Source organism: Akebia trifoliata, chromosome 3, assembly GCF_017979445.1.
Source record: "Akebia trifoliata isolate Shusen 1 chromosome 3, ASM1797944v1, whole genome shotgun sequence".
NCBI classification, from domain to species: domain Eukaryota; kingdom Viridiplantae; phylum Streptophyta; class Magnoliopsida; order Ranunculales; family Lardizabalaceae; genus Akebia; species Akebia trifoliata.
In genome coordinates, this window is record NC_141377.1 from 29,567,190 (window position 1) to 29,639,278 (window position 72,089).

The 72,089-nt window shown below is 34.6% G+C and overlaps 1 protein-coding gene and 1 pseudogene across 2 annotated transcripts; one reads left to right on the forward strand and one right to left on the reverse strand.

Moving 5' to 3' along the window:
* Positions 1-13,322: 13,322 nt before the first annotated feature.
* Positions 13,323-15,103, reverse strand: LOC147406307 (putative diphthine methyl ester synthase). The gene is made up of 3 exons (XM_086432770.1): positions 14,774-15,103; positions 13,689-13,728; positions 13,323-13,598 (listed from the first exon to the last, which is right to left on the reverse strand). The coding sequence occupies exons 1-3, from the start codon at positions 15,012-15,014 to the stop codon at positions 13,403-13,405; spliced, it is 477 nt and encodes a 158-aa protein (XP_086288896.1). The 5' UTR covers positions 15,015-15,103; the 3' UTR covers positions 13,323-13,402.
* An 8,299-nt stretch (positions 15,104-23,402) lies between these two features.
* LOC147406308 (callose synthase 10 pseudogene) lies at positions 23,403-26,521 on the forward strand (annotated as a pseudogene). Its single transcript, XR_015175716.1, has 4 exons — positions 23,403-23,600; positions 23,712-23,759; positions 23,988-24,858; positions 26,241-26,521. The product of XR_015175716.1 is annotated as a callose synthase 10 pseudogene (transcript).
* The last annotated feature ends 45,568 nt before the right edge of the window (positions 26,522-72,089 follow it).

Genomic DNA, 72,089 nt, shown 5'->3' on the forward strand with positions numbered 1-72,089 from the left:
GAGCAAGGTTAAGATGGAGGGAGGATGAAGGTGGTTGTAGATGGCATTGACGAAGACTATATCTATGATGATGATGGGTAAGAAGAGAGGAAGACGTGATGGTGGTGGCAGTGGCGATGACGGAGGTAAGGGAAGAAAAGATAGAGAAGGTGGCCAATAATGGTGATGACGATGGTGACAACGGCGATGGCAATGGTGGCGACGACGATGGTGGTGATGGTTACGATGACAACAGTGAAGTTGGGTGTGATGTGGTGATGGTGGGGAATAAGAAGAAGAAGAACAAGATATTTTGGGGATGAAAAATTTAAATGAATTTCACTTTTTCATATGGGCGAGAAAGTGAAATCCATAATTTTGTAGACTTTTTGATTGGGATGAAAAATGAATTTCCATGAACATATGCAATCAAACAAATGAAAAATGTCATTTTCTATGGAAATTGATTTTCCGTCATATTTTCCATGTGCAATCAAATATACCCTTTTAATAACTTTCGAGATGAATTTGCATCTAAATATATGAAAATATATGTACGATTACAAAGTGCTTAGATTGCATGACTTCTACATGAAAGATTGAAATTTTACATTGGATCATTCGAATAACGCTCTATTGAAAAAATTCCCTTTTGTGTAAATATTTTTGATTGGGACTTTTGGTATATTCCAGTTATGTAAACTTGTTTCAATATCTGTAATAGAATTTTCTTCCATATTTAAGACATCTGGGTTTTCTGGATCTGAACTATGTTTTCCAGAAATGAATTTGACTAATGAATTTGTAACAAAATAAATTCTAGTAATATTAAAATGATCCCAAAGACATGTAATCTAACATCTGGTATGCGTTGAACTCATTTGCACATGGGAAGATTGAGAAAACTATCAAGGAAATCTCACTAAGGTATGTTAAGTAACAAACTAACCGCATCAATTAAATTTTATGACATGGATCCACAATCCAAGGTTTGATGGGTAACAAACTTAATAAAGTAAGGTTTGGTGGGTTAACAAACTTCATAAAGTACACTTATGCTACAACTAAAATAATGTAGATTAAACATTCCAAGTACATGATTGTAGTGAAGTAATAAAATATTGGGAGTCCGAAATCGATCCACAGGAATTATGTAAAAAGTGAATCAAAACATGTGTGAGGTGAAAGAAGATTGACCTAAACTATGAAAACAGATGATTTTTCACACATTCGTATGAAGAAAAAATTAACAGGTTTGAAACAGAAGTTAAAATCTCTAAGGAATCGGGGATTTACTCAAAAATCATAATTTTACTCAATTTAACATTTTGCTCGATTACTTTGAATAAAAATTCTCCCCAATTGGATGATATAACAATTAAATTAAAAAATTATTTCTTAAAATATTTTAGAAAATTTAAGATTATCATGTGTAACACATTCACATACAAAAGGATTCTCTAAACAATAAATGTAACATTCATCCACAAGGAAACAAGAAAAATTTTCAAGTATTCAAAGAGATAATCTTAAACGAAAATTCAAAAAGAATTTATAGATATGAAATTAACCCAAAATAATTAACTCATATTTAAATCACTAAAAAATATGAAAATTATTCATTATTGTTAATCGAAATAAAATTATAATTTTTTGAGTTTCACCCATAACCCTACTTAGGATTTTAATCAACAATCTTCATAGGTGAATCCATCAAAATTATTGAATAAAAAATCTAAGAAAATAAATTAAAAAGAAATTAGAGAGAAAACTAGAGAGTGTAATAATTGGAGAAGGAGAAAAAAATGAATGAAAGATGATTAGAAAATTGGGAAAATAAATAAAATATAAACAAATAAAAAAATAGAATAAGAGAAATTGATATGTGGAGGATAGAAAGATGAAAATACAAACAAAAAGATATGAGAGAGAGAGAGATATATAAGATCTTTTAGAATAATATAAAATAGGAAAAGAGGTTTGACGCTTTTATATAAAAGAGAGAAATTTCTCTATTTTTTTTTAAATATTTTTTTTTCTTATTTAACCCCTTTCTTTAACTTTTCTTATAATTGCTCCTCTCATTTTACAAGTTTTCTTCCCTAAATGCCCTCTTCTAGCCATTCTTTTGCAACTAGAACCTTTTACACCTACAAAAAGAAAAATTAAGCTAATCAGACTCAAATCATCAAATTACTATAAAAAAATCAACATAAATTGAAAATGAATACCATCAATTTATACAATTATCAATTTCCTTAGAGTTATTAGAACTCGAAGGGAGTTTTTGTGATAAAAATGCAACAGTTAGATTTGTCGATAAATCTCTCTTTAAAAAGAATAACGTTGAAGTGACATCAAATATTGACCTCATTTCACACTTTTCCTATTCTGGAGGTATGTACGAACCATAGATTTTTCATCGAGATACATGTGAAGAACATCTATGGCTCCATGCGCACCTCCATGCCAAGAAAGTACAAAATGAGGTCACTCCAACACGACTCTTAAAAAAATGCATCCATCGTTGTCCCCTTGAGAAAATGTAGGAAATCAATAAACTTCACCTTGAAAATAACAAAGAAAATCATGATGTGACACACGTCATTGTGGATATTGGGATATCAAAAGGATCATACGCTACCCCAAGATTGATAATTGTAAAGGGAAAATTATGCAACTAATCCCAACTGAAGGTGTGTCACCTTGAAATTCACATTGAGTGGAGGTAGCAGCCAAATGCCGTGTAAGGTGATCTAATAAGGGTAAGTTAAATGTGGTACCTTGCGGTTCGTATGATCTTATTTGGATACATACAAGTTCATTGTCATAGCATAACCATGACCACCCATCGAGATAGCCCATTCTCTACTACAGGATGGGAAGAACTTGTTGGGTTGGATTAATGTGTTAGACGAAATGAGCATCCAAAGAAGAGGTAATTCTATAAATGGACCAAATTAAGAGGTCACATATTAGGATTTTTTCATCATTCTTAATCCTAAGCTATTTACTAACTTGAGCATTGGAGACTCTGGAATCGATTATCTGACCAGGCCTTTAGATTAAGGTGGAAACTATTCAAATTGACATGAAGATGTAGGTTGTGGATACCATTTTTCTGAGCACCTTATATGAAACCATGTGTTACTGAATATATTTTCCTATGTATTACTAAAATATTTAGTAATTTGTAAGCAATGAATTAAGAGAAATGTCTTCATAATACTCAGAAAGTAGTGTGTTTGAGTAGACCTATTATTCAAACAATTAGATCAGTTTAACAATCGAAGAACCTTGGAACAATGGAACCGATTCAAAATGGATTTTATAAGCATCCAATCAAAATTATAAGTTTTCGGAAGGATCATCAAAAGCATGGAAACCATTCAGAATGAATTTTAAGATCTTATTAAAAGAGGTCCAAATGAAGATTAGAATAAAATAAAATAGAACTCTGACACCACCTAGGACATGGTCACGGATATCAAAATAAACATCTTTTTTTTTTTTTGATAACGAAGGGTATCCGGGCCAGTTTGCACGCACCAGACTAGTTTCTACGCCCCGCACTCAGGCTATACCCCACTACGTGGAGCGGTGCGTGACCACCAAGATTTTTTATGGGTAGTGGGATTTGAACTTGAGACCATAGAAAGAGCAGATTCCTTGGCCCCAAGTTACTACCATTCAGCCACCCCCATAGTGGTCAAAATAAACATCTTACCAACATTAATAACTCTCTTGATATTTCAATAAGCTTATTGTACTAGTTATTAAAAATAAATATTTTGGCTAAGCATATCTATTAAGCATTAAATGGTTTTTTTCCACTCAATCCACATGCCTATCACATGTGTCTTCTTATTATACAATTATACCATTTTATCACTTTAAATATAAGTTTTAAAGAAGAAAATGAAATTGACGAACAAAATATTTACTAGAAATTTCTTTGTATATTCATTTACTACATAAATTCTAAATTAACTTAATCATCGAAGTTTCTTTGATAGGCATTACACCAGCATCACTTTCCAATGGAACAATAATTGGAGATTGATTAGAGTTGATCAGAGAGAAAAAAATATATATATTTATATAATATTGAGCTAGACTATTTATTTGCAAATTTTAAATAATCTCTTATATTAATTATAAACATAACTAATCTTTTGTAAATACAATTTTATAGTTTCTGTGTAACCACCCTAATGAAGTATAACGAACCAAGTGGATCCTTGTCTACTTATATATAGTATAAAATATAAAAATAAAAACTTCCGAAATAATAGTTCATGTTATGGGAAATAAAATGAATAGTGAGTCAAAATGGAAATTTCCTCAAAAGTTGATTACATTTTGGGAAATTTCTCTCTTTACTTCCACATGGAACACCTGGAGGCCCTAAGTAATGAAGGGAGTGTAATTTTGTTAGTTAGGCTAGCTTTGTTCATAGAGTCATATTAATTGTAAGACTACATCTTTGAATCCAGCTATGCTATGTATGGTATTTATTGTAAGACTAGATCTTTGAATCCAGCTATGCTATGTATGGTATTTTCTTCTCCTTGAAATAATATTTTGGGTGAATTACCATTTCGTGAGCTGAAAATGAATTATTTATGATTCCGGCTCATTGTTCATTTTAATTACCAAAACATAAATGATCACACTTTCCTTAAAAAAATTCAAATCAGTAATGAATTTGGCGGTTTTAAAGTGACAATTTCACAGGTTTTGTCACTTTAAACCTGCGAAATAGTCACTTTAAAAACCTCCGAATTCGTTATCATCCATGTTTAGGTAATAAAAATGAACAGTGAACCGGAATCGTAGCTTGTCAAAAGTTGATCACTAAGCACCAAATAAAACATAAATTCATTAACGAGGATGATTGGAAACCCTCCAACATATGACAGAAATACTTACCTCGTCGTCATCATCATGACTAATCATGGTACGCAGGTGATATTGGCACGGCTCAATCAAACCATAGAATCAACTTGTTGATTGACGCTTCGGTAAGGTTGAACCGCACCAACATCTCGAGCTATCTAGGCATAATCATCAAATTAATTAAGCCATAATCATGTATGAAGAGATTGGTTGATATATATCCTCTTATATGACTAGAGAAACTCATCAGCCTGCACCCTGCCTGCTTGAATTAACATGTAAATGGTGAAGACAAGGGCTTGAAGCCAAGCATAAACATGAAATTCCTCTACTGATTTCTCTAGGGATGAAGGCGAAGTTATCTATGTATAGCATGCCGGCCCAAGACTTGGCCCTCTCATATATGCATCCTGCTTTAGGTAAAGAAGACAATGGTGTAAGACATATTTCTCTTGCCTTTTAGTTCAGATGAACATACTTTTAAAAACCTGTCCGAGTTGACTCAAAACTTGAGCAATCAATTTGACTCAATTAGATTACGAAGGTGACTCGACACATAAGTGGATGCAACCACCTTGCTGGTTCCCAAGTCATGAAGTCAAAAACTCGACCAAGTTATGCAACAAAATTTAATATTTTTGTCAAAATGAAAAATAAGTATTATAATTTATATTTTCAAAATAATCATTAATTTAATATATTTCTATATTTTATTGACTCGTGATTCATCAATTAGCGATTCATCATCTTGATCCAACTCATTGAACATTCAAGTCGTGTTGCGTTTTCAAGTTTTAAAACCATGGTTGAGATGATATGGAATTTCGCATTGGCATTTGCACTAAAATTACTATTCAAGGGTGTTTTATTAGGAGGTCTGGTCCGATGACTCATGAAGAATGGCTCAAGGTAAAAAATACTTGATCCCAATCGTTTAAACAAAAAATCCAACGGTAGAGATTTATCCTTAGGATACATATATATCCCTGAGATATATGTTATTAAGATAACTATATATCATAACAATTGGATTTCGTGTTTACATGGTCGCGATCATATGTTTTCTCATGAGTCATTCTTCTCGAGTCATTGGAACTTAACCCTTTATTAAAATCACAATAACTTGTATTTGTCGATAATAAATTTTACGATCTACCTCGAGATGTGCAAAATGAGAAGCAGGTGATTTTATTGATCTTTTATGAAGAAATGGTACAAAACCTAGTACACAGGTTCAACAAAGTGTTATCTTCTAATTAATAGTCACATACAACGAGATGATAACGTGTAGTTCACTTCTTTCAAGGCTTCACGCTTGATCAACTAAGAAAAAATTCTTGAAAATGACTTGCAATGGTCAATCTCCTATAGTGTCTTTGTGTAAGTTTTCTTCTTTCTGAGCTTCGCACTTGATCAAAAGATCTTTGTATTTGTAGTGAAGGGTTTTAGGCTATTTTCTTTGGAGTTCTAGTCTGTGAATCATGAAGAACTTTACTTCTTCTCTAGAAGAGGGTTTGAGAGCTTTCTATTCTCTAGAGAGAGGCTTTTTCATTTGAGAGAAAATGATTTCAATCTCTCCAAATGATGGAGACTTTGTGTTTTGGTATTTATAGACTTATAATATAAATTATCTTTCCAACTATGACCTTGATTAATAGATTTTGGCTGGTTAAATATTAAGTTTGTCAAATTCCAATTTTTACTACTCTATGGACTTTTTATAGGTTTCACTTTTGTATTTGGGTTTAGAGCTCTTTAATGTGGATCACGTGGACTTATTTGAATTATAAACTTTATGTATGAAAATCCAAGCCTATGCCTAGAAGGCTTGTTCCCAAACAATGGGTCTAATTTGGATGTGTGGGTCCATTTATGACTTTTAGGGACTTTCTTGACTTACAAAATATGTAGGGTCTACTTACAATTTCAATTCCTACAATATTGTCGAACTAAGATTTTCTAAAACACGCCAATTAATGAAAATTTGAATAAGAAACAAATAATGACAGAGACACCAAAAAAGAGTCAATGAACCATTTGCTTTTGTGATCCAATTTTTTTTTTAATAAAAAATAATGTAATTAAGAAAAAGTATAGATATTTTAATTTTTTTTAATAATTGTGATGGCAATCCAAAAACCATCAATTTGGTATCATGTAACATTTTTGGAAGCATTTTAATCCCTAACCAAAAGTCAAGAGAGCATTTATCTATTAAATTGGGAAAACTAATATAATAGATGAGTGATTTTTTGCTCATTGCCCAACAGCCATTTGACTTGTGGGGCAATTGACGTAAGCAATAAGAGAGAAAATTTCTCTATCCTGCCAACAATGGAAAAATGAAATTTCATGATCAGATCACTTTGTGGCATTCAAAAACATGATCCAATGCCACTAGGTTGTAGAGGATGAAATTCTATGAACTTAAAAAATAATAAAAACCTTATTTTTCATCATTGAATTTTAATGTTCAATTTTGGTGCTCGTTACCTGTCCATTTTCAACAGCTTAGATCAAATTTGAAAAACCATTTTTTTAATATGGGCATTTTCATGAATCTAGAAGGTTGTGGTATTAGATTGCAAATGTTATAATCCATGTGGGCACAACAATCCATTTTAAGATTTGAAATCTTAAAATTAAAATTTGTAGGCAAAGATGTGCAGGCAAGAAAGAGAAATGGGCTGTCTACTACTTACATCATTTGCGCCACATATGAAACCGTTGTTGGGTTGTGAGCAAAAAATCACTCTTTAATAGATTGTGTGCGGGATGTTTATCTCTTATTGCTTAAGTCATCTGTGCCACAAGTCAAATTGGTGTTGGACTGTAAGCAAAAATTCACTCTTCTTTTTGTAAACCTTTTACATCTAAATGATCCTTTAACCCCATCACCATTGTAGCTATGCGATTTTTGAGTCCGAAGATCACCACTATGTAAATTTGGAGTCCCCACCATTTCTTTTAGAAAAGGGTGTGAATGGGCACCCAAAATATAATTTTGAAATATATATATATATATATATATATATATATATTACTCTTATACGAATAAAATACTAATTTACATAAGATTCAGGTGAGGGAGTCCATTTAGAACATAGGAAAGGTGTTAAGTATCTTATTTTCTCCACTTTAAGTGGTAATCTTAGAATTAGTCATTTTTGAAAATAAATGGAAAAAAAAGAAATTGAGATATTTCAATTTTGTGTTATCGAGTGCAACCTATCCATGTCCATGCATTGAGAACATAAGTTTTGAAAAAATGTGGGCTTGTAGGTCAAAGGCCCATTTTCATAAGAAATGAACCCAATGCCGTAGGCTAAAAAATGTTTTGTGGTGGGTGCAAATGTGTAAGGATTTTTTGAAGAAAATTTATTTTGAATATGGGCTTCAACTCCTACCCTTTTGACAGAGCCAAGGCCCGATTTATTAGGTGCAGGTGAGGGTGTCCACTACATCGTAGAGTTGATCTAAACCGAAAAATAAAGAAGAGAGAAGGGGGATTTTTATATTATTTTTGTCTTCACCCTACATTATTCTTGTTTCTCTTCTTTGAGTTTCCTTCTTTTTGTTCTTGAAGTGTTCCTTGATGTTAACTTCAATATAGAATTTGAGGGTTAAGATGCTTGTAGTATAAGGATTTGAAGTTGATGAATTTTTGGGTTAAGAGTTGAATGAGTTGAAGTAGTGAGTTGGGAGGCTTTAATAGATTTAAGGGTTATATGAGTTGAGATAAGAGATTGAGGGATGATTCTTGAGAGATTAGAGTTGAAAGGCTTGAGAAAGGGAATTCAAACATGGGAAAATCTTGTGAGAGAGGGGTGGGCTTTTATAAATTTTAGAAATTACTTTTATGGGTAGGATGGGGCAAATATAAAAAGTAGAAGGTAATGACATGAGATTATTTAGATTTTGGTTGGGATTTAAGATTGGTGGAGGGTAAAGAGGATAAAGGGGGTGAATGAATCTTTTTTATCCATGTTGAGTGTTTTGATCCGTATGGGTTGGATCTTTTAACCCATACCTATGTTGAATGTGGGTCAAGCTAAACTAGAATGGTGGTTACTTAGGGAAATAGTTGAGGTGAGGTGCTTGACGTTGGGATGGTGAAGGTGGTGATGCAATGTGTCCTAAATATGAGCATGTGTTAACTTTTGGTGGGTTAGGTGAGTTGATTAAGGAGATAGGGTGTGATGAGATATAAGGATGACTTGTGGAACAATTTAAGGAAAGAGTGATGGGATTAGGTGGTGACAAATGGCATGGTGATGATAAGATTGATTTTGGGGAGATTGTTTGTGACGGTGACATGTGACATAGTGGTTGGGTTTTTTTTTTTTTTGATCCATGGGCTTTGAAGTTCAAAAGCTTATGGATTTGAACCTTGGGCTTGGGTTTAATGATTGGATTTGAGCTTAAAGACTTGATGGATTTACGGTTTGAAGGGTTTATGTTAGAGATTAAATTTGAATGAAGGTGAGATTAAAAATAGGATTTGGGCTTGGCGTACTTAAGACTTTGGTAGGCTTGGAAAGATTTTATGTGAATCTAAAGCCCAATTAAAGCCTTAGGGTCTTTTTTTTCTTTGGAATAAAGAACACTTTTTGAAAACTAAGGCATTTTGGAGATTTTTGAATAAAAATGCATTTTTGTAGATCTTTTTCGAGTGGGGTCTGTTTAAATTAGGGTGTCTATAACCACCTTCTAATATCTTTTAAAAGGGAACAGATCAAGGGACATATGAACAAACATATGTAAAACCAATGTAACATTAATAAATTTTTGGATTGAGCTGATTTTTTGTGAGGATGATCTCTATGATGGAAAGATCATCCACAAAAAAAAAATCAGTCAAATCTGAAACTTTTAACTCCATTAAAAGTGATTTAGAATGTGGACCGTTGATTTTTTGCCAATAATTTGTGAATCACTTTTGATGGATTTAGAAGTTTCAGATTGAGCTGATTTTTTGTGAGGTGGATCTTCTCATCATAGTGACCATCCTCGCAAAAAATCAGCTCAATCCAAAATCTTTAACCCATATTTTTAAAAACCATTGTTTTTACATATATCCCATGAACCGCCCCCCTTTTAAAATACTTAAAACTACCATTTGGATGTCAAAATCATGAACTCGACATTTAGATTTCCTGTTACGATTGACGATTTTTTCCTTTCTTTTTTTCATTTCAACTTTCGTTCTTCAAAACGAGAATTTTTTTATATTATATATCAACATTTATTAGCCAATCTCAAAAATCGTAAAATTTGTATCACCGTCGAGTTTGATAATAAATATTGTTCATATCAATAATTTGTATTGTTGAGCTCAACAATTGTTGACAATTGTAATTGTCATACTCAGAAATGGTAATTATCGAACTCGACAGTTATTAGTTTGATCTTGACAATGCTAATCATTGAACTCATCTATAATTGATCTTGACAACTATAATTGTCGAACTTGATGATAGTTTTATCGTGCTCGATACTGGTTTACTGGCATTCCACATTCATATCAACACATATATCCACATTTTAAAAACCTCTCCAATGCGAGTGATTTATTTTCCTTTCTAATTCCTAGGCTAGATGACTTTTTATGAAATCCTAACATCCCTTTTCCCTAATATTTTGAGGGTGTTTTAGATTAAAAGTTATATCAAAATGATAAAATTAGGACTATATCATTCTTTATGTATCATTCACAATAATAATAAAAATTATTGCAATCGTCGTTGAAAAACTCAAGTATCCGAAGAAGATGAGAAAAATGACAGTTTGGGTACGCCAAAAAATATTATTAGGAGAGATCATGGGGTAGAGGGACCATTTAGATATAACTTTTTTTTTACTAAATGAACGAACAAGATACCACCCAAAAGTCAAGGACTTTTTAGAAAGAAACCTTGCTGACAAATACCACTGGAGATATTGCATGTAGGGATGGCAATAATGCCCTGCCCCACCCCACCCCTATAGGGTCGGTTTTTCTTTTTATTGTTTTAAACGTTTTCAAGGTGATTTTGGTATTAAAAATAAAAAACCAAATTGGTTTCACAATGGGGACGGTTTTGATATACCTCGTCCTACCGAAAGTGCCTTGACATTTTTTACTAAACAATAAAAAATATTGAATGGATGATTGGGGGATTTTTAGGGAATGAGAAGTTACTACCTAATTTAGGTCTAGGAAATAAAATAACTCTAAAACGGATCCGGATCAGCCCAAAAGTAAGAGAAATTGACAAGGGGTCAAGTTATCGATTTCAGAAGGTGTTAGGCATCGAACCTACCCGATTGAGGTGATCGGTCTCTACTACGATCCAATAAAATCCTAAGATCAAATGAAAAAGACTATTGTCAAGACTAAAGTCTAATCATCATCATTATTTTATGCATAAGTCAGTCAATTGAAGCATTATCATCATCATTTTACAACATGTTGGCCAAATAAATCCTATGACTATGATCTTCTCAAATACTACAAAATTCCGCGAATTTCACACAAGGAGATAATGAACAATTCAAAAAAAGTCTAAAATCATATTCGATGCCCTAAGGCTCACGTGACAAGACTTATAAAAAATGAAAAATCTGATTAGCAAGCCTTATGCATAATTCACTACTAGAAAAGAGACCTATACCGACGGTTAGATCCGTCGCTAAATCCTCCTAAATCTGTCGTAGAATCTTTTACCGACGGATAGATTTTTCGTCGGCGCTCGTCGGAGATAGTCGTGTCGGTATTTGTTTTAGCGACGGCTCAATAAATTTCCCGTCGGTATATCCCTTATTTTCTGGAATTTTTTTTTTTTTTTTCAGAAATTGGGTTTACATTAGTATTTACACCTTTTACCGACAGTATATTTTCCGTCGCTATATCTTATACCGACAGACTTTTCAAGTCCGTCGGTATATGCTATTTTGTTAAAAAAAATTTTTTACAAAAGCCAACCCAACCCATCCCATCCCATGCATCAATAAGCCTTCCTGCAGCATATGCACCAATTATTGTATTTCCTGCAATTAAAATTGATTCACACCTCCACACAGTAAACGAAATGAAAATGTTTCTAATTCAGACCCGTACAAGCAAATAAAGGTGAACCATAAATCATTTGCAACGTTAAAATGAAGAACGTAATGGCTATTTCCCCGATATATCAATCTGATGCTCACTACACATAAAGCTTTAAAAAATGGACATCCAGGGTGAAGTATCAGAGACCTTTACAGGGGGACAAAGTGGACAACACATGCATATCAATCTACGTCACAAAGCATATCAAAAGACTAATTCTTCTGTTAAGTATAGTCATAAGCTAGGAGTTATCTAACACAATGAAGTAGGTACCTGAATTTTAGGAATTAATTAATTCATCTCCTGGGGACTTCTACTACGAAAATTCTGTCCTTCTATGGCCAATCCATCATCCGTCAATATGCCACATTCTCTAGCCATAGCTTTAGCTGTATTAATATTGTCCCCAGTGAGCATTTTCACATTAATCCCAGGCGCACTGGATTCTTGATCCCAACCACAGCTATCAGTGTGTAACCATCCACGGGAATGCTAGAGCTATAGGAAGGCATTTCCATATCCTTAAAAGCTAAACAGAGAACTCTTAGAGATTCACAGGCGAAAGCATTTATTATGTCCATCAGTCTTCACCTGTTCTTCTGATAGATTCACAACTGATCCAGTGCGTTGGGCATCAAAATCACCCACCAAAAGCAAGCCAAACTTCAACAATGCTGATTCTGTGGGAGTGATAAAGGTTGGTTGTCAATGTCCCAATTTTATCTGTGCAAATGCAGCTAGCAGAACCCATGGCCTCACAAACTGAGAGACGCCTAACGAGTGCCTGATAATGAAATCCTCCACTCGAGTAATCCATATCCAACAAAAGAATACGGTGATATTTAAAGAAGATCATCTTAAAATGTAGAAAAACCAAGAAATGACAACAACAGAGTGCTTGTGTCAGGATAAGAACACAAGTATGCAAGCAGGGCAGTCATATTAATTGCCCCATAGGAGGTCTCATGAGACATACTTAAAATGCATGATTTATAGATGACAGCATGTGTCATTCTTCAAAATAGAGATAGAGTAACACATGTTTGATGAGTCTAAGGAGGGTCAATTTTGAACAATTATTTTGTTTTTTTTTTTTTTTATCCTCTTCTTTTCCTTTCATGTTTCAAGTAAACCCATTCCTCATCTGGCTAGCAACTATGCTGTAGGGAAGGGAACGGGCCCCACTCAATAAGCTAGATTGTTCCTATAGATAGGAGGGGTATTTCCTTTTCCTTTTTATTTCCAAATAGGCCATAATGTTGTGCATTCTCCACATTGTAGTGTCAACAATGGTGCTGGACATGTGTAGATGCATGTCTCAAGTATAGGGAAGCTGAGTCTCATATACCTCCAAACTCTATTATTAGCACTAGATATCCCCAGACATTAGAACCAATCTACGTGACGATTAAGCTCCAAAAAGATGTCACCACACTAGACCAGGGGAAAAATTACTAGATGTAGAAACTTATGAAAAAATATATCTAGATGTAGAACAAGACAAGCCATATAAGATGGGAAAAGCTTGTGTATCTTACCAGATTCTCCACGTAACTGCTCAACCTCCAAGAGCTGTTCAATGGCAGCATGGATTGTCATATATTTTGGTGCTTCATACTGCTTTCTTCCTCTGGAAAATTTTAAGAGGCACAAACCACACAACAGATAAGTCCATGCAGTTTGTAATGTTTTGCAAGAAAGAGAAGTTTTAGATATCTACCTGCACAAAGATTCCAGTGAGGGTTCCTTCACACGTATATCTGCAGTTTTACAATCTAAGATTAGTTTTTCTAGGATTAAAAAACAACATCATCAAGAAGCAAGTCCTAAATTTCTCACAAAAACAAAATAACCTACAAGAATTTTTTAGCAAGGTTTTTATATCAAAAAAGAGCACACAAATTTTGCGCCCAATGCTATGCATATGAATACCCCCACTTATAAATTGATCCATGCAGTTCAACTAGGGGGTCACCACTTGGGTGGGTAATAGTCTGATAGCATATTGGACAATCTTAAGTGTGCAATGGTAATGTCAGTAATTGGAGATTACACAATTCAAACAATTATGAATTCAACTAAAAAAAAGGCATGGATAAAATTCAGACAATTAGTCAAGAATGATTACCAATTACTAAAATTCAGTTTTGATTTATAGTTCAAGGAGTGAAGCTTCTTTCATTTTGTTTGGTCAATAACTAAAAATCCGAACTCTAGGTGAGTAAGAATCACATCTTTCATTGACTAGAAAGTTTGAAACTCTATTCATAAATCCGTCATGATTTCAAAATCTAATGAAACAACCGATTCAATATAAATATATAATTGGCTTAATTCATATAGTTAAAACCATTCTTCTCTTAGCCTGTCAAAATTTGTAGTTCATTTTGCTCCCAAGCGGATGGTTGAGACAGTGGATTAATTGATTTTGGGCCACCGATAAAAAAAATGATTTTGGGCTATGGACCATCCAAGAGGCTGTACCACTAATTGAACCGTCCAATTGACGTACGGATGGACCACGCATACATTGTAGCATCAAGGACAGAAAGTTCTTGCCTTCATCATGGAAGAGAAGTCCATTTCTAGCCATTTTTTGTAAAATAACAGAGAGATTATAACAACAATTCATGATCAAATTGATAGCCAATGTGAGGCCGCGACTTGCAACAAGTAAAGAGCTATAGAGAAACCAGAGCTTTAAACTTCAAGAAACAAGAGACTAATCCACAATGGTGCACCATAACCATGCAAGATCCAAAGGTCATAAAGTAAATTATGGATTTAAGTGCAGTAGAACCTCACCCAACAAGCAAAGAGTATACAATCCGAGCATGCGATTTCTCTGAATCTTCTCGTAGAAACTATCAGGCCTCCATGTGTCGGTGAAAAATGGTATAGAAATTGTCTCACCGTAGCGGTAGAGTTGCAAACCACAAACCCCAACTGCATTCATTACTGATGCATTGTGTATCATTTTGACCTCCACACCCAATGTTTTTGCCCGAACAACCAAATCAGAATGTGTTGTAGCTCTACATTCCATATGCAAAAGCCAAAAATCAAGAATAAGGAAGAAAATAAAAATAGAGAATAAAGACAGTAGAATTAAACATTAAGCAAATAGCTTCTAAAGGTTCTTCTCCCATGCATGAGTCCCAAAGCATAATTCCTTGAAGATTTTACACCAAAAGAATACAAATCCTAAAATTGATATAATGATCCGTGAAGAGGTGCTCCTAATCTTCAAAAATGCTGTAATTAATTTCCATATGATTTTGGGATATTGATAATTCCTTAAAAATAATTACACTGCAGACAAGGTACCATTTTTCCAAATTCCCCACTTCCTAGGCCTACCTAAAAAGATGAAGAATCAAATACCCAGTACACATATCACCATATCTTGCAAAGCAATTGAATCAATTTAAATTAACAGCTCCAAACACGTTCCTTCATACCGACAAAGACAAAACAATTTATTTATTTGGCATTATATTAAAATTTATTGAAGATCACATACCATAAGCTCAGCCGACTTAGGATCAGATGGTGACCCATTTTTTTTAGTATGGGTTTTCCTAAAGACTTCAGCTCGAGTAGGTAAATTACCCGGTTCTCTACCCTCACCCTTTAGTAACACAAACATAATCATATTAAATATATGTCATAAATCACATTGAATATTAGAAGATAATGAAATAATCAAAATGACCGATATTAGATACGCACCAATTCATGACGATATTGAGCACAACTTTTTGTCCCCCCAACATGTTTGATTACTTGATTTTTCCTATTTTCACTGTTCCTCTTGGATACAACCTACACAAATTTCATAAAATTATAATAATATCATTCATTTTAAAGGGTTGTTAATTAACAAATTCTTAATAATTTATTCCTGAGCGTCAGGAGTACTCCAATAGTGGACGAGCCAGGTCCAATCGGCTTCTGAGACGTCGTTAGGAATGTTGAGCAATCTTTCTTCATCCGTATCGAATTGTCGGTAGTTCTGTTTTAAGTCATTCTTCCAATCTTTATATTTCATTGACATGGATAGCATTACCCAATCTCTTTTATCATCGTCAATCTCGACAAATCTCTGAAAAATAAACATTACAAGAAAAATATCTTTTTTACAATGTAATATTAAAAAACCCTTTAATTAATATTTTAAATTACAGATAAATCCATTTTGATACCGCATTACTTTATAATACAACTAGAAGGCAGCATGTGCAAACCGCACATATCAAAAGGGCTTATCTGTAATTAAAACATGGAGTAAAGGGTTTGTGAACAATACATAATAAAAGAGTGTTTTTATAATTTTGAAAACTTCCCTCATTGTTGTAGTAAGGATTAGTCGGTGACGTGGAAATGCACGTTAGGCAAAAGCGTGCTGATTTTCTGACTCAATCCGACAGAATAACTCAAAACTCACAGACGTGGTATGTGCAAGAACCGTAGATTTTTTCCCTTACGATACACAACTGGACGTTTTTTTCATTGAAAATGTAATTTATATTCCATCAAATTCTCGTAAATACTAGAAGTGGGAAGCGGGTCCGGGTCATTTCTCACTTATGCCAAATTTTCCAAAGGTCTTAACGATAATTTGAGCTCGAAAAGCACCTTTGAAATGCAATAATAACAATAAATTCTCCAAAATCAGCAACAATCTGCTCTAAACATTGGGGTCTTTATACAACAGAACATATCAAATGAAGCAAGGGTACTACATACAAAGTTTGGCCATTACAATTTCAAAAAGAGGACTTCTTTCTGAAGAATGTATTATTAGGAAGTGAACCTAAATTAAAAGATTTCCTTGTAATAATTATAACTCATTCATACACACAGTTATACCTCCTTAACGGAATCGAATAGACTTACCAAAATTTAAATGGTAGGAAGTAGGTACAGACTGGGAAACCATGAAAAGATGCATAATTCAGTATAGCCACCATGAAAGAATAATAACTAAGCATCCAAGTCTCTTTTAAACGACATTGTAAAACGAATCAAGGATGGCATCCGCAAGATATTCACATTTTGCCAAAGACAATCCAGCCAGAGATATCCTGGTATAATGTTTATTCATCCCATAATGGTAAGTCCAACGAGTATAATGTTTATTCATCCCATACCATAATAAGTCACCATGCACGTTATCTCGATCCTTTAAAATCGCATTGAAACATCTGATGCATGGACACTTAATCATGTTACCAAACCTTGAACGAGAAAATGCAAAATCCAAGAACTTAATAACTCCTTCATCATACTCAAGAGTACTTCTAGGCAACTGAATCCAACTTTTATCTATTGGCATGTCCACCTCACGACGACGTCACCTTTAAACCAATAACACATAGTCACATACACAAAAGAACATATCACAAGAATGTTAATTTGAAACGAAAAAAAGTGCAAATCTGTGAATCGGAAGTTCGGTAATTAGTACAAAACAACAATCAGAACTGATTTTTTGACCAAACCTGTTCAATTTCTAAAACATTCTCAATGGAAACTCCCTGCCTTGCAATTCAATTTCCACATCTTAAATAAAGTTTTATACTACTAATTTGACTCCACTTCCCTAATCTAGTTGTATTTAACCAAAATAGCACATTTTTTTGAAAAAAATGTAAAAAATCAAAACTTTTCCAATCACATAAATATCCATTTTTTGATCAATGAGCTGGGTTGTGAATGGGACCCCATCCTAATATTAAGAATCAACCATCTTGCATAGTTGCAAGTTACATCATCTAAGACAAGAGCATGGAGTGCAGGACCACAACCTCCCACCCATGACACACTCACAAGCCATCCATGAGCATCAGAACACAAATAATTCAAACTTCCTTAAATCTCTAAATTCTAAACCACAAAACCAGAAAACTTTCTCTCAAATGTCAAAGTCACCGACTCTCCACTATCTATAAATCCAAATGTGTGTGTGTGAGAGAGAGAGAGAGATAGATAGAGACTGTTTTTTCTTTTCCTTACTACTAGAACAAATTTTATTCTAAATCAAATAAAAAAACAAAGGTATCAAACCACTAATCCAACTAAGATTCAAATATTAAAAAGCCACTAACTTTCATTCAGTTAATTCTTCATTTCATTCACATGCATTCATCATTATTCATAATAAATTTTTTTTGCTTTGTTTAATGTATAATCTCATTTATTTTTATAACTAATTCATAATTACCTCTAAGTGCTAATTTAAATTTGAACAAATACCTTAAAAACTAAAATTTATATGTAACTGAACTGAACTACTATCATCAACTGAATTTATAATAAAATTGGATTTATAATTTTATACCTTGTTGTCGGCTGATTCTAATGGACAATAGTTTGGTTTCCTTCAACTTAAAATTTTAAGAGATCACCATCATTTCAGTCCTTATATAGGAGCTTGATTTGAGTTAGAGGTAAAACAATAGCAAATAACATATCTTTCACAAATCTAACCTAATCATCAACCACTCAACGTTTTATAGAGATAGATCAGTTTCATGGAATTATTAAACATCTAGGATAAAATGATTAGATTTGAACTAATTATCAATCAAAATAGTTCCTGAATTTGAATTAACAAGAGAAAAAAATTACATTTCTCATGGAAAAAAGATAAGAAAACAGCTGACAATACCCAAATATCTTTGATTTTCGAAATCCAAACCAAAATGAATAAGTATCCAATTAAGGAGAAAACCAGAGAAGAAGAATACCTAAGAAATCAGCTCTTCTTCGGTCTCTAACAATTTTGTTGAAAGAATCGACTGCAACGAAGTAGTCAGTCCTTGTAAGAGTTAAAACTTCGTCCCTAAGAGATCAGCTCAATCTCTTCGCATCAAATCCAGCACTCCAAAAGAGGAAATCGAGAGGATACAAGATCGAAATTGAGAGAATGCAAGATCGAAATCAATAGTACAAGATTGAAATCGAGAGAGTTTGGTAGAAGTTTCGAAATCGTAAGAGTTTAGTTTCGAAATCGAGAGAGTTTGTAGAGATCGTAGCAAGGGTTTGGCTGAAGTTTCGAAATCGAAAGAATTCGTAGCGAGGGTTGAGTTCGAAATCGAGAGGGTTTGGATGAAATTTCGATTTGGTTGAAAATATGAGAACTTCGGAGAAAAACTTCGTTTGGAAAATTGAAGAAGAGGAAAAATTAAAACAGGAAATTAACTCTATACCGACGGTATGACTTTTATCCGTCGCTATAGTATTTTTACACCGACGGAAGTGACTTAACCGTCGCTAAATCCCGTCGGTATATAGACATTTTCCTGTAGTGATTGATGTGATGAAGATCACATGTACAAACAAATTTTTAAATTTTGTAAGAACATCATCACATGAAAATTTATGTCCAAATTGACAAACGCATCATCATGTATAGATTAATTTCTAAATTGGTAAAAATATTACATACTGTAGACACCCCATTTTTGCACTCGCCTGATTAATCAACTCGTCAACCCGATCGCAATGATTCCCAATGATGGATGTGTATTCCATTGCTTTATTTTGTTACCAGATATGTTTCAGAAATCCGGATGAGGTATCTCGAACTGACAAAACTTAGAAATCACACTACGCTAGGTAAATACGACCCCAGAAACATAGAAATCATCATCTTGCAAACCAAAAAGAAACTTCACGATAAAAATCACTAAAAACTATCAAATTACCAAAATACCCCTAACCTCAAAACAACCCTAGAGCCTACGTTACGCTTAGGAAAACTCATTCAAACACATAAAACAACAAATCGAAACCAAATAAATCATTTCGTCAATTTTCACAGAATTCGATAAAATTACGAAAATGCCCCTCGTAAAGTTCACGACCATTTCACATAAAAATTTTCATAAATGACACAAACCAACATTCTCATTGAATTCCTTACGAAAAACCGATTCTAAAACATCCTAGAACATTAAAAACTGACCTAAAACGTGAAAAGTCCTCTCTGGGGGCAAACGATAATTTCACAATTTTCATGATAAAAAATTCCGAAATTAATAAATAAAACATTAAATAATTAAAGTGAAACATTAATGAAATTAATTTAAAATTTTGAACCTAAAAATCGATTAATCGGACTCTCAGGCAAAATTGTTGAGGGTTCGTGGGATATTTCTTTAAGGACCCCTCCATTTGGGGGTCCAAAGAATTAAAGAAATAATGGAGGGGCCTTCTCCAAAAATCAAAGTAAATCAAGCAAGACTAAGGTCAAGGTATTAAAGTCGATCAAGTAAGACTGAAGTCAAAATTAAAGTCAATTAAGCAAGACTGAAGTCAAGATATTAAAAGTCAATCAATTAAGACTAAAGTCAAAACATTAAAAGTCAATCAATAAGACCAAAAGTCATAATAGAATTCTAATTAAATAATAACTCTATCTAATAGAGTTCTAATTTAAAAATAATTCTATCTAAAACAATTTGAATTAAAACACAATTCTATCTAAAACAATTTGGATTAAAACACAATTCTACCTGAAACAATTTTAACTAAAACACAACTCTAATTAAAAGACCTCTAATTAAACACTAACTCTACCCAAATCAACCCCTAAAAACATCTATAAATAGAGGTGCTCACACCCTATTTTCGCATCAAATTACAAACCCTAAGAGAAGTAGGTCTAGAAGCTCCCCTAGCCCCCCATAAACCCTAGTTTTGGAGCCCCAACTCCTTAGCTAACATCCCTCCTTCAATTTTAGTCTAGAAAACAACCCAAAAGCTTTCTAAAAACATCCCCAAATCCGCAACGAACTTGAAGAGTTCAGATTCAAAACAAGGAGATACCTTGCCTCGGAGATTCGAAGTCAAATCCGGAAGCAGAACGAAGCAAGGGAGCACGGTACAAGAAGTTCTTTTTGTCAGATCTGAGGGAACCAAGTCCTTGCCATCGGAAAGGTAAACCTTTTATTTTTATTTATTTTCTTATCTAGGTTTTAGCAATGTAATTTACTTGGGAATTTAGTAGAGACCGGCTGTGGCCGGGCGGGGTTGGTGCCTTACACCTTCCAACCCCGTAACTTGATCCCCGAATTCAGTTTTTTTTGGTTTTAGATTAGTTTTATCCGTTTAGAGTCATTGACCGGTTCCTAGACCGTAATAACTAGGTGGCGACTCCCAAACCTCAAGGGTCAAAAGCGGATCCGCGCACCCCGCGGATCGAGGGCGCTTTCACATACATCAATAAATTTTCAAATCGTTAAAAATAGCGTATGCATTAGTAAATTTTAAATTAGTGATCATATTACATGCATAGTATTTCAAATTGGTAAACATGTCATATACATAAAATTTCCAAATCGGTAATCATACCCCATGAATAAAAAATTTCAAATTGATAAGCAACCTATATTCATAAATGAATTACCCAATTGGTGAATATACCTCATACATGAAATTTTCAAATCGGTAATTGTATCATATGTATAAAATTTCCAAATAGATAAATATATCATATGCCTAAAATTATCAAAATTTATAAAAACATCACATGCACAAACTTTCCAAATCAATAAATCATCACATGTATTAAATTTATCCAAATCGGTAAAATAACATCATTGCGTGCACAATTGATTTTCAAATTGATAATTTAATATCATAAACAAATCAATTATCAAAATGGTCAAAAATTATAACATGTATAAATAAATAATGCATTGACTAAATAGTCCTTTATTTTTTCATTCATTTTGGTCCACTGTGTTCTTGGATTTATAATCACTAATGTTCCTTATTTCGACTATTCGTCATAAACGACCACGTTTCCAAAGAATATTGTACAATAATGAAACTTGAAAGTTTTCCTTGGTCAAATAAAATTGTATGGAGTTGGTTGATCTCAATCCTACAAGCTGATTTTGATTTTTAATTGAAGCTGATTTTGATTTTTAATTGACCATCTATCAACGATTTTTTTTTTCCGTGTTGGACGCCATATCATATTGATATATCACACTGACATAATTTTTTCAGGAAAAGAAAAAGAATAATGCTGAAGTGACCTCAAGATTGGACCTCACATCGCACACCCTGACGTGAAAGTGTATGGGAACCATAGATGCTTCCTTGAGATACGAGTGAAAAAGCATCTATGGTTCCTTTCCACTTCTATGTCAAGATGTGCGATATGAGGTCCAATCTTGAGGTCACTCTAGCACGACACAGAGAAAAAAGATAGAGCTTCTATTGCTACACCAACTCTTGTTAATGCCATGCCCAAGATGTATGCTCATTCTTGGTGATTTACATATGAATTGTGGCGGGGTTAGAAAAAGTTGGTGTGGCAATAGAATCTCTCTCTCTCTCTTTCTCTCACACACACACACACACACACAATTCTTATTCATCTATTTTTATGGTTTCTACTCACATAAGTAATGTTGTAGTGCCTCCTTGTGTCTGCATTTCCTCTTAAATCATGTCCTTTGAAACCTCTATTGTGTCTTCTAAACTCACAACTGTTCTGGTTAATCTCATATTAGCCATTAAGATGGTAATAAATGTTATTTTAATTGATGTTAATTTGACCCAAAAAAACACCTTTCAGGCTCATGATAGAGGGGAAAAGCTAGATATTCTTTCCGACAAGACCGAAGATTTGTATGCACAGGTAGGTACTTATCATGATCAATTTAACTTCGAATTCCCTCCAATATTGTACTAAAGTGTTTTATTGTGTGATACTTTCAGGCCCAAGAATTCAAGAAACAAGGGACACAAGTTCGATGAAAAATGTGGTTTCAAAACATGAAAATAAAGCTAGTCATTCTTGGAGTCCTCTTGCTTCTAGTCCTGATTATATGGGTTTCTGTTTGTAATGGGTTTGATTGCACCAACTAGAATTTCTTAACAATACAAGTTGAATTTGGCGAAGAACAGCTTTGGTTTCGATGGAGAGAATTCTATAGCATGTATGATTGAGCATGAAAAATGGGCAGGAAAATGATTTATTGTGTAAAATACGATTTTTTTTTCTCCGGGTGTACGATTGTGCATGTTTTTTCTGGAACTTACTGTTAGTAGCGATTTTTCACCATCCGAAGGAAAATGTTTTCCCACAAAACTCCATAGGAAAATGATTTTCCCATCTCCTAATGTCATTTTCTCACAATTACCCCAACCCCAATAGGACTGGCAACGGATCTGAATCAATATTAGTGAAGATATATATGCAGGTATGCCCGAAGGATGTCTACATTTTCTTGTCCTATTTTAGTACCCCTAGATTCCTGATTTTGTTATTGAGATTTTGATTTTTGTGCAGGGTTTAATTCCTCATTGAGGCAAGGCAACATTACACACCACAAATATATTCAGGTTCCATATATTAGAGAATCTTGTGTTCGGCTCTCTTTGAAGTACATAATTTTTCATTAAGTTCTTAATGTCTTGTCTTTCCACACAAGTTGGAAAAGGGAGAGATGTTGGGTTGAACCAAATTGCCCTGTTTGAGGGTAAAGTTGATGGTGGGAATGGAGAACAAGTGTTAAGCAGAGATGTATACCGGATTGGACAACTTTTTGATTTCTTTAGAATGCTCACTTTCTATTTCACAACTGTTGGTTATTATGTGTGCACAATGGTATGCATTTTCTTTTTTAGTTTCTTTTTTTTCCTTTCTCAGTACAGTCCACGCCAATATTTGATGTTATTGTAATATAACTAGTATGACAAAAGTTTTGTTATAATGCAGATGACTGTTCTTACTGTGTATGTGTTTTTATATGGAAGGGTTTATCTGGTTAGTCCACATACACCATGAGCTTGGCTTCTCTCTTTGATTACCACAGTGTTTCCGAGGCAACTTTCAAATGAATTTTATTTATCTTGACTTTTTCTTTACTATGTTGTAATTCACTTCCTAGTGTTAATGAATTTATGTTGCTTTGATTATGTTTTCTTTTTAATCACTTTGACATGATTTCACTCAAAATTGTGACTCGGTTTCAAATGCTTCCAAATCTTTCAGGCTTTCTCTGGACTTGATAGTGCGATTTCAAATTCAGCTGAGTTGTTGGGTAATGCTTCTCTGGATGCAGTTCTAAATGCTCAATTCTTGGTCCAGATCGGGGTTTTTACTGCAGTCCCGATGATAATGGGTTTTATACTTGAACTGGGATTACTGAAGGTTTGAATGCACCAAGACATTTTTGTTCTCCAAACGTTGAATTAGCTTCATTTGTATGATTTCCTAGGGCCCATTTGAATAGAACCTAACACCAGCATTACCTTGGAAATTTGGATTTTTGAAGTTGCACGGGTCCCCTAGACAGTTTCTAAGAATACCTTGTCTGACACTTGGTCTGTAGAGAGTCAAATGATTATCCATAACTTTAACTCATGTTTCATGGTTTTTGAAATTCTAACTCATGCTTTAAGGTTATTGGATGACTCCCATTTCATTTGCATTATGTGATTTTTTTAAAACTTATGCAGCATATCTTTTGCATAATTAAAAGAGAAAAAACAGTTTTATTCTCACAGGAACATGAAATACTTGTTATTTTTTACCCTTAATCGTCATCACAGCCTTATCCCAAAAGTTTTGGGTCGGATAAATGAATCTTGCTCTTTCAGTCAATTTTTTCTGAAGCCATGTCTTCTCTTAATTTTAGTACGTTCATGTCAACGTCCTACTACAATCTATGTTCAGTTTGGTCTTCCACTCACTCTTTAGATCATTCACTTCACATATTCCTTCTATCTGGGCTTTATTATTAATGTTTCTTTTATTTTTTGCAGGTTGTATTTAGTTTCATTACCATGCAACTGCAGTTGTGTTCTATTTTCTTTACAAAGCAACTGGCAGAGGCTTCGTTGTTCGTCATACATCTTTGTAGGTATTGGATTTTATATATGTTTTCGTACCAAGGAATTTGTTTCTGAAGCCTCTCTGAATCGAAAACATTGAACCATTATCAATTTTCAACTCTTGGTGTTGCAGATTGCTTCTCCGTAAATGATTCTTACAAGATTCCTGAAGGGATTAGTTCTCAGATCTTTGGTGGTATCATGGCCTTTGTTATGGGAATTGTCACTATGATTCGACTAGCACATAATATGCCAAAGAAGGTTACCGACGCCCACCTCTATGCCAGACCCATTTACTGTGTGGACACAACCAAGAATTTCCGGTTGACTGAGCCCACCATCTCCAGCACTGATTACTTGTCCATCATGAAACGTATGGCTGATTTGGAAGAGAAGGTTAATGTTCTAAGTGTGAAACTTGCAGCAATGCCAGCTGAGAAGGAAGAAATGTTGAATGCTGCTGTAAGTCGTGTTGATGCCTTTTAACAAGAGCTTATGGCAACCAAGAAAGTAACATCATTTACTAAGTATAAAATACCACTTTGGCTGAAGATAGAAGATTAAGAGGAACACATTTTACATTGTTTTTCTCCAAGTAGTTTTAAGAGACAAATGTCTTTTTTAAGAATACACTCGTAATATCTTTTTTACACCAAAATCGAACCCCCTCATATGTTTATTCTTTTTTCTACTTTGAAATTATACATTAAAGCTGTTTAATTCAGCAATGGTTGTCATTTCTGTTAATTCTCACAAAATTGATATAGAGAGATTCTATTGCCAAGCCAACTTTTGCTGACGCCACCCCAAGACGTGTGCTAATTCTTTGGTGATTTACAAATGAATTGGGATGGTGTTAGCAAAAGTTGGTGTGGTAATAGAAGCTCTCTTGAATAATTATCTATTTTTTATTTAACTTTTTTGGCTATTTCATCCATTGGATGATTAGTGATTACAATTTAGTATAGAAATACAGGCATTCTGAAGTAGATAGAAAGAAATACATTAAAACTACATAACTATAATGTCAGACTAATTCTACAAGATAAAGAAGACATTATGATTTAAAGGTTCTTTTCATCTACTTATTACCCATTTTTATGTAGGCTTTGGAGGACACGCTTGTCCGACAGGAGGAGCTTCTAGCCTACATTGACAAGAAGAAGAAAAAGAAAAAATTGGTAATCTACTAAGATCCATAAAATTGACTATTTAGCTGCATAAATGTTTATTTCAGATTAATCAAAGTATTTTCATCTTTAAGTTTTTTGTCCTGTGATTGCAGAATCCATTCTGTTGGTAAGGAAAATGTCTGGGGACAACGTGCGATGCTCTTCATTTGCAGCACAGCCCACTTATTTTTCTTTTATATTTTTCTTAACTAATTTGGGCTTGTTCTATTGGTTAACAGGGCATTTCTTGTTTATTGATTGTTTGGATGTTTGTTCTGATCCACCTAAAGATGATTTGAGAAGGAAATATAATGGGTGAATGGAGCAAGATATTGCAGCAGGTATGTAGTTTCCACAATGAAATTGAATAATTTTAGATGATAACTTGTTTCTTCTTTTTTTCAAATATGATCATACTTCATAGAGAATTATATATGTATTAGTAAGGAATGCAGATACACCATGATCTTACAATGTATATTTAGTTCTTTTTGGTTTGTAGTATTGAATGTTGGGAACACATCCCTTTAATGGATCCTAGATCGATTTGTTAATTTGCTGCCTATTTTTCATGATTTTAGTACTTAATTGAAATCATAATAGAAAGTTGCCTATTTAAATTCACTCATTTTGTTTGGAATTTTCAGATTCTAAAGCATTTTCTAATTTTCAGGTTCACTCATTTCATTTTCAAATTGTAATTTTATATGGAAAAAAAAAAAAAAACTTACAGCAGCGGATGATATTATGTACCTCTATAAGTATTATATTCTATTTTCTAAAAATTGATCTATTGCAGCGGATCTTTATATCCGCTGTTATATGTAGTATATTTTATTAATTAAAAACTAATGTATTGTAGCGAATAGTAAAATCCGTCGCTATATGTAGTATATTTTATTTATAAAAACTTATCTATTGCCGCGGATAGTAAAATCCGTCGCTATATGTAGTATATTTTATTTATAAAAACTGATGTATTGCAGCAAATATTATGTTCCGCGACTATAGGCAGTTAATCTATTGCAGCGGATATAAATATCCGCTGCTATATGTAGAATATTTCAGTGATTAAAAATGGATCTATTGCAGCGGATAATAAAATCCGTCGCTATATTTAGCATATTTTATTAATTAAAAATTGATATATGGCAGCGGATATTAAGATCCGCCGCTATAGGTAGAATATTCTATTCTTTTAAAAATCGACATACTGCAGCTGCTAGTAAGATCCGCTGCTATATGTACTATATTCTACTAATTAAAAAAATTAACCTATTGCAGTGGATTTTGAGATCCGCCGCTAAATGTACTACCTGCAACAGCGGAATAGAGTATCCGCTGCTATAGTTAGCAACGAAGGCAACTACGACGGATCTTTGGTTCCGCTACTCATCGCTGCAATAGCTTTTACCGGCGGAAAAACTACCTTTTAGCGGCGGATTTTTCTGCCGCTGTAGATAAAAAATGTTGTAGTGTCATAACATGTGAGAATAATTATCAAAATGGTTAAAATCTCAAAGCAAGGTGAACATCAAATCAACTCAAAAAAATTCTTTTTTTTTTTTTTAAATAAATAAAACTTACCTTAGAAGTTCAATTTTCACAACTCCTTCAAAAAATTTGTCGAACGAGTCGGGCTTGAATGAGTACGAAAATCAAGGTTGAATCTCAAGTTTTACCTTAACTTTATAGACAAATCTGTATTGACTGGAAATGAGTTAGAGTGTGTGCGATATACTGTTGGAAATCTTTGCATGTCTAGTTTCTAATGCAAAAGGCAATTCGTGAACTGAAATTTTGTAGAACAAAATATACATATTTGATTGAAAGATATCAGATTGTCTCAAATTTCATCTCGAATTTTACTTCAATTTTATGAAAAAATCTAACCAATTAAAGAAGAGTTGAGAACCTAGAGATTTACCATTGGAAAGCACTTTGTGTTTAGTTTTTAAAGCAAAAGACGGTTTATAAACTAAAATTTTTTACCAAAAGATATACACATTTGATTGAAAGTTGTTAGACTGTCTTAAATTTCATCTCGGATTTTACGTTAACTTCATGGATAAATATGTACTACTTGGAGAAGATTTTAGAACCTTACAATCTATTATTAGAAGCCCTCCGTGACTAATTTTTAACACAAAAGAAGGTTCAAGGATCTGATTTTTCTAGAGAAAGTTATTCATGTTTGAATAAAACTCGTTGAACTATTTGCTAAAAATACGAATAAGAAGATATGGACTTGGGCCTGCATCAACTCGGTTTTATGGTTGTTATGGATGAACTGAACTTGTGGCTTGTGAAGAAAATGAGAGTAGATTTTACAATATTTTTCTCTTTCCAATTTTTTCTTCTCAATTTTTTTTTTATTCTCTTTTTTTTCTTTGACTAAACTTAAGATGAAAGTTTTTATTCTATTTTTTATTACTATTCTTGAAAATGGGAAAGGTGATCCAATGCATCTCTTACTCTTTGGTGCCTCTTTATGATTGGTTGTTTGATAATTTGCTTGAATATTATTTCATTATTGGTTCGATTAAATGATTAGGATTAGTTAGATCGAAAATATTTAGTCAGGTCGAATTGATTGACTTAATTGATTTGAGTTTGTTCAATGATTGGTCAAAGATTTTAAAATAGACCATGGATTAGATTGAGCGGCCGTGAGATTAATTAAAATTGAATTTATTTGTTGAACTTTTGATCGATCAAAATTTAATTGATTGGCTTGATTGATGATAAATTTAATTATTGATTTTTTTTAATCATAAATTAAGATCGATGAGCTCAATTAATTAATTTAGTTTGCGATTAGTTGATTAGTATGAAGATTATTTGATTTTGAATTTCTTCAATTTGCGGATAATGAGTCTTAGCAATTACTATTGACACCTCATTTTCATTTAATTTTGCCTCTCAAATTCGGGTGTAATAAGTAAATTTTAAATGTTTAACGGCAATGATTCAATAGTTGATTTTGTGATTAAAATTAAAATTAAAATTTTATCGTCTCATCATGATTGATTAGTGTCATTCCATGTAATGTAAATCGTCATTTTATGTAATCAACTGATGTCATTCCATGTGAAGGAAATTGTCATTTTATATAAAATTATTTTATTTCCCCAAGTATGGGGGTTTCTAGATTTTCTCGATGTGGGTGAATATTGTCAGAAGTTTATTTTTAGTCACATTTTTTAGAAATTGAGGTTTTTAAGTAAAAATCGAATATCAATGGGCATTTTGATTATTTTTGTAATTCTTTGTAAATTTCATTTTCACCAATTATAGTCTCGTTAGATTTGAAATTACATTATAAGTACAACATTAATACTTTCAAGGCATTTTGGAGGTGTGAGGCCCCAATGGGTAATTTCATCATTTACTCAATTTTTTTTATATTTTATAGAACTTTTTTAATTCCAATGCGATTGTTTCTAAGTCTTATGGTCATATTTTTTTTAACGTTGTAATGTCTCTAAGTTATCGAAATGTGTGGTGAACCTAAGCGTATGTACTTGCTAAGTCGAGTGTAAAGTATAGTGATTCTAAACGTATGTAATTTTTAGTCGAGCATTGAAAGAAATAAAGGAACTTGAAAGAAATCGGAAGAAAACCTCTTACAAGCTTTCGACTTTTCACATATTCAACTCTCATCATTGGGAATCTACAACAATTGAGTGACGGATTATCGAGTCGAGCAGATGCAAAAATGGGGTATCTACACCCGTCCCGAGTATATACATACTTTTTGAATAATAAAAATCGCTTAATATAGTGGTAAGACGCATGGTGGAAAGACGCATAGAGACTATCTTAGGTTCAAAGCTTCTTGAACTGTCCTTTTTTACTTACAATATCTCAATTTCTTAAATTATTTCTCACACCTCAACATGGTTCAAAAATTAAAATGTGCTGGACTAGGCTAGTTTGAAAGGCTATCAGGGTGTGGCAAGGAAAACCTATTAGAGGTGGGGGCAGGCTCGGGGCAAAAAATTAACACCCAAGTCAGGGTCGGGTTAGGTTCGGGGTGTGCATAAATAATCAAGGTCAGGAACAGGTTTAGGTAAATTCGGCCCAAACCCATCTTGGTTCCATCCCAATCGCATGAGAAGTCTTGAAAGAAAGGCCCCTAAAGATGCCATGAGATGCCAACCTGATGGTGGAAAAGATGAAGTTGGTATTGGTCTGATGTTATAGCAATAGTTGTTTTGCACAGGTGGATCGAGAGGTGGCAATGTCCAAAAGGTATGATTTAGTACTAGATGGGCCCCTTCCCTTCTGTGTTAGAAATGGCTTAAGCGCGTTTCGCCTTAGTTGGTGATAAGAAACATGGAAAAGAAATCAAATTCACACAAATACTAAAATTGACAACTTGCTTTGGGAAACTTCTCGTTTTTGGCCGTTTTGCACCTTTGTGTTTGGCGAGAAGTAGAATCCACATAACCCTGAAACAATAAGTTGAATGTTTGAAGAACTTTTTAACTTTAAAAGTGCTCTCCAAATGCAAACTTAAACCCAAATAGGTATGACTTTTTAAGCGTAAACTCACGTTGTATAGTCAATGGATTTGGTTTGGATCGAACTAAACTGGTGCAAATCCGATAAGGAATTCATTAAACTTAGACACAATATTGGATCTAATCCAATAGAGCATGCGATGTTCCAATTTCAATCTGAAAAATCAAATTTTCGTATTAGACCTAATCCAATGGTGTGATTTGATAAAAACATACACAAAATATAATATGTTTGATACCAATTATAAACAAACCCGACTCAATGGAAATTTCGAATCCAATTAGCCGTGAGAGTCCGTAGGTTGTGTGTTTGATACCAAGTTTGAGCAATATTTCTTTAGGGCAACTTACGACGGCGTTCCCTCACTTACCTAGTGCGTGCTACGTGTGGGCTTTGCACATGACCTAGGGAGGGTCCCATATGCCTTGTTTCCGGCCCCCTAATCGGACATAAGTCCAGACAACCTAAATATCATATGTATATATATATGTAGACATATATATTATAAGCATATATCATTTTATGTTTTAAAACACATTATTGGATCAAAACATGATTGCTCCAAAATGGATTTGATAAGTTATTGTGCACAATGGGTCCTTAATTATTGGATCCCGAATCCTCGATCTAGACTTGAAGTTATCTAATCGGGTTTTAGATCTTATTCGATCCATTAAAAGTCCTAGATTCTCCCTTGATACTTGGGCAGGCATCATGTTTGTTGCGACAACTGACTTTATGTTTGAACTGGTAGACAGGCACTACGTGAAAACTGAAAAATTCTATAGAAAAAATTGACGGGCCAAGGCCAAGGAATTTTGACGGTCTAGGATTGTTGAAATTCTTGATGTTCCCAGATTTGACGGCTTAGAGCTGTCGAATTTCTCTCATCCTTCATTAATTTGATAGATTCGGCCCATCGAAAAAAAAAATTAACAATGACAAATTCGACACCAATTCTACCTCTTGGTCTGTCAAATTTTATGAAATTCTAAGACCATCAAATTTGGGCTTTTTTCACATTGTGAGGGCTTGTAAGAAACTTATATTTTTTTGGGAGAATTACGTAATAGATCTTATAATATATGGTTTAATTGCTAAGTGCCCCATAATTTTGGACCTTTCAACTAAATGCCTCTTAACTTGAGAAAAGATTAAAAAATACCCAAAAAACTTTTCAACTAAACTCCTCAAATTAAAAGCCACCTCCTCTCTAACAAAATGATAGTCAATCTCAATTTGCTTTGTGCGAGCATGAAAAACTGGATCGACAGTCATGTAGATATCATTGATGTTTTTGGGAAAGAGCATAGATGGTTGAGAAAGGTCACGGGGAATGAAAGACAACCACGTGAGTTCGGTCATTGTAGAAGCCATGGACTGATACCTTGCTTTGGCACGAAACCGAGCAACTATAGATTATTTTTTTTGCACTCCAAGAGAGACAATTTGGAGCTAGAAAAGTACAATAGCCCATAGTCGAATGTCAAGAGGTGGGGCATCCAGCCCAATCTGCATCAAGAAATGCATAGATCAAATGTGATTTTGGAGTGAATACGAAGAACTCAATCAAGTGTTCCTCGGACATAACACAAGGTGCGTTTGACCCATTGAAAATGAACTTTGACCCATTGAAAATGAACAACAGTCTGTTGGCTCATGTATTTACAGACCATATCGACAAATATGAGAGGTTAGGCCAAGTCATAGTAAGATATTGCAAAGCACCCACGACCGCTTCAATAAAAAGTAAGATCGGAAAATAAGGCAGTAGAACTACGAAGATGCACCTTAACAGTCACAATAGTAGATATACACTTACATGAGTCCAATATTTGCTTGACGAAGAAGATCCTATGCATATTTGTGTTGAGATAACAAAAGTCGATCTATCGAGTGATGAATCTCGGTGTCCAAAAATAATGAAACAAGCCAAGATCTTCCATAAAGAATGTTAGACTAAGAGTATGCATGAAGTCATCAAGATAAAAGAATTTGAAATACTGCAAAAAAATCCATAATCAAAGAGAAGCATAATGAAAATGATCACTCGTGAGGCCTGTTTGAGTCGATAGAGGGCCCGTTTAAGACGACAAACTGCACGAGGCTGGGATGAATCAATAAAACTTGGAGGTTTTTCCATGTATGCTCCTGTAAGCTTCCATGAAGGAATGCATTTTTTACCTCTTATTGATGACTGGGCCAGCTTTTTGCAATAGCAATAGTAAAAACAATATGAATACTTTATGGTTTAATGACATGACTGAATATTTCTAAAAAAAATCCCTACATTTTTGTTTATTATACCCTTTAGCAACTAATTGGATCTTAAGACGATCCAAAGCACCATCAACGCGTAATTTACTCTTCAATACCAAGCGATAACCCACAATATTCATCAATAGTAACCTACGAATAAGGTCCCAAATGTAATTTTCAATAAGGGCTTGCATTTCTTCCATAATGGCATGCTTCCAATTGTCATGTTTAATGCGATTGTCTTAGGTTCAATGGGAAAGGGAGACGTGAGAAGAACATACTTGGGATTTGGTTTAAAGGTACCCACCTTGGTTCCAATGACCATAAAGTAAGATGATGTAGGAGAAATTGGATTGGGAGGGATAATGGTAGATGGAGGAATAGGTTCATCATGAAAAATAAAATCGGCTTTAGAATGATTGGGAATGGGGCTATTGGTTGGTGATGCTCAAGGGCGGAGCTACAAGGGGACGAGTGGGACTATATTCCCTACTGATCTTTTTAAAAATAAAAATAAGTGATTAGCCCTAATTTTTATATTTATATTAGATATACCCCTTATTTTTTTACAAACTAACCACATACATACTATCACTCAATTTTATAAAATTATTTGCTAAGAAAAGTAATTTAGTCCCTCACATTTTGACTGATATTAGAGAGACTCATGTGCTTTTCAAACTGATGAATTTCAACCCTTTCCCTCGATCTCCTGTGACTATAATAATGGAAAATAACTTAAAGTGCCCTCACCTTCAACCTCTATTCAACTTCTTTGGAAAAAGAAAGTGAGTTAGACCATGTGTTTGCATTCCTTATAGGGACCTATTGAACCTCAATTTTTATTTTATTTTTGTGATTTAGCTACCCTCGTTGTGATATATATATTAATGATACCCCTATGTTTTTCAAAATGATGACGAGCATTCCTTGGCCTTGATCTTCAGCCGTTATTCAATCTCTAGAAATGTAGTAACAAAGTTCAGATTCAGTAATTATTTGGAGGAGATTCAACTTCGGTTAATTAGGATAAATTTGAAAATGTTCCATAAAAAAGTCAACAAATTTTTGGGGAATGTAAAAATATATTTCTTTGTTTCGTTCCAAAATCCATCATCTTCAACTCCCTAAAAATCTTTTGTTATTCTTGAGACGTTAATGTTGAAGAAAATAAATTTTAAGATATCAAGCCTCAGCCAAGTGTTTTTATAAGTACTAACATCTATGATTTTAGTGGGAATCTTTTGTCACTCTTATGGAGATTATTGGCCAACAATTGTTTGTTGTGACAAGTCCAACATTTGCATAGAAGGAAATCAAGATTATAAGTCAACAATTGTTAGTACTTAGTCCCCATTGACCAAAAATCTTAGCTTTGCCCCCGGTGATGCTGGGATTGGTTGGTTGTGTAAGATATGTTGTAGAATGTGATTATGAGGTGGTTTGGATCAAAGGTAGGATCAACTGATGGGGTTTCCATTGCTTTGACATTAAGAGTATGTTGGTCGTCTTAGGATGTAAAACCCCGATTTTTAATTCGTATCTCGAGGAAAAAAATAGTGGAATTTTAAGAAAATCTTGAAAGTGGGATTTAGGAGTAAAACTTTAGGATGTTTCTGATCATTTTTAATGGAATCTGACCTCACCATTAGATTCAAAATGATCGAAAAACATAGTTTAGCCTGTAAGCACGCTCAAATGCGAGTCCGAATATAAAAGTTGCAAAATCCTCGATTACCGGGTCGGACCAGGCTAAAACAGTGACTTTTTGTTAGAGGAATAATTTTTAAAATTCGATCATACCATTAGGTTCATAACGAAAAATTATTCAACATGGACTATTTATTTGTCATTTTTGGAGATCAGGAAGTCGACTTATCGTCAAAAATGAAAACATCAAGTTTAGGGGTCACCTCAAGCCAAAAATGTAAATTTTTGATAGAGATATAATTTGTAGAAATTGACTACACCATTATATCCGGAATGAAAAATTAGGCGAAATAGAGTATTCATTTATCAGTTTTGGAGTTCGGATGATCAAATTATCATCGATCAAAACAATAGGCGAAATACCAAATTCGTCCCAAATTTCATTTAAATAATATTTTAAATTTTTTTTTAATATATCATCTTCCCCAACTCGTCATACAGCCGAGACATACGAAACGAAAAAAAAAAATTATTTTTTTTACAAACTTCCACCTCAAATCTTGTGTAAACGGCTCGCCGTCGACGACCGACGCAGAAGGGAGAAATGTCCGCAGCTTCGACATCTACCAAACCCACCCAACCTTTCTTCGTTTCACTATCTATTTCAACGTATATCGTAAAAATTTAGCCGTATTTAGATACGGAAATTTTAAAACTTTGACTTCGGATTTCGTCCGTTTCGGGGTCAAACCGTCTTCCGACGCAGAAGGGAGAAATGTCCGCAGCCTCATTCTCTACATAACCCAACCAAATTCCTTCCGTTTTCCCATCTTTTTCATCCCGTATAGTCAAAAATCAGTCGTATTTTTATACGGAGATTTCGTAACTTCGACCTCGATTTTCATCGATTTCGGGGTCAAACCGTCTTTCGCAGTAGAAGGGAGAAGAGACGAGCACATCGAGATCTTTGAAACCACTGGGCCGGTTTAAAAATCAGCCATTTCGAAGTTCGGCCCGTCTCGATTTTCGTGCCGATCGCCTCAATTTCCGCGCCCGTGCTTCGATCGTTTCGCCCGAAGATTGTAAGGAACTCTCAATTTCTATTAGTAATCGTAGATTGTGAAAATTGCATTTAGGATTTTATCTAAATTTTTTTTATGTATTTCCAAAATATATAATTCTTTTGTTATTTCAAAATTCACGCCAGAAATTGCATGTTTGATATGTTTAATTGTATTTTTTAACAAATTATATGTGGGTAAGATATTTTAACGGGTTATTTCTATAAATTGGGTCTTGTGCACTGCTCGGACCCCATTTTGATATGAAATTTGTATTTTTTAATATTATTGATAGAAATAAATTCTATAATTGAAAAATGTGATTTAATATTCAATGAACTCATATTGAGTTGATGAATATCAGAAAATGGATATTTTATTGAAGAGATTGAAAATTGTAAAAATCGGAAAAAGGGAAAAAGGGTATGAAACGGTAAAATGTCAGAGTCACATCCGAGGGGTGATGTCTGCATTTTACGTTGTTGTGTTGTGTGCAGGTTGGTGAACAAATATCCAGGAATAATATTGTTGGTTGCATGTTTATTTAAATTTCTGTTAGCGCGAGGCGCTCCGTTATGTTATTTATTTTAGGCCGGGTGGCCATACTTGCATGGTAGGAAACTGGATATCTATTCTCAACCTTGTATTGTTAATTTCTCTTTTGTTTTCAAATGAAAATGACATATATATGTAGCTATTTTGTGAGCTGTTAAAGAGTTTGTGAATGCCTAAAGGGATAGTGCGTCATATCATCCGGAGTGGTGTACTATCCTGGGATGTACGGTAGGGACCACCAAGCTCATACGTGGTATGGGACGCGTATGAGAGTGGAGTCACAACTAGAATCCGGGTTATTCCTCTCTATCTTTACTAGTGAACTTGTTATGTAAAGGTGGTCGTATACGAATGATTTGTATATTTGGGAATCACATGCACGCCTGATAGGCATAGACGAAGATGATTAGTCAGTGATCACTAACAATCTATAGTAGTCGAACGTTCTAACACATCGAAAAGAGACCCATTGCTTACGGTCTCGTCAAACGGCCAGCCTGAGCTGGATAAATGGTCAACCAAGAGTGGTAAACAGCGACCAGCCACAAAATCAGGAACTAAAAGCCAGAAAGGAATTATAACATCATGTCCCGACTGGGAGCGATCCAGTCGTGAATCCCAACTCTCTAATTCCAATACTCCACCATTGTGTATTATGTATCTGTTGCTTATTTTGATATATAAAATGAAATGCATGTTTATTGTTTCCATTTGATCAATTAGATTTGTATAAAAAGAGAATGTTATAGTAAGTACTGCTGATCGATGTAATGTGAGTTTTAAAATGTTTAGTTGCTCATCCCTGGCTATATGTACCAGTTAATCGTAGTTTTCTTCTATAAAAGTTTGTTTATTTTAAAATGATTCAGTATGTTTATTTGTTCATGTTAGGAAAGGTTATTGACAGAAATTGTTGCTTCCTTACTGGGTAACCATTGTTACTCACCCTTTCATTCTCCATTTTTTAGTTTCAGATTCAGAGCTTGGCGAGGCAAGTATAGAGTACGAATGAGGATCATCTGGTTGGTCAGATAGACAGCCAGAGTTCGTCACTTGGTGAGTATTGGGGTTATTACCCTTACTAGTGTCGATTTGCCAAAAAAAAAATTATAGATTTTGTTCTGAACGGTAGGACTTATGTTAGAGTGAGAAATTTTGTGTAATCCTGTATTCTGGTTATTCTTCCGCACTCTGATCTTTCGTACGTTATTAGACGTATATAAGCTTCCGCTAGTATTATAATTTGTATATGTATGCAGGATTGTATGTCGTTTATCAGGTGCATGTTGAACGCCTTGGAATGCTAACATAAACAGAGGAGACCATGCCGAAATTTCGAGGTACCACCTAGTACCTCTAGATCTGACATGGGGATTTGTGTTAGCGTTCGGCGGGGCGCCACATGGGAGGAAATAAGTGCTAAAGCTTGGATAATTGAACTAATGGTGTGAGGTGGTTTATTGGATGAGAGAACTGGACCAATGGTGGTAAAGACATGAGAGTTACAAGGATCAACCCACTCATTGAAGTTAGAAAAATCGTCATTTTTCCTAGTCAACATTAGGAGTGAGTTGCACAAAAGAAAAATTATTCTCATTGAAAACAACATGGCATGAGATATACATTTTGTTAGTAGTGCGTTGAAGACAAGGATAACCCTGGTGCTCATCGTTATATCCAAGAAAAGTACACGACAATGATCGAGGCTCAAATTTATTTATTTCATAGTTACGTAAATATGGAAACAACAAGAACCAAATGTTGCAAGTATAGTATAGTTTGATCTTTGCAGAAAAAAGGTAGTACAAGGGCAAACCATATTTAAAGTCAATGACAAAATTCATTTTATGAGAAAATTTCTTGTAAAGAAGGTTTCTACCCAATAATGTTTTGGGACCCAGACAATATACATTATTGCAAAACCCAAGTCTACCACATTTATATGTTTGCTCTTTGCTATACTGTTTTGTTCAAGTGCACTTGGGCATGATGAAATGATTTAAAAATTTGGTCACATTTCGCCAAATGATTTAAAATATTTGTTTAGAAAGATTCATCACCACCAACGGATTGAAAATCTTATTTTTCTGATCAAATTGACGCTCTACCATTTTGTGAAAATGATAAAATATTCAAAGAAATCAACTCGAAGTATGTGGCGGTTTTTCGATGAAGAATAGGGAAGAAGAAATGAAATGAAGATCCAAGGTGGTAGGAACGTAGAACTTGTCGACATCGGCAACTTCTTGTTTTTTGGCGAGGCTCAATGATGGCTCGTTCACAACGGATCTAGAAGAGAACATGGTTAAAACCCTTAGTTCTCAATCGGCTAGGATTTGGGTCGTCAGAGAGAAATAAGTGAAATAAAAGAACATTAAGTTCTTTTATTTATAAGGGCTTAAGGGCAAAATGGGTATTTTTTAATTTTTTTTAATGTTGGTGGTATTTCTACTTTTCGAACTCGAAAATTGGCAACTGAGTACTCCATTCTTTATAATTTTTTGTTGCAGACCTAATGGTGTGATTGGATTCTACAAATTTTTGCTTTAATAAAAATTTACCCTTTTAGGTCCCGTTCAACACAAAAATCAAGGATTTTATAATTTTTTCGTCTGAACTCGAATTCGAGTGTACTTACAGGATAAATTGTGTTTTTCGACTATTTTAAATTTAATGGCAAAGTTAGTTTTTGTCAAAGTGAACAGAACAAAATTTGAGAATTTCTACCCTAAGTCCCACTTTTAGAATTCTCTAAAATTTTCACTATTTGGATTTCCTCGACACACTCGGATGATATATCAGCCATCAGAGGAACCCCACTTGATTGTTAATCCCTGGACATTTGTTATCTGGGGACTGGACATCATTGGCTGTTCTCTCGAGCTAGTGAGAAAATAGAGTTCCTGCTCATAGAGATAGATCATTTCACTAAGTGGATAAAGGCCATACCGTTGGCTCGAATAAAAGAAGACTATGTGGTCAAGTTTTCATAGGAATAGATCATAACAAGGTTCGAAATACTCTATGTTGTGGTGACTAACAATGAGAAGTAATTTAAAGGGAGGCATTCCATGACTTACTATCAAGACTATGAAATTTGGAGGTTGAAGTACACATTAAGAAATCCATAGGAGAACGGGCAAGCAAATGCGTCAAACAAAACAATACTACATAACTTAAAGAAGTTAGATGAACGAAAAGGAAGATAGGTGGACATGCTGCATAGCGTGTTGTGGTCCTACCAAACCACTACACAAAGAGGCATAAGTATATCTCCATTTGCCTTAACATATAGGATGTATGAAATAATTCCAATGGAGGTGTAAGTGCTGACAGGTCAGACAAGGGTAGTACGAGACATCGTCAATGAGGAACTTATGGCTCGGAACCTCAACTGGATGAATTTAATAACCTAAAATTCCATTGTGAATTTCAAGGAATAATTTGAATATTTTATCTAATCATATACCTAAATTTTGATAAAAATATTTTGAAGAAAAATAGACTATTCCATTAGATTCAAAATAGACAAGAAACATAGTTAGACCATACACATGCCTAAATTTGAGTTCAATCTAAGAAGTTTCGAAAAGTTAATCTTGTTTTATATAGAATAAGATTTTGGACATATGAAGTATACTATTACGATCATCTCAAAAAATTATTTAATTTAGAATATAAGCTTGCGTAAATCAAAGATAAAACAAAAAAATAAAATACAAATCAAATAAGTCTCAAAATTATGTCAAGCATATGGATAGATTACAAAGAAAGAAATTAGAAGAGAACTTGCAATTAAGGTAAAGTAAACTAACCATATTTATATTGTTTATATCATTTCCAAGGCTTCAAGGGTAGTCCGTTGTTTTCAATCTCTTAAACTTCAATTTCTTTTTCTCCATCCTCAAATCTAATTGCAACATTGCAGACCTCAATTGCTGGCCAAATAACAACAACAATATAACACACCAGCCTTAGTCTTCAACTCAAACTTGACCATCTTCAACGAAGAAAACCAATACATCATCTTCAATAAATTTTAATTGAAAAATCAGCAACCTTGAAACCTAAATTCCTCCATTTTAGAATAGAAGTTTGAAGGTAATTCAAGAGGTAGAAGTTTTATTGATTCCAATAGCACTAAGAAGTACTTTTCAAGTTGAGTTCTAGGTAATTATTCAATTTCAAAGGGAATCTCCAGAAAGTTTAGGGAAGAGGAATAACAAAAGAAAATCCATTAAAAGTCCAACAACAACACTGAGTCCATTTTCTCCAAGCTCATGTCATGTTCAATCTTTTAACACTATTTTAGTCTTCAAATTCTCCAACCCATAAAGCTAGCTCATTCAACTTACAAACTAGGAGTCGAAGGAAATTGTAAGAGGGACTTGGAAGAAATACTAAATAAAATGTCTTCTTCAAAAATCATGAAAGAATTAGATGAATCATTGAAGAGTAGATCCACCGACCAAGGTAGATTACTTGACTTCTAGTAATTTCACAGTTGGTTAAAATACTTATTTGTTTAATAAAATGTATGTTCCATTAAACCATGTTGAAATTTTATGCATTGTATAGAATTTCTAGATGTATAATATGTTAAAATATTAACTTCTTAAATTTATGTTTAGATTTTCTAAATTTTGAATATCTAAAAGTTTTGATGCCATCAATGTTTTTCAAGATTTTGTATTTAAAAATAAAGTTTTCTTGATAAAGACTTATTAATAATATTCAAGTATATTGGATTAGTGGTTGATTACATAATATCTTAGGCTAATCGAGCATAGTCTAGGATTAACTAAGATTTATATAATTGCCTAATTAATCTAATATATGAAAGATTTTATTAATTATCTTGTCACTGATATTAGTTTATTGTTTGAATTATTTTAGTTTAATATTTAAAATAATCTATAGTGTGAGGAACACTATTCAGATATAATTTATTTGTTGATAATGAGAACAAGGTTCTCATTTGAAAATATATGTGTTAAGGGGACCTAGATTGAGTGCACTGCAATGGCGATGCCCTGTAAGTCATGTTGTGAGGTTGATAGCTACGCAAAAGGCATTGCCATTTCACTCATAGTTGCATGTTTATTTTTATTATTGTTTACTATATGCAAAGGGCTTCGCCAAGTAAGTCATATTTGCATGTTCGAAGACATTTGGGATCCCTCACACATATATTGGTATTTATGTTTATTTGTTTTTCCAGTGAAAATATTAAAAAAAAAAAAAAAAAAAAAACTAGCATATGTAGTAGATATACTTGCCTATGCATCATTAAAGAGTTCGTGAATTTTGAAAGGTTAACTTCTTGTTCTAGAGTGACAAGTTAGTCTAGGATAATAGTAATGGTGTTCATTCTCATTTGTAGTATTAGATGTGTAGACACCCCATTTTTGCCAAAACTGAGCCCGAGACCACAAAGACTTTTTGAGAAAGGATTCAACTCAAGTCCATTTTCGAATCTTTGCAAGAACCAAGCGTTGAGCCAACAATTTAATGGCAATTTTGTAATTTTGGCCTGGTATAGAGGTAACCAATGACTAGGCTTATTTTTTTAGCCTGGCTATAAGTTACCAATGACCAGAAGGTTAATTTTACACAGTATGGAGGTAACTTATGGCCAGACTTAATTTTTTAGCCTGACCATTGGTCACTTATAACCAATTCTGTTAGACAACTAGGAGGCTAATGTGCATTCGAATTTATTAAGGGTTAATTATCTTTTAATCCTCATGTTAATTGCTTATTCCTCAAGAAAATCTTATTATTTTATTTTTTTATCCTTGTTTTATTTGTTTTAACATTATTTTTGCCTTTCTTTGTAGTAATTTAACAAGTCCTCTAACAATGACCTTTGGTCAAGTTGGTCCCCACTTGAGGCCAATTATCCCACTAACCTTAGTTTGTTGAGATACATTAGAGACAAATCCCTCTTCTACCCCTTCTTCATTTCTCACAATTCAAAAAACTTCCATAACATTCAATGTAAAACGACCAAATTTCATAGCTTTTGACTAATTTGTCCACCCAAGAGAAGTATCTAAAACTTGTGCCTAATGACCTATATATCACTAATTTGTTAGAGATTCTCTCAAGGAAAAATGACCAAAGAAGTCAAAATCCTTCCACTTAATTACATTTCATTTGAGTTGTTTTTTTCTCCATTGACTAGACATCAAGGTCTTAAGACCATTTTAACCTTCATTAAGAATTCTCTAGAACTTTTAGATATTTACCATCATACCTATTGATAATCAAGATTGGTAAGACTCAACAAGAAAATAATGACCATCAAGGCCAGGGTTAGAAGTTGAGAATGATTCTTTACATGAAGGTTTTGTTGCAAATATTGAGAATTCCACGATTTGAGACAAGTTTATCCCCAAGGGTCTCCTAAACACCTATAAATAGGAGTCCTATTCAAGGAAAAAAAAATAAAAAATACGAGTTAAAATTTCTCTCCAAAAAAGAAGAAAAAAGAGAGGAGGATGAGAGAAAAATCCAAAATTTTGTCCAAATTTCTCTTCAAGGAAGAAGAGGAGAAGGTGATTTAAAATTCGATCCAAATTCTCTCAAGTCTCTCTATGCATTCCCATTCTTTCAAAACCTCTTTAAAATCCAAAGAAGCTTAAACCAAGGAAAAAAAATAAGAAGAAGAAGAAGAAGAAAATCAATGTGGGGTTGAACCCCTTTTCTCCCCATTCTAAATTCCCCCTTCTATCTAAACCCCCTCTTTACATTCTAACAAGTTTATTTCATGTTTGTTTTCCTTACAATAATGTAGATCTTAGAGTTACTTTGTGAGGCTCGGAGGAAGAAAGCAAGACCTCCTAGAGGCAATCTCCTCCTATAAGCCCTCAATAAGCTCTTTAAGATCACTAGATTAGTTTTTCCCTTTCTTGCTTTATGTTTATGCAATTTAATTTCATAGTGTAAATGATGTATTTTCCTTACTTGCAATCTAAGTTTCCTAATCTTTCTTATTTTGCCTCATTGATGGCAATAGAGTTAGAGAGTAAACCTTCTTCGAAGGTGATCTTCTCTTAACAAGTCTATCACATGCATACACTTTGCATACACTCACTTTCTTCTAAAATGGCTAAGAGTTAAAAATGTGGATCCACCTAGATCTACACCTAAATCCCTTAGCTAATAAAAATAGTCCAAAATGGACACATGGCATGCATAAAGTCCTTAGCCTTTCCATTGTAACTTCTAAAAGAGCCCTTTGGATTCGAGAAGGTGAAATCCACATGGATTTTCACCAAAATCCTTGGCTCATAAAAATTTCCATCAAGCCTCATTCCCATTTTAGCTTGCTCATTGCTTTATTTGTTCTTTTCCTAAAATGGATTATAACTTTGTTTTTAAAAATAGCCTTTGGATCCAAAACAAGGTGAAATCTCATGGATTCTCACCAAAATCTTAGGCTAACAAAAAATTCTAGCAAGCACTTACTTCTAGTAAGGGTTTGCTCATCATATCGATTTGTCCATCTTTCAAAACAAAATTATTGTTGGTTTTCCTTAATTTTCTGCATTATTTATTTTGTTTTTCAAAAGTAAGTTAATGTCTCAAAACCACACCTATGGTCATACATTGGTAACCATCTTAGGATGGGTGGGATAAGGTATCTAACACCTTCCTTGTCCATCATCCAAACCTCCTTACCATAGATCTCTAAGTAGACCAATTCTCTTATCTTTTGGATATGTAAGTCACTACAAGCCAAAAAAAGATTTCAAGAAAATAATTTTTACAGTGTCCATTCACACTTTAATTAAATGGTGCCAACTCCTAAACCTGTGTAGAAAAGCTCAAACATTTCCCAATGGTTTTGAAGTCTGCGTATCTATAAGATACACTAGAAAATGCCATCACTACTGAGATTCATGATATTCATATTCTTTTTAATGATGATTGTTTGTAAGTAATCGTTATTACAACATATGATGGAGTGATAGATTATGATCGATCATTAAAAAAATCATAAATGTTCCTTATCTTTTAGAATACTATGTTATTTCATTTTGTACTTGGATGTGGATAGATTTATTTTAAATTCTTAACTAAATATTGCTTATTCTAATAAATTACTATTGATTTTGTAGATACGTGATTTTCATCGTTACGACGGCCACATTTACTAAGATTTGGAGTCGCCACCATTCATGTTGTAAGTGGGTGTGAATGGTCACTCGATGTACATTTTTCAAAAAATGTCATTTTTGGCATGTAGTGACTCGCGTTAGATAGGGATTAATTAAACCTCGGGATTCGGGTAAGCTGCTCGGTTGGAGAAAAGGGAAGGTGTTAGGCACCCTTTTCTCCCCGTCAAGTAGCGGTAACCTCAAGTAACTCGGTCATTTTATAATAAAAAATGAGGAAAATAAAGTATCACGTGGGTGTATTTGTACCCTAGATAGGGGTTTGTTTTTGGCTTGATCATAGGGTCATTTCATCAATGGAAATGACCTTTATAGACCTTTAGCCTTGGGGTCCATTCATCCTAAACCATCTAAAATAAAATGAAGAAGATGGGGATGATAGAAAAGGGAGGAGGAGAAGGTAGAGAGAGAGGGGGGATTGCACTTTGAACCCACATTGTATCTTTGATCTTCTTTTCTTCTTCTTATTCTTCTTGAATTCTCTTGAGTCCTTCGAGATTTAGAAATATTACTTTTTTTTTGTAGAGGATTAGTATGTAATTGGAGAAGAGATGAGGAGGGAAGATGGATTTTTGTTTTTTTGTTTTTTTTAAGTAAGACTTGGTAACCATTTTTGGGATGAGAGGAGGGGTATTTATAGATGTTTGGAGGAGGTTTATGGGTATAATGAGGTGAGAGTTTAAAAGGAGGGATAATGGCATATGTTTTAAGAGTGGAAGGTATGAAATTTAGAATGAAAGTGAGGGTATTTGTGTAATGAGGAAAGTGGATTGTGTTTTAACCCAAATGGTTTGGATCTTACCCAAATCCATTTGGGTAGAGTGTTTGGTGGGGTGAAATGAGTGATGGTTGATGGAGAGAATGGGGGTGTAAGGTGTTAGGTGTTTGATTGAGTGTTGGATTGATGAAAGGGGTAAGGTGTTTAGATTTGGAGGAATGGATAGTGTAAGAGATTGGTTGGTTAGATTTTGGGAGTATAAATGATAGAATGACATGTGGTATATGTGATGAGAGAGTGTGGTGATGAGATTGGTTGATTGGTTGATGGTGGTTGTTTGATTAAAGAAGAGGTATGTGTTAGTTAGTTGATGATGAGGGGAGTATGGGTTGAGGTGATTTCATTGGAGTATTTTAAGGAAAGTGATGGGTATAGATATGGGTTGTGATGTGGGTGGTTGATGATATTGGAGAATGATGATAGGTTAGGGGGTGTAGGGTATGGGTTGTGATGTGGGTGATTGTTGATGTTAGAGAATGGAGATAGGTTAGGTTAGGGTAGGGTATGGGTTGAGGTGATTTTGGAGGGAAGTGATGTGGGTTAGATGGATTGTTTAGAGAATGGTGATGGGGGTAGGTGATTAGATGAGGGAGGTGAAGGGTGGTGTTGACATGTGTCATCTTTTGATGTTTGAGAAGGTGATTGGTTGATGTGGGTAGTGGTTAATGGGTTAGGGTTGTGGGTTGGATAATGAATTGGGTATGGATAATGGTTTGTGGATTTATGATATATTGGGTATGGGCTTTTAGAGGGTTGTAGGTTATTTTGACTTGGATAAGGTTTGTTTGTGGGTTGAATTTTTGAAGGTGGGTTCACTTTAGGGTTTAGGTGATATGAAATCAATTTTAAGTTAAGGGTAAGGTGGGAAATTGGTTTTTGTAGATTTGAGGGTCCATGGGCCTTAAATAGGTTTAGGGTGTTTGTGAATTCGGAGGTAGGGCGGTGGAAGGTAGATGAAGGGTAGGCATCCCAAGTCTCACATTTTTTCATTTTTTTTTAAATCTTTTTTTTATTTTTAGAATTTATTACATTGACTAAAATGCCACGTGTTGGCGAATCGGACTTTTTGGGCTCGTGAAGGATTTTATCGATTTTTTGGATGTAAGCGTGGAGCGGTGAAGGTTGGGATAACATAGGATGGGTCAGATCCCTTTGGTGGGTCCCTTAGACCATTGGGTAGTCTTAGGGGCCTTGGTTCAATTAAATTGCCACTTTTCAGCGTTTTGGGCCTTAGAGGCCCATTGGCCTATTTTGTTGGAAAACCGACATTTTGCATGGAGCGGGGTAGATGTGAGCTTGTCGGGTCCATTTGGTGGACCTAATAACCTGTTGAAAGGTTTTATAGGCTTTGATCTTTGGCGAAAGTGCCATATTTTGATGATTCAGGCCATTGAGGCCCATTGGCCAAATTATTGGTAAATTACTGTTTTTGGGCCCTTTCGAGTGAGGGCCCGTTCAAATTGGGGTGTCTACAGATTTACTATAGTTAGTATGAATTTCTTTGTTTAGCATGCCTCATAGTTATTTATTTATGTTTACTAAAAACTGTCATAATTTCAAATTGAGTTTAGTAATTCATCTTGCATTGCTATGATTGTTATTAGAAGATGGGTTATCTGCAGAGTAACTTCCCTTTTACTCACCACCTCCAATGTAGGTGAGATCTTGTGGTAAAGAAAACCAGGATGTATACCTGAGAAGTAGCAAAAAATGGATGTACAAGAGTTGGTGAGTATTGCATAAGTCAATTTGTAAGTCAGTACATATGTAAACTAAATAATTACGCTTTGTGTTTATTATTATTGTTGTTTATCATTGTATTGAGAATTATCTCATTCCTCGAAATTCTAATACAATATCATGGGGATTCATGTTAGGATATCGGGACGTGATAATGGACGAAACAAGGGAAAGGGTGCTAAAAAGGCTCTGACGATATCATCAGAAGCTGAAGAAGTCTTATGATTGGTAGATACGCAGAAGGTATTGAAGCCAGGAGATTTGGCGTTGAGGCAAGTCTTCCAGAACACTCAGGCTCCCAACAACAGGAAGGTCGGAGTAAATTGGAAAGGCCCTTACATTATAGACAGGCTCGAGAAATCGGGGATATACCATTTGAAAGCGCCCTCGATCCGCGGGGTGAGCGGATCCGCTTTGACCCTTGAGGTTTGGGAGTCGCCACCTAGTTATTATGGTGTAGGAACCAAACTGACTCTAAAACAGATAAAAACTAAGCTACTACAGAAAATCTGAATCCGGGGATCATGTTACGGGGTTGGAAGGTGTTAGGCACCAACCCCGCCCGGCCATTGCCGGTCTCTACTTATCCCAAATAAATCTACATCGCTAATGACAAACCTAGATTAAAAAATAATAATAAAAAAACTTACCTTCGATCTGCAAAAGTGTTATTCCCTCAGATCTGGTGAAAACGGCTCCTTGTACCGTATTCCTTACTTCGTTCTATCTCCGGATCTGATTTCTGATCTCCGAGGTAAGGTATCTCCTTCTTGGATCTGGGTGCTTCGAATTTGTTGTGAATTTTTGGGATGTTTTTTAGAGGTTTTTGGGTATTTTTTAGGCTAAAATCAAAGCAGAGGTGTTAGGTAAGGAGTTGAGGCTCCAAAATTAGGGTTTTGGAGAGGTTGTGGAGGCTTCTTCACCTACTTTTCTTAGGTTTTTTTCTTTGATCCGAAAATAGGGTGTGGAGGCTCCTATTTATAAAGTTTTTAGAAGCATTAGGGTTTGATTAGGGTTTCTTTTAGAGTTTTAATTAAGGTTTTGACTTTGGTCTCATGAGATGGACTTAGTCTTTAGGGCTTTGACTTAGGGTTTTGACTTTAGTCTTATGAGATAGACTTGATTAGTTTAGATTAGGATTTTGATTTAGGGTTTTGACCTTAGTCTTATGAGATTTAGGGTTTTGACTCTAGTCTTACTTAATTGACTTTAATTTTGACTTTAGTCTTATTTGATTGACTTTAATATCTCTACTTTAGTCTTGCTTGATTGACTTTAAATTTTTGGAGAACCCCCCTCTATTATATCTTTGATTCTTTGAACCCCCAAATGGAGGGGTCATTAAAAAAATATCTTGCGAACCATCAACAATTTTTCTTGAAAGCCTGATTGATCAATTTTTTGATTTAAATTTTATAATTAATTTTATTAATGTTTCACTTTACATTATTTAATGATTTATTTATTAATTTCAAAATTTTTAATTATTAAAATTATGAAATTACCATTTTGCCCTCGGAGAGGATTTTTTACGTTTTAAGTCGTTTTTCAATGTTCCAGGATATTTTGAAATCAATTTTTCATAAGAAATTCAATGGGAATGTTGGTTTTTGTCATTTGTGAAATTTTTTGTGTGAAATGGTCGTGAATTTTATGAGGGGTATTTTCGTAATTTTGTCAAATTTTGTGAAAATTGGTGAAATGATTTATTTGGTTTCGATTTGTCGTTTTATGTATTTGAACGGATTTTCCTAAACGTAATGTAGGCTCTAAGGTTGTTTTGATGTTAGGGGTATTTTGGTAATTTGATCATTTTTAGTGATTTTTATCGTGAAGCTTCTTTTTGGTTTGCAGGATGATGATTTCTATGTTTCTGGGGTAGTATTTTTCTAGCGTAGCGTGGTTTTTAAGTTTTGTCAGTTCGAGATACCTCATCCAGATTTCTGAAACATATCTGGTAACAAAATAAAGCATTGGAATAGACATCCATCATTGGGAACCTTTGCGATCGGGTTGACGACTTGATTAATCAGGCGGATGCAAAAATGGGGTGTCTACAGATGCCCCTCTTTGGCAGAGGGTTGAAGCAAACTAGATAGCAAATCTATTTCGGTAGATAGTGCGATATCCGAATGCCAAAGCTAGTGACAGTTCATTTTGCAGCCTGATTTAGCAATTCGTCTGGGCGTTCGGATCCTTGAGCGTAAACTCTCCCCGAACTAAAAGGTTGTCAGGTCCTTGAGCACGAGCTCTCACTGGCAACGTCAGATCCTTGAATTTTTAAAAAATTCTCCTTGACTGATGTAACAACTGTGCAAGTGTGTGGACTCAAAAATCTGAGGTAAATTTGAGTAAAATCTAATCGCAAAGTGAATATAAATTAGACATAAACTAAGCGTAATTGAGCATAAATTGATTATAATTCCGAGTAAACCCTCGTCGGTAACTGAGCAAAATTGGTGAAGGAATGATGGACTTTTGGGAAAGAATGAATGAATTTGGAAAAGACTGATAAGAGTGAATTGAATAAATATGGAAGATACTGAATCCGGAAGAGAAATGATTGAATCCAAGAATGATTGGATCTGGGAATGAAAAAAAAAACTATATTAGTTGATCTCTGGACACAGTCAAATGTGAGATCCGAAGTGCTTTTATTTGAATCTCAAGGATTTATCCAAAAGTTTTATGAATTTAAAACCTGAGTTTTTATTTCTTTTGAACCTCAAGAGTTTTTTGAAGAACTGTTATCAAGAGGGTAACCTTAAGTTTGAGGTTCTCATTATCTTTAAGGGTTAACATTGCTCAAAAACAAAATGTCCCTGGTTTGACAATAAACATGACATTGAAAATAATTGAACACATCATTAAAAAATGCCCTTGGTATAAAGGGGGAATTACATATTTAGAGGAAAAAGAAAAATGCCCTTTGTATAAAGTTTGAAATATTTGATTACCACAAGCGCAATAAAGATCCAACTTTTAATTTTGATTAATTTTATTAAAGATTTTGAGTCAGGCTCAAGAGAACAAAATATTTCCTTTTGAGACTCATCATAGAATTCACCATTTTCTCCATTGGTTCACTTGGGGCAGTAAGAATTTTCAGATCGATTGTAGACAAGATACTTGTGGCTTCTGAATCTATGCCTGGTTTAAGCTGAGTATTGAACTTGATTATTCGGATTTCTGATGTTTCAGCTCGAACTGCTCTCAGCTTGGGATTTTCTTCTGTTTTTATTTTGTATTGCTCTAACTTTTGCCTAGATCGCCTTTCCAGGTTTTCAATCTAGCGAGCTTGCTCTAGCTTTTGCCTAGATCACCTTTTCAGGTTTTTGATCTAACGAGCTCTTTCTTTTTTCTTTGCTCTGATTGTTGCCAAAATTGTCATTTCAGATTTTCAACCTTGCGAGCTTGCCTTAATTTTTGCCTAAGTCGCCCTTTCTGGGTTTTCAACTTAGCAGGCTTCTTCATTTTTTTTTTTTAATCTTTTTCTTTTCCTCTGAAGTTCTAGAATTACTGTCTGATCATGCTTCACTACCCTCCTTGACTTTTTCACACGGTACTTAGGAGGACTTTTATAGGTAGGCTGGGGACTAGGCATAAAAAGAAAGGAATTTTGAGGCTCAAAAACCCAAATGCCCCTTGTGTGGCATTTCATTTAAAAATTTTTCTTGAACTTTCTTCCCCATTTTGGATGATATTTCTTTTTCTTTTGAATTTTTTTTCTTTTTAGATTTTTCCTTTGTCGGGGAATCTATATATATATTTTTATTTTGATGTGGTCGAGCCTGAAGTAACTTCTCAAGTTGCCTACGTACCCCAAATTTTTGAGATCAGACCAAAACGTAGTTTAGATATTCCCTCCCCTAGGTTAGGTGATCGGGCTAAGAAATAAAAGGCACAATTTTTCTCTTTTTGAACAGGCTGCAAAAGGGGTTGAGAAAGGAGAATAAAGAACTAGGTAATAGGAAAATTGATTCGGCCAAAAATGGCCTCCGTAAATGTAGTACCGTTTGATTTGGTCAAGGTTAGTTGGTTCTGGTAACTCGATTCCATCATGATCTTGAAGTCTGACAGCTTTTCCTGACAGTATTTCCTTAATGAATGAATTTCTCTAATTGGGTTCAGACTTTCTCCTATAGTCGAGGAGGAGTGTTCAATTTTCTTTGAAGTCTAATAGTTAAATCTTTGACTTGTAAATGATGAGCTTTGACCTTTTTGTCAAATGCACGGGTGACTCTTCTTAGATAAGCTTGTACATGATACAGGGCTTTAACTCGTTTTCTTCGATCAAGTTTAATTCTTCATATTGCTGTCGAACCCAATCTGTTTCTAACAAATGATTTTCCAACAAGACCCTGAGAGACGAAATTTCCATTTCAACTGGCAAGACTACTTCCATGCCATACACTAAGGAGTAGGGAGTAGCTCTAGTAAAGGATCGAATTGAAGTTCGATATGTCCATAGCGTGAATGATAATTTTTCTGACCAATCTCGATGTGATTGACATATTTTCCTGATGATAGTCTTGAGACTCTTACTAACTGCTTCAACCGTTCCATTGATCTGAAGATGGTAGGGGGATGATTTGTGCTTCCGGATTTTCAACTTTAAACATAGAGTAATGATTTATGCTTTGAAGTACGACCCATTATCAGATATCAGTTAAAAAGGTACCCCCATATCGACTGATAATATGTGATTTGAAACTCAAGATGTAGTAAGGATAGTGCTGATACATTTTATAACATCTTCTTTGATTTCATCGATATAGACTAGTATCTATTCCATGTTGAACAATACCCAAGCTTGTACCTAACATACCCTCATATGATCACACGAACAAGTCTTTTGAAATTGCTGAGTAAATTCATTATCCCCTGGTGTTCCTTTAGGGATAAGATGGTTTCTATTTGAATCTCTTTAAGAATTATTTTTTGTTTCAAGGTCAAAGACCTTTCCTTTCTCGATTAAAGGTTGAGCCCGACTCTTATCTTCTTGTTTAGAAACGAAATCTATCAAATTATTAGTTAATTCGTTAATGCGCTCGAGGTATTCAAAAATTTTCTTTATCCGATCAATTTCAGATGGGACAACAGACACCTCTATAGACTCGATGAACTAACTTGACTCAATAGGAAAGAGTAGACTCAATCTAAGGAAGACATGACCTTGCTGGAAAAAGGGACTCGAGCTAACCCAAATGACTCATGAAAACTAAAGATAAGTACTCACACGAGTTTGATTAGGACTGAGGACTGAGATATTGCTTATAACCGGTAGGATTGAAGCACTATGATCTTTAAAGAACAACTGGACGATGTTGAGAAATTTTGAGGTCATTTCTAACTGTTGACTTGATATTGACGTTTACTCTAACTAACCGGATTTACAGCCCTAACTAGACGATGGACGATTGAGCTTACATACAATGATAACCCTTAAAACCTCTTTGAATGTGAAATTAACCAATTTCAGTGTCACCCCCTTGATAACATTTTAAATGAACCCTGAGATTTTATTGAATTTTGTGCACCAATCCATTAAATAATTCATCAATTCAATGATTATTCAGAAGGAAAATAATTTTATTGCACTCTTGAAAATAATGTTTTTATTGAATAACAATTTTCACAATTCTGATTATTTTTTACAATCATTTTCTTTTTAGAAAAATATATTTCGATAATTTTACAAGGTCCATGCAAAAAATAGATTTTTGGTAAAAAACATATTTCAAAAATTTTCCACGCAAAAATAGATCTTTTGTAAATCATTTTTCCTTCATCTTCTTTTGTTTCGAAAAATATTTTCTTCTGAAAAATAGTTTGTTATTTGGAAAGCATTTTCTCTTGGAAAATCTTGTTCTTCTGGAAAACACTTTTTCTGAAAACACTTATTTTGGAAAAACACTTATTTTGGAAAATACTTTCCCTTCGTAAACCATTTTTCTTCTTTGAAAATTTGATTTCTATTTCAATTTAAATGGTCCAACCCACCATGATTATTGGATCGGGATGGACTGGGTCATTATTTTAAAAGAATGGATTCTTTATTGGGTCGGTGCCCATTTTAATTTTCGAAACAAATTTTTGATCCTTGAGGACAACCATATACTTTGATCTCATCATTCACAGCACTCACATACATTCATCAATCAACAGGTTCCAATCAATAAACAACCCGGGAACACCCACGATAAGTTCGAGTCGTGACCTACTGGGAAGGTTTCTAGACTCTAAGCTTACTACGTGCAATGCATTTTTATCTGGCCACCCTTGCCCAAGCACACCTATATACCTTTCGATACGTGGTGACTTGGTTTGATATACCGTATAGGTGATAATCTAAAACCTCAATTCACTTCTCTGAAGCAAAAAACAGCCAGTTTGATCTCCAGTTGAGAGGTGGCGCACAATGCTGAGCAAGGGCCCACTTAAATACCTCTCGTCTAGAATAGACGTAGTCTATCCCCCTCGTACAGTAGGGTACAGCGGGGCAAGATCTTGCTTAGGCACCGATTTTGACCAAGAAGTGCAATTGATATACTTAGATTATCTTTTATACCTACGGGTACGAGTCAAGAGTTGTAGCTTTCATAAATGGTTTGGCATCCCACGAGGGGACCGACCACGTACTAGTACTACGTTGGCAATCGGGACATGTGACTGTGTGGCTCACAATAGGTCAAAGGCTCAGGTCACTCCAGCTTGGGTGCATCAATACATCTCTCAAAATCACCTGATTAGATGGTATTGATGCCCCAGTTTGATATACCCTAAGGTACGTGACTGGAGTTGTGGTTTTCATGAATGACGTCGCATCTCCGAAGAGATCGGGCCACGAACTAGTGCCACGTTGGCTATATAGGACGTGTAAGTGTGCAAAACAGTAAACGTGCATGTGGTGTGTGCAAAACAGGGTGGGGTGTGCCTGGGGCCTTTTTCAAACACATGGGCCCATGGGCCAGATTATGTCATCACATATGGATATCAAATGAATATTGATCAAGAAAATAATACAAAACCCATCACATCGAAATTAAGATGAAAGCAAACACATCACAAATATATCTGTAGAGATCATGGCACATTATATGGGCATATAACACAAATAATAATTAATCTGATCCAACATTAAAAAAGCCCATAAATTTGTTGTCTATGGTCTAATCAAGGGTTATTTTTGGGCGATCCAAAATAAATCGAGATTCCAATAGATGTTACATTGATGATAGAATAACAATGGTTGAGATGAGCTCACTCTCAGGAACATTAATTGTGCTAACATTAGATAAATTCGAATTTTCTGTCAATTTGGAAAATACAATCCGAACTTACATCGATGATATCTAAGGCTCCCGATAACGAAATCGAGTGAACTCAAGTGAAGCAAAAAAAATTATCTAAGGAAAAAGAGTTGGTTCACTAAGAAACTGAGCTTCACTCTAAAAGGTGAGTTGAGCAAAATTCTATCTAAGGAAAAATGGTTGATTTGCTAGAAAACCAAGCTTAACTCTATGAGGTGAGTAAAGAAAAAGTTTATTTAACGCAAAAGGTCGGTTTGGTAAAAAATCAAGCTTCACTTCATGAGGTGAGTGAAACGAAAAAATAATCTAATTCATGAGGTGAGTGAAACGAAAAAATAATCTAAGGACAAAGAGTCGGTTTCCAAGGAAATGGAGCTTCACTCTATTAGGTGAGGGAATAAAAAATTTATCTAAGGAAAAAGGGTCGGTTTTTTAGGAACCCGAGCTTGACTTTATAAGGTGAATGAAGCAAAAAATTTATCTAAGTCAAAAATGTCAAAAATTTATCTAAGTCAAAAAGGGTCGATTCGTTAGGGAATTTAGCTCCACTCTATAAGAAATAGTGAAGTGAAAATCGTTCAAGGTAGAAGGGTCGATTCGATAAGGAACCCACCTAGTTTATTACAACCAATAAATCAATGGAATCTACTAAGTTAAAAGGGTCAATTGTGATATAGGTCAGAGCTATAAAGAAAGGAAAAAAGGAAACAAAAATTATCTAAAGGGTGAAGTGAAAATCGTTCAAGGTAGAAAGGTCGATTCGACATGGGACCCACTTTAGTTCATTGCAACCAATAAATCAATGAAATTTGCTAAGGTAAAAGGGTCGATTGTGATATAAGTCTAAACCATAAAGAAAGGAAAAAAGGAAACAAAAATTATCCAAATAAAAAAATGTCACAATAAGTAATTCAGAGAGACAAAAAAGTAATTTTTTATTTCATACAACTACTTAGACCTCCATCGGGTTATTAGAAGAATCATTCCCTTCTTGGGAGGTTACATCGGTAGGGATAGAAGGAGGCAGCCATAGAACCGGTACTGGGAAGGTCGGAAGAGTAGAAGAAACTAACGTAGTCAGAGCGTCCTTTGATGATAGGTCTTAGGAAGGAAACTTCTTGATTTTGATGATGGTGGCCTCAAGCCGACCAGTAAGGGCCCTTTCTTCCTCCAAGGCATCCTCCCACTCTTTCACACTTTCGTCCAACTGACGTTGGAGCCCAGCCTTTTCGTCTTCAAAAGTTTTCACTCTTTGCTCATCATTCACTTCAACTCCTTGTTTAGCCTCTCTACTTGACCTTCAAAGGCCAAAGTGCATTGGGCCAACAAACCTTACAGGTCTTGAAGTTTCTCTTTTAGGTCGTTGAATTGACCTTTAAGGTCAGAGACATCCTTCATCTTAGTCTCCAAAAAGGAGCGCGAGGAATGGGATCTCCAAATAGCGTTGAAGTACCCTCACGTTAAGGTAAATATGTCATGCTGCACCGAAAAGGCAAGAAGAATATCAAGTAAAAAGAGCGTAAAACAAAATAAGAAAGCTAAAAAGGACTGGGCAAGGACATATATGAGCCAGGTAGCTGCAGAGCTCGTTGATAATGAGTATTGGGTCCTTTTCAAGAAAGTCGGACGCCACCTTCTTGTAAGAGGAAAGAATGCCCCCCTCTATCAGTCCCCAAGTAATCTTGGGTCGGCTAGCATCGAAGCTCCCTAGGTTTCCTCATTGTGAGGAACTTTTCTTTAGGGAGGGCCCATGAATGGAATTGCTCCCAGCCTAGTGTGCCACATCAAAAGGAATTAGGGTGACACCTGATCCCTTAAGGCAGAATTTTTCTTTTGCCTTTTGCTCTATTGGTCAGAGCCTGTTTGGGTGACTTTGTTAGACAAGTCACTGCTTTTGGTTTAAGAAATACTATGGGCGGAGGTAGGAAGAAGAAATGGGTCGATAAGGGGATAAAACAGTGATGGGGTAAGGTTGGTGGAGACATGGTCAGTTGAACACTTCTTGGGGCTGAGCTTCCGGATGACAAGTTGCGACGACATGTCTTCCTTGGATTCAAAATTAGAAGAGGTTCTGAGGTCAATAAAAGAAGAAGAAGGGATAGAGGACAAAAAGGTAGTTTAGGAATCTAAATAAGGACCTTCTCCAGGCTTTGAGGTGGTGGTAAGGGGAAGAGCAGGGGAAATGAAAGTCAGACTCTTTCTGAGCTCCTTGTTTTTTAGAATGCCTTCGAGAATTGGAGCAAGAGGAGGAGTTTTATCCCTCACAACTTCAAATCCAACAAAATCAATACAAGGTCAACAACAAGCAATTATAATTTAAATACACGAATAAGAAAAGGGTCGGGTAAGGAAAAAAGGGGAGGCGAAAGACTTACCAATTCAATTAAAGTAGTAATTCTTGAGGGCAGGGGAATATTTTCCTTGAACGTACTCCTAAGAACCCATAAGTCGAACGGGGTAGAGAAACCACTCCTTATTGGTTTCAAGGAGTTGGAGTTGCGTTTCTCGACCCTGATGCTTCAATAGGTAGTAGAACTCGGGCCTCTTCGAAGCCTGACAAAGTTAGAACTAGGCTCGAATATCTACCAAACCCGGTCTCTAATCCATAGAGAACCGAGAATTCATCAGTTCCACCAAGAAGATCAAACAATAAAAATTATCGATCATTTGACCTGGGGCCTTGCGATAATAATTCAAGACCTCACGGGTCAAGGGAGAAAATATGATCATAAGGCCAATTCAGAACTGACCCTAGAACACAACTGTGGTGTTCTTTTCCCAAACTTCTTTGGGGCCAGGCTCAATACACCACTTAATGATTAGGTCTTGACAAAAACATAGGGTTTTTTGTCCATAGTTCCTAGAGTCTGTTTGGATTGAAAAATAGAGAAAATAGCTAGATAAGAAAGCAAAACATAGGCAAAAATGAAAAAAAAAAACATAATAGAAAAAGAAGGCAAAACGGAAAACAAAATACATGGAAAAGTACTCGTAACAAGGAGAGGGTAAGAAGAGAAATCAAATAGAACTTTGATCGGAAAAACTAAAAGAAGAAGATGAACATAAAAAGCTGGAAGTCTCTAAAAAGGAAAATTGGCAGGGATTCGACATCTATAGACACCTCATTTTTGCACTTACCTGATTAATCAACTCGTCAACTCGATTGCGACGATTCCCAATGATGGATGAATATTCCAATGCTCTATTTTGTTGCTAGATATGTTTCAGAAATTCGGATGAGGTATCTCAAACTAACAAAATTATAGAAACCATGCTACGTTAGGAAAATATAACCCCAAAGATATAGAAATCATCATTTTTCAGACAAAAAGAAGTTTTGTGATAAAAATCATTAAAAAATTATCAAATAACTAAAATACCCCTAACATCAAAACATCTTTAGAGCCCACATTACGCTTAGAACAACCCTTTCAAACACATAAAACAACAAATTTAAACCAAATAAATCATTCTACCAATTTTTACCAAATTTGACAAAATTACGAAAATGCCCCTCATAGGGTTCACAATCGTTTCATGCAAAAACATTCGTAAATGACACAAACCCATAATCCCATTGAATTCCTTATGAAAAACCGATTCCAAAATATCCCGGAACATCGAAAAACGATTTGAAACGCAAAAGTTCTCTTCGTGGGCAAAACGATAATTTTTCAATTTAAAATTTTTTTAAAATTTTAAATTAATAAATAAAATATTAATTAACGTAAAGTGAAACCTTAATAAAATTAATTTAAAATTTTGAACCAAAAAAATTAATCAATCAAACCCTCAGGCAAAATTGTTGGTGGTTGCCCACTTAGTTAAGTAGAGCCCCCTTTATATTTATTAAAAGACCCTTCTATCTGGGGGTTTAAATAATTAAATATATAATTAAGGGGTTCTCCACAAAACTTACAAAGATATTCTTTCATTGTATGCAATATTAAAAAACCTAATTTAAAAAAACAAGTCAATCTCATAAGACTTAAGTTAAAACCCTAATCTAAAGAAACCTAGTCAATCAAATGAAACTTAAGTTAGAACCTTAATTAAACAACCTTATCTTATCTAAAATGAGACTTAGTCAAACCCTAATTCTTACAAAAAAAATCTATAAATAAGAGCCTCCATAACCCAATCTCGTAGGTCAAAATAAACCCAAGAAAAGTAGGTCAAAAAGTCTCCCCAGCCTTCTCCAAATCTTAATTTTGAAGCCCTAACTCCTTACCTATCATTCAAACCCCAGCTTTTACTCAAAAAATATCCAAAAATCCTTCAAAAACACCCATAAATCTATAAAAAAAATTAGGAAACACTCAAATCTAGGAAGAAAATACTTCATCTTGGAGATTAGAAGTGGATTTAGTGACGGAAACAAAGCAAGGAATCTCATACGAGGAGTCTCTTCGCCAACTCTGAGGGAACAAATCATTGCGATCATCTAGGTATACATTTTTTTATATTATTATTTTTATTTATTTAAGGTTTTTTAGAAATGTAACCTTTTTTTGGGGAATTAGTAGAGACCGACGTTTGTTAGGCGGGGTTGGTACCTAACACCTTCCAACCCCGTAACGTGATCCCCAGACCATAGTCTCTTTTTTTATTCGTAGATTAGTTGTTTTCATCTATTTAGAGTCAATGCTCGGTTCCTAGACCATAATAACAAGGTGGTGACTCCCAAACCTCAAAAATCAAAAGCGGGTCCGCACATCCTGCGGATCGAGGGCGTTTTCAATATCGAAGTGAGAAAAAAGGAAAATGAAAAAAAAATATAAGGGTTTTTATAAAGGAAACACCTCTAGATTCATAATTAATCAAACAATTGGGATTGCATAGGTGAGAGAACTCATAATAAGTTGTCACTACCATCATTACATCCCAAAAATGAGGAAGTCGAATCCCACTTGACCTGTTGAGATCCAATAAGAGAACACCATGTGGAAAGAGGTGACCATTCGATGGGATGAACGTTGGCATTAAGTATACTTTCATTATAAGGAGTTGACTCAGAGTTACAAACCAGTCAGGAAAGGAAACATGGAATGGTTATTTAATGCGTTCGTTGGGAATGCGTTACTGACTTAATTCGTGTCGTTTCAAAGACTCAAGATCAAGAATTTCTAGCTCAGAGGTAAGGTTGTGCAAGTTCTTGGAAGGTCGGGATACTCCCAACCTTTTGAGAGTGGGCATTGTGGAGGGATATATTTTTTGAACTATAAGGAAACAACATGTGTTGATAAAGACCAAGAGAGCCAACCCATGCATTGTAGTCGCTCGAGTAGCTCACCGAAGAAAGGGGATTGAACGAAGGTCGAGAAAACAGGGTTCCATAAATGGAAAGGGCTCGAATCCTTGAGATTTATGGATTTGAGAGATTAAATTAGAAAATAATCTTAAGAAGGGAATCTCACATGATTCTTATCCCAAAATAGAAGGGGATAAGGAAGGAACATGTGCAAAATAGAAACTCCCATCTATAAATAGAAAAGGACCCCATGTAAAAAATACGCAACTTTTACTGCACTAAAACTTGTCGACTTTTCTCTAGAACTAACTTAAGCATCAAAAGCTTTATGGAACAGGGAACAAGGAAGAATTTGAGGAAAATGAGATCGTCCGACCAGGAAGTGAAGATCTGGAGGTAATCACCAAAATCACTTCTAATGTTACCAACCAAATGGTCTATCCCAAAAGGCAATGTCATAATTTATGAGTAGTGAAAGCAAAAGCCAAACAAAATTGTTTAACTCTAGAATACCTCAGCTTCGTTGGTAAAAGCAACTTACTTAGTAGTAAATAGGTTGTTCAACACCTTCATCCTCTTGCACTAAAAGCATTCCCATTGCGCTAGCTATCGATGATAGATGTAATAATAGCGACTTTCCCTCAATTAATGACATTAGAGTGGACGGTTTCAACAAATCTTCTTTTATACGAACAAACACGGATTGACAACTCTCATCCTAAGTAACCGCATCATGGGTAAAGCCTTTTCAAATAAATTGGGAATGAAGCGACGAATATAAGAAATCTTTCGAAAGAAGCTTTTAACTTGTTTCATAGTGGTAAGTTTCGACATTTCTTTAATCTCCTTCAATTGTGCAAGGCAATCTCGATAGGCGCATCTCATCATAACTCCAAGCGAAAACATCCACGTACTCATGCAACAAACTCGAACACACCTTATTTCTCAACTTGTGATAAAGAAAATACAATGTACGTAATTCAATTTTTCCCTTTTACCCCAGGTTGACTTCTATTAGAAGTTCTATTACGGATTAGACCTCGTCTTCTAGACATGGCAGTGTGGGTAATAACTCACTTATATCATCTGACTCAATTTGCACCAAATTCTGTTCACAAGCAAAAATTCTAATTGGAAATTCGCAATCATTTTTCTACATGAACACAAACTTGTATTGATTTTTTTTTTGTATAGGAACTACAAATTATGCATATGAAGGCACGAAATATCTAAAAATAAATATAGGTATCGCCTTAAATCAAAATTAGCAACTCATTTGAAACAAGGCACAAAAAAAACCTAAAAAAGGGATGGTCACACCAGCTTTGGTAGGCCATTGGTGAAAACATTTGGAGTACATCTAGCATGGCTTGACCATTTTGGCACTTTCAACAGTGGGAGATACCTCAGGGTTTTAATCATTCCATGGTAAAAAAATAATGAAGGGTGCTTCGGGGTTTTAATCATTCTTTGATGATTAACATTTTGAGTGCTTCCACCATTGTTGGACCATTTTGGGCACTTTATCAGTGAACATTGTGCCTTCAGTTGTAGATAAACCATTCATGGAACAAGAGTTGTTTTTGAGTGTCTCCAGCTTGAGCAGGACCAATCTACACACTAAAATTTTAGTGTACCTCCAACATTGCTGAACCCTTCAGGGTACTCAAAAAATTTCTGAAATTTTTTTCTTGTGCTTCCAGTTGCAGTTGGACCATTTTGGGTACTTGAATTTTGTTTATTTTCAAATAGAGGTTTGCAAGCAAGGAAAATAATGCACGAAACAACTATGCACCAAGAATACTTTTATTAACATGTTTCAACAAAATAACAACATTATATATATATATATATATATATATATTATATATATATATATATATATATATATATATATATATATATATATATATATATATATATATATATATATATATATATTGTTTTGAAGGTGAAACATGAAACGGTCCCCCTTTTTTTGGAATAAGAAAGATGGAAAAACCTAATTACTATTAAAAAAAGTTTGTTTTTTCAGCCACCTAAACGATGCATAACAGACTTTCTTCTTGATGACTATCTAGGTAGGTAAACTTACCTCTTCTTCATTTTCTTCCTCTTTTTCTTCTATTGTCCTCAACTGAGTCTTAACTAGACTTTTAGGAGTACTTGGGGAAAGTTAAACTTTGAATCTGCATTGTTGGTCTCCCACACCTCGAGTAGCTCTTTTACTATCTAGATCATTCACTATTCTCCGTCAACAAAGTACTTGAAGCATTGGTGATAAGATGAAGTGACCCCACCATGCTTATGAATCTAAGGTCAACCCAATAAAGCATGATAAGATGTGGCCGCATCAATAACATATAAAGTATGGAATGAATCTAACTTCCCACAGACAACCCTAAACTGTAACATTCATTTTGCTTGTTGCAATATTTTTCCTACTCTTTGTATGATTTGAGAGCCACTAGTCTGAATTTTATTACTCGGTATCCCCCATACCTCGAGCACTGACAAGGGAAATATGTTTATAGAACTACTGGTGCCCACAAGGGCCCTCTTAACCAGAACATCACCTATTGTTACCTGAATATACAAGGGTCTGTTATGCGGAAACTTCATCGTCAGGTCATCATCAGAAAAGTAGACAAAACTTTGTTTATCCCTCAAACTACTAACGCTGCATACTTTCCCCCATGTTGATCGTGCCACCAACTCATCCCATATTTCCTTAACTTCTACTAGTAATACCTCCTCTCTCGGTTTTATCAGTGGCAAAACCTCCTTAGGAAACAATACTTGTACCTCATTACTCTTAATTAGTGCTTTGGCCAAAGCTATTTCCAACGACAACATAGTACCTAGAGAAAATTTTAGGATATTGAAAATAGAAACTACTACTGCCACCTTCTTTAGATGTGCCACGATATTATACAGAGACCTTGTTGTCAATCCATCATTTTCATCATTGGTTAGCTTGTATTTCATATTTCTTAGCTTAGCCATTTGTCGTGTAACTTCACTGACATCTCGAGTCTCGGTTGTTGAATTTTTTTATCGTGAATCCAAAACTACATTGTTGTTTGAACCACCATCTTTCCCTAAAACTTCTTCCAATCTATCATCATTTTCCTTATTAGTTTTTCCTCCCTTCTGTAGACACCCCATTTTTGCATTCACCTGATTAATCAACTCGTCTACCCGATTGCAACGATTTCCAATGATGGATGAATATTCCAATGCTCTATTTTGTTGCTAGATATGTTTCAGAAATTTGGATGAGGTACCTCAAACTAACAAACTATAGAAACCACGCTACACTAGGAAAATATAATCTTAAAAACATAAAAATCATCATTTTACAAATAAAAAGAAGTTTTACGATAAAAATCACTAAAAAATGACCAAATTATCAAAATACCCCTAACATCAAAACATTCTTAAAGCCCCCCTTATGCTTAGGAAAATCCTTTCGAACACATAAAATAATAATGTGAAATCAAATAAATCATTTCGCTAATTTTCACCAAATTTGATAAAATTACGAAAATGCCCCTCAAAAAGTTTACAATCATTTCATACAAAAAATTTTCATAAGTGACACAAACTGATAATCCCATCGAATTCCTTACAAAAAATCGATTCCAAAACATCCCAAAACATCGAAAAATGACTTGAAACGCAGAAGGACTCTTCAGGGGTAAAACGATAATTTTCTAATTATACAATTTTAAATTTGAAAATTAATAAATAAAATATTAATTAACATAAAATGAAACCTTAATAAAATTAATTTAAAAATCTAAACTAAAAAAATTAATCAATCAAGCCCTCACGCAAAATTGCTGATGGTTGCCCTTTGATATTTATTAAAAGACCTTTCCATCTACGGGTCCAAATAATTAAAGATGTAATCAAGGGGTTCTCCACAAAACTTAAAAATATATTATTTCATTGTACGTAAGAATTAAAACCCTAATCTAAAGAAACCATGTCAATCTTATAAGACTTAAGTCAAAACCTTAATTAAAACCCTAATCTAAAAAGACCAAGTCAATCTCATAAGACTTGAGTCAAAATCCTAATTTACCTTATCTAAAAGAAATCTAATCAAACACTAACTCTACCCAAAAATCTATATAAATAGAGAGCCTCCACAACCTAATTTCGTAGGTCAAAATAATCCCTAGAAAAAGTAGGTCAAAAAGCCTCCCTAACCTTCTCAAAACCCTGATTTTGAAGCCCTAACCCCTTACCTATCATCAAAACCCTAATTTTCATAAACGAAGCGAGCATCTTACGAAGAACCATTCTACCAGTTCTGAGAGAACAAATTATTGTGATCGTATATGTATATTTTCCTTTTTATCTTTTTTCTTTATTTTATTTATTTATTTTAGGTTTTTTTTAACAATTTAATTTCTTGGAAAATAGTAGAGACTGGTGTTTGTCGGGTGGGGTTGGTGCCTAACACCTTTCAATCCTGTAACATGATCCCCGAACTTAGTTTCTTTTTGTAGATTAGTTATTTTTATCCATCTTAAGTCAGTGCTCGATTCTTAGATCATAATAACTAGGTGGCGACTCCCAAATCTCAAAGTTAAAAGCGGATCCGCACACCCCGCGGATGGAGGGCGCTTTCAGTGGTGACTCCAATGGGGATTATTGAGGATCAAACTTGAAAAACCCCAAGTATTGGAACATTGCTAAAATGACCTAGAATGTTTTTTTGTTTGGTTTTTAATTTATTTTTTGTTAATTTTGGTTTGATTATTGATCATGTGTTTGGACTTTGAATATTTGGCTTTGGCATATTATTTTTTTCTATGGCTCAATCGAGAGTCACTTAGGGTGACTCTAAATATTACGAGATTTCAAGGGGATGGTTTTATTGAGGATGGGATAGTAATTATTGGACCATGTTTTTTTTACGTATATATATTTTTTTTTTTTTTGTCTTTTAGGTGTGTATTTTATCAGTCGGTTGGTAGTGTTTTTTTTATAAAAAAATTTTTAGATGTGTTTAGTTTTTTTTTTAAATAGGCAAGCAAGCAATAATGAAATTTTATTTATTTGGGTGCTGTTAGCAAACAACATATACCCATCGTTTCAAATCGGTTTTAGGGGTGGTGAGTCCTTAGTAAAAGTTCATTTTTTATTCCAAACCCTTATTGTTTTTTTTCCTTTTTTTCTCTTTTTCACTCGAATCTCATCGTCTTTAACAGAGAGACCATCGTTTCTTGCACAGCTTCAACAGAAACCGATCGGTTTAATCCCCATTCCAATAGGTTTAGGACTACTAACATTTTAAGAGATTTTTCAAATCCTTCTAATGAAAGATATGGAGCTTGGAATCGTCAACTCCTATTGAAATCGAACTATCTTTCATCAGTCGAAGAAATATCTCAAAGTTACTGATTCTGATCAGTGATAAACTTTTGATTTAGAGGGAAAGGTTGGGGTTTCAATCGAAGTTTTTTTTTAAAAGAAAAATAATAACGATTTGTGTTGGTTTTTTTTTTTTAAAGAATCTGATTTGGGATTTCGATTTGGATCAAGAACTCAAACCTCTCCTTTTTGACCAAAGAATGTTTCGTTTTTTTTTTCCACCTTTCATCAGATCTCAAGGAAGGATCAAGTACCCCCTGTTTTTAAAAATCACTTTGAATAGAGGCGTTTGCGATGCACAAATTGATGTCTTAAGTTTTTTTGAAGTTTAAAAAAAAAAATCTCTTGAATCAATCAAATCTTTGTTACTGGTCTTCTCTTTCTTTGAAAAGTTTGCCATGGTCCCTCTTGAAATCTAGGTTGCAGCCGAAACCTGTCGTTGCATTTTGGGAGCTTTGCAAATTGCTTCGGTTATTGCAGTTAAACTTTTTCGTTAGTCGAAATGTCGATTTGACGATGAAGATGATAACGAGGTTGTCTCTAACGTGGTTAATGGTAAATTGCCGCAAAGAAAAGATGAAGAGGGGAGTTTTTTTTTTGTTTTGTTTCTTTTTCTTTTTATTCCTCTCTGGTCTCTCTACAGTTCTTCATCATCAAAATCGATCGGTTTAATCTGTGTTTGAAAATGTTGAAATATGATGATGTTTCTCCCATTAGAATTTTAACGAAATTATTATTATTATTTTTCGATTGAACCCGACCATGCCTCTGATTATTATTACTAAAGTATCGGAAATGTAACACATTGTATGCCGAATCAATTTGGGAAATTATTCAAACCAGGAAGTGGGATCTAAAATTATTTAGAGAATGTTTGAACTCTTGGGATCAAAACCTGCAGTCAGTTTATAAAGCAAAGGATAAATAAATTTTAATTTTGTATGGTGAACACCATGGTTATTTGACTGATTTTCTTTATGCCACACCAATTTTTACGTATAGCACATCATCAGAATGGTTATCAGCTTCTTTGTCAGATATATAAGTTTGGTGTGGCATTAGATTTTTTTTCCTTTTGTTTTTTTGGACTATTTACTTATTAATAGTTTTTTGATTTGTTTTTCCAATTTGTTTCTTTTCTTAAAAAAAAATAGAGAGTCCTTTTTCATTTTGTTTCTTTTAAAAAAAAAAAGGGTTCATTCTTCCTCATTTCTACAGCTCTCATTTTATCATCATTTTTAATATTGATTGAAATCTCAATCTATTTTAAGTCGTCCAAAAGCGACCCTCGATTGGACCATAAAAATTATAAAAATTGTGCCATTGCAATGATTGGATTTCATCAATTATTTTATGCCATATTCATTGATTGATGTACCATAATCCTAATTGATGTATACATGAGATCGACTTACTTTGATCTTAATGTTGATGTGATGGGATGTGTATTGTTTTGATTAATATATGTGATATCCTTACTTGTATGGTTTAATCTTGCCCATGGGCCCATTTGTTTGAAAAAGGCCCCGGCACACCCCACCCTGTTTCGCACACACCACTAGCACGTTTATCGCTTTGCACGCTTGCATGTCCCTTATAGCCAACGTGGCACTAGTGTATGGCCCGGTCTCCTCATGAGATGCGACGTCATGCATGAAACCATAACTCCAGTCACGTACCTTTATGGTATATAAACCTGGGGCATCAGTACCGTTTAATCAGGTAACACTGAAAGGTATATTGATGCACCCAGGCTGAAGCGACATGAGCCTTTGTCCTATTGTAAGCCGTAAAGTCACATGTCCCGATTGCCAACCATAGACTCGTACCTATACAGTATATCAAAGTTAATCTAAGTTCACCAATTTGCACTTCTTGGTTAAAATCAATGCCTAAGCGAGATCCTGCCCCACTGTACCCTACTATACAAGGGAGATAGACAATGTCTATTCTAGACGAGAGGTATTTAAGTAGGCCCTTGCTCAGTATCGTGCGCAACCTTTCAACTGGGGATTAACCTGGTTACTTTTTGACTTTAGAGATTTGAGTTGGAGTCTTAGATTATCACCTATACGGTATATCAAACCAAGTCACCACGTATCGAGAGGTATATAAGTTTACTTGGGCAAGGGTGTCCAGATAAATTGCATTGCAAGTAGTAAACCTAGAATCTAGAAACCTCCCTATAGGTCACGACTTGAGCTTATCGTGGGTGTCTTTGGGTTGTTTGCTGGAAATGGACCGTGCAAATGATGAGATTAGGAATATACGATTTTATCCTCAATGAGCAATCTTTTTGTTTAAACCTGATTTGAAATTATTGTATTACTGGGTGCACCAACCCAATAAAGAGTCCATTTTAAAAACTTGGCACTGATTCATAATTACCCAGCCCATCTCGATCCAACGATCATGATGGGCCGGGCTATTTAAATCAAAATGGAATTCAAACTCTTTTCTAATTCGGGTTTCAACCTATTTTAAAATAATGTTTTCCAGAAGAAAAATATTTTCTAAAGAAAATATTTTCCAAAAGAAAAGAAAAAGAAAAAAATAATTTACAAAAGATTTATTCCTTCATGGGAAAATTACTTATAAAAATATATTTTACATGGACCTTGAAAATATACTGAAATACCCTTTTGTGTCAAATCAAGATGCTAGCCACAGACCGAATCGACCAATTGGTCAAGACAACTATCATGGGGGATGCACCCGGTGGAGAAAATCAACTTTGGAAAATTCATGTTAAGATGTGCCTTGTATTTTCACGAATTTGAGATAGATTGGAACCTTCTATGCACTATGGCAAAGTGTTGGAACCCTCATCTCCATATCTTCCATATTGGGCTTATGCACTTGTGTCTTACTCATGAAGAATATTATGGCATTATGGGGATATCTACTTTAGGACCCCTAGCTAGGCCCTCATTGGAGACAGGATATGCTGGTAAACTTACCACAGGACTAGACATCTTAAAAGAAGAAGTCAAGACTTTAGTTCATAACGGGAGATTGGACTTAGTACTTTAATTAAGCCTGTATCGCTCTCGTAGTCATCCTGTCAATGTAAAACCAGAAGCCTGGTGAGCCACTAGAGACTAACAATTGTGCTTAGAAAACCTAGCCTAATATATACTAATATCCAAAAGTGGTGGTCAAACTATTCCTGAGTCCTTCATACACATAGTCTCCCAACTTTCAGGAAAAGCTAATCTTGTACTTCTTATTCTAGTTGAAACCTTCTCGGGTTTAGATGCAATGAAAAATGATGAGGGAAAAAGATTCAAAGGAAGTTCCCATCTACTTTATATGTGACTTTGTGACCGTCTCAAAATTATGGACGTCCCTTCAACCCTCGAGTATAGACCAGAACATTGTTCCAAAGAAACCTGTTAGTGTGTCACAACTCAGTTAAGGCTTGGAGCAAATGGTTAGATTCTCGCATTGCCTGTCATATTGGTTTGAGATGTCCTTGGTGGATGATTGATCCCCCTATTCTAAGAATCAAAGGATCCTTCTATGTCCGTCTGATCGGTTTGGAATAGACATAATTTTATAGACCTGACTTGATCCCAGAACAATATGAAGTGCCTATAGATTTCTCTTTGCCTCAACACAAAAATTTCGTTCCTCCTGAGCCGTTGACTGGAAAGTTAGTACATCTCATTTAGAAAGCTTGGAACAAGCGCACCTTAGGGTATCCAGATAGACCAGCAGAATTTAAAGAACCAGTTGTTAGAGCCAAAAGGAGCAAGCCTGATAGTTCTAGCAATCATGATGACCATCAAAACAAGGCCAAGCGTCCATGTAAAAAATAGTTTAAGCAAAAAAGATGTTATTCAATGAAATTTTCTTTGTCAACAATTTTCAATATGTCCAATAAAACTATTTTTCTTTTGAATAAACATTTCTTTTGAATGAATGGATTGGTGCATGAACTTCAATAAAGGACTCATTAAAATGTTATCAAGGGGTAACACTAAAATTGATTAAATTTATCTTTGATGGGGTGTATAGAATTATCATTGCGTCTAAACTTAAGCGTCCACCTCCTAGTTGGGGTCGTAAGTCCAGTCGGTTAGAGCGAACGTCAGTACCAAGTCAACAAGCAGAAATGGCTTCAGAATCTGAACTTACAGATATCCGTAAGATTTTGACAGCCTTTGCCAATGACATCAATAGTATAAAAGGCAAAGTGGAAGTTTTAGAACAAATTTTAGAATCAACGGGCAATCTCATTTACGATCCAAAAGGAAAAATGGTAGAAGAAAATGCAACGAGATGTGCACATGAGGTCTTTGACCTTGACGAAGATGAAAAACATTTCGATGAAAATCCGTGTTAGCCAACAGGATGTCTCAGTTGGAGTTCGCCCCGAAAAGTATAAAGGGTATCGATGAAATTACAGCAGGCATTGAAGCTCTGAATCCTATCCCTAGAAATCATTTGCCAAAAAATTTGTGATGTCTGAAATGGACAAGTTCAATGGAGTAGGTTGTGCAAAAACGCATCTTAAGGTGTATGTTACTAACATGCGTACTATGGGGCTCAATGATGAACAGATGACATTGTTATTTCAGCAAACTCTATCAGGATCAGCTCTACGATGGTTGATTCTCAAGATCCAACTATAGTAGGTACATGGGAGAATATGTCAAAGATTTTCTGGCATTAGTATAAATACAGTACCAAGATTGAAACTTCAAGAAGGGATTTGAAGTCAACTAAACAGAAAAATGGGGAAATATTCACTAATTTCTTTGGTCGATGGAGGGTCAAGGCTGCCCAAATGTGGGATAGACCCTCAGAGAAGGAACAAGTAGCGATTATCCTAAAAATCTCACACAAGGATATGCTCAGCACCTAATGGCCAAATATCTTCCAACTTTTGAGTCCCTATTGCAAGCCAGAAGTCAACTTGAAGACGTTTTTGCCTCTGGGGTTCTTTCTAACTCCTAAGAAAACAAGTCCAAGAAATCCTTTCGTCTCCAAACCTAGTACCACCCATGTTTACATAGCTAACACATCAGCAACCCCAATTCAACCCCCAGCCTAGACTAATAATCAGGTTCACCCAAATCAACCTCGAACTCCGCATTAATTTACCAGTCTAGGGATGAGTCTCACTGTAGCTTTTCACAAATTGGTAAAAAAATGCTTCTTATCCCGATCCAACCCCGACCTTTACCAAATGCCCTACCAGTTGGACACAACTCTAACTTGTTCTGCGAGTTCCATCAAAATTCTGGCCATCACATTGATTGATGTATCACCTTGTGCCATGCCATTCAAAACCTTATTGATAACAGAAAGGTCACAATCCCTATCCCAACATCACCAAATGTCACCACTAATCCATTACCTACGTATCAACCTCCACTAACCCTGAACATGGTTTCCAACACCTAATTACCATTGAACCCTGTATCTCTCATCCATCCCATCCAAGTCAAACCACCAAGTTATCCCATTGTCGGAATAGCTTTCACCGACGAAGTCTTCACCACAAGCTACAAGCCCTTCGAGCTAATCTTAGACGATACATACTGTCTATCCCCACCTCGTTACAGTAGTCCCGCATTCACTAGTTACTGTTGGCTCAAATGAACCCAAAAAGTCTTGTCTCTTTGATAGATGAAGATCCATACTTATTGACTAAAGAAGATGAGTCTTTCTCCCTCTCCTGCGATGAAGTTAAACATATGACCCGAGGAGGAAGAGTCTTTAAGCCACTAGAACTCCGTGTTGACAATCCTACAGCCTTGGCAAGAAAAAAAATAGATCCCATCAAAGAGAACATTGAAGAAGATGACTCTGTGATCAAGCAGTTGAAGAGATCAAGAGCCAATATCTCAGTTTGGGATTTACTCATGGCTTTTACTGCCCATAGGTGAAAGCGCCATCGATCCGAGGGATGCGCGGATCGCTTTTAACCTTTGAGGTTTGGGAGTCGCCACCTAGTTATTACGGTCTAGGAACAGATCATTGACTCTAAAAACAAAGAAAACTAATCTACAAAAAAAATTATGGGTCCGGGGATCACGTTACGATTTTGGAAGGTGTTAGCCACCAACCCCACCCAACAAACGCTGGTCACTACTAATTTTCAAATAAAACAGCATTGCTAAAAATATCCAATTAATAAAAAAATTAAATTTTTACCTTAACGAAGACAACGGTCTTATTCCCTCAGATATGGTAGAACTGCTCCTTGTACAATACTCCTCGCTTCGTTTTGTCGTTGGATTCGCTTCAAATTTCCAAGGCAAAGTATCTCTTTCTTAAATCTGAATTCTTCGGATTTTTTTATGGATTTCTAGGTGTTTTTGCAAGGCTTCTAAGTATTTTTCGAGCTAAAGTTGAGGTATGGGTGTTAGGTAAGGAGTTAGGACTTCAAAATCAGGGTTTATGGGAGGCTAGGGAAGCTTTTTGACCTACTTTTTCTAGGATTTATTTTTTATAGGAAAATAAGTTGTAAGGACCACTATTTATAGATTTTTTTTAGAGCTTGTTTAGATAGAGTTAGTGTCTAATTATAATTCTTTTAGAGATAGTTTATTATTTAATTATAATTATTTTAGGTAGTGTTAGTGTTTAATTATAATTGTTTTAGGTAGTGTTAGTGTTTAATTATAATTGTTTTAGGTAGAGTTATTATTTAATTATGATTGTTTTAAATAGAGTTATTATTTAATTAGGATTGCTTTAAGGTTTTGACTTTTAGTCTCACTTGATTGACTTTAAGATTTTGACTTTAGTCTTACTTGATAGACTTAAGATTTTGACTTTAGTCTTACTTGATTGACTTTAAGATCTTGACTTTAGTCTTACTTGATTGACTTTAATTTTGACTTTAGTCTTACTTTACATTAATTAATATTTTAATTATTAATTTCAGAATTTTTAATTATTAAAATTGTAAAATTACCGTTTTACCCTCCGAGATGATTTTTTGCGTTTTAAGTCGATTTTTGATGTTTTAGGATGTTTTGGAATTGATTTTTCGTAAAGAATTCAATGGGAATATTGGTTTGTGCTATTTATGAAAAAAAATTTATGAAATGGTAGTGAACTTTATTAGGGGCATTTTCATAATTTTGTCAAATTTTGTAAAAATTGACGAGAAGATTTATTTGGTTTTGATTTGTTATTTTATGTATTCGAATGGGTTTTCCTAAGCGTAATGTAAGCTCTAGGGATGTTTTGAAGTTAGGGGTATTTTGATAATTTAGTCATTTTTTTAATGATTTTTATCGTAAAATTTCTTTTTGTCAGCAAGATGATGATTACTACGTTTTTGGGTTATATTTTCTAGCGTAGTATGGTTTCTATAGTTTTATCAGTTCGAGATACCTCATCCAAATTTTTGAAACATATCTA

Bases quoted from the DNA above. Each gene is read 5' to 3' on its own strand.
- LOC147406307 (XM_086432770.1), bottom strand. From the start codon at position 15,014: ATGGAATGTAGAGCTACAACACATTCTGATTTGGTTGTTCGGGCAAAA. The intron at 13,729-14,773 runs GTGAGGTTCTAC...GTAAAACTGCAG, and splicing joins GTATACTCTTTGCTTGTTGG to ATATACGTGTGAAGGAACCC. The intron at 13,599-13,688 runs GTAGATATCTAA...AAAATTTTCCAG, and splicing joins TCACTGGAATCTTTGTGCAG to AGGAAGAAAGCAGTATGAAG.